The sequence below is a fragment of the Coregonus clupeaformis genome, chromosome 27 (genome assembly GCF_020615455.1).
Source record: "Coregonus clupeaformis isolate EN_2021a chromosome 27, ASM2061545v1, whole genome shotgun sequence".
Taxonomy (NCBI): domain Eukaryota; kingdom Metazoa; phylum Chordata; class Actinopteri; order Salmoniformes; family Salmonidae; genus Coregonus; species Coregonus clupeaformis.
The window spans coordinates 12,487,791-12,559,879 of record NC_059218.1 but is presented as its reverse complement, the minus strand read 5'-3'; the positions used below and the strand labels follow the sequence as shown (position 1 = coordinate 12,559,879).

General features: G+C 43.8%; 1 protein-coding gene across 1 annotated transcript; it reads left to right on the top strand.

Moving 5' to 3' along the window:
* The first annotated feature begins 33,996 nt into the window (after positions 1–33,996).
* Positions 33,997–61,671, top strand: LOC121541115 (probable global transcription activator SNF2L2). Its single transcript, XM_041850095.2, has 6 exons — positions 33,997–34,448; positions 52,809–53,044; positions 57,286–57,391; positions 60,367–60,468; positions 60,591–60,732; positions 61,035–61,671. The coding sequence occupies exons 1-5, from the start codon at positions 34,281–34,283 to the stop codon at positions 60,726–60,728; spliced, it is 750 nt and encodes a 249-aa protein (XP_041706029.1). The 5' UTR covers positions 33,997–34,280; the 3' UTR covers positions 60,729–60,732; positions 61,035–61,671.
* The last annotated feature ends 10,418 nt before the right edge of the window (positions 61,672–72,089 follow it).

Genomic DNA, 72,089 nt, shown 5'->3' with positions numbered 1-72,089 from the left:
ACACAAAACAACATACCTCACATGGAACAAGATCCCACAACCCACTAGTGCCAATAGGCTGCCTAAGTATGGTCCCCAATCAGAGACAACGAGCTACAGCTGCCTCTGATTGGGAACCACACCGGCCAACATAGATCTACACATAATAGAACACCAACATAGAAATACACAACATAGAACATACACACCCTGACTCAACATATTCGAGTCCCCAGAGTCAGGGCGTGACAAGCATAGCGTGTGGCTCAGTTTGTAGAGCATGGTGCTTGCAACGCCAGGGTTGTGTGTTCGATTCCCACGGGGGACCAGTACGGGGAAAAAGTAGAAAAATGTATCCACTCACTACTGTAAGTCGCTCTGGATAAGAGCGCCTGCTAAATGACTAAAATGTAAATGTAAGGAACCTTCGTTAGGGTTTTTGTTTCCTGTTAGGCCTCCTCTCCCATAAATGTTTTTTTTTCCCAGTGATGTTTCAACGTCACCTGAGACGACCGCTGTCCAGGGTTCTGAAAGCTCAAATCTCCACTATTTGCTTGTTGTTTACATCAGACTTGCTGTGGACTGAGTCACCACAGCACTCTTTACGGTGCCTACCAAAATGATATCACTCGTATTACATTTTTCTAAAATGTCTGACTTTAAATCATAGTCTCGGTACTGGTACCCATGTATATAGCCAAGTTCTCGTTACTCATTGTGTATTTATTTATTGTGTTATAATTTTTCTATTGTAACATTTTTGTCTCTGCGTTGTTGTAAGTAAGCTTTTCACTTAGTCTACACCTGTTTACGAAGGATGTGACAAAGATAATTTTATCATGGCTAATGAGAAACTGAAAACGTGAATATTAATGTAAAAATTAATGTTAATCTTTCTTCCTCTGATCAGTGTTTAGACCTATGACCGATTATGGTGTGTGTGTAAAACACGCCACTTCGATACAAGTGACTTTTCATAGCAGGTTAGTTGAGCATTTTCACTAACCCCAACCCTTTTCCTAACCTTAACCTAATTCTCCTAACTTGCTACGTTAGTTCTCCTAACCTGCTGTGTATATTCTCCTAACCTGCTACGAAAAGTCGTTGCTGTATCAAAGTGGCAGATTTTTAGGAAGTCCTGTGTGTGTGTGTGTGTGTGTGGCAAGTGCTATCCTTCACAGGTTCAGCTCAGTCCACCACCTTCCCCCATGCTCATGTGGGAGTAGTATGTAGTGCTGGATCCTTGAGGCGGTGAGTCACATTGCTGACAGTACATTCAAAAAGGAAGTGACACTAAGTGACACTTCATCCCACTGTCACAGACTGTCTGTCAGTCTATTCAGTCACTGAAAGATTACAGAGTCCAGTGTAAATTGGTGTAGATCAGTAGTGTGTAGAATGGAGTAGAGCAGGGTTTGACAACTCTAATCCTGAAGTATCTGCTGGGTTTTCTCTTTTGCCTGTTGATCAGTTGATGTCACTGAGTTTTTCCTAGCCACTGTGCTTCTGCCCCTGTATTGCTTGCTCTTTGGGGTTTTAGGCTGGGCATCTGTAAAGCACTTTGTGACAAATGCTGACGTAAAAAGGGCTTAATAAAATACATTTCATAGATTGAGTGCAGAGAGTTTGTCTAGTTTTCCCAGTCTAAATCAGTTGCTGATGTTTCTCACGTGTGAGAATGAAAAGCAGCAAACACTGTGGTCCCTGAGGAATCAGATCAGAACTACCCATCCCTAGAGACTGTGTGTTTAAAATAGTCCCCAGGGCTGTGTTTTTAATGAGCGTGAAGTTCAGGAAATGGGGAGAGTGTCGAGGATGTGCGGAAGAGGACTAGCAAGAAATTCTGTACATTTTTTGGATCTCCTCGGCCAACACCTCGTCTCCCCCCATCCCCCTCCCATCTCTCACCCTTTTCCCCGGTCTCCTTCAGCTCTCACACGTCTGGGAGTGTGACTCTGTCACAGCAGCTGGACTGTGTGAACGTGTATCACGGTTTAACACACACAGACCCACAGACACACACACACAGACTTTGCATAGTTCATGCAGTCACATCACGTCTGATATTGGGAGGAGGACTGGTGCAACAAAGAGAAGATCGTGGACACGTTTCAGAGAATCTCTTAGAAATGTGTCTTCACATCACTAGGCAGGTTTACATTGACCCAGGTTTATTCAACAAAAGCAATGTCGCAAGAAAACTACATTGCAACGTGTATTGGAAACGGCAGATAAAGGTGAAATGTTCTAAAGATAGATTTTTATTTTGCCTATCTTTCTTTATTGCGATAAATGATGATGGAAACTGTTTTTTGAATAAATGATGATTGCTGAATAGTTAATACATAATAAAGGTACGTGGGGCACATGATGTCATCACGTCACTATAAAGATTCACTCCACATTCAATTCTAAATGCCTACTGCTTGCGAAATCTTTTTTCTTTTACTATAACAATTGGGTAACATTTGACACCCAGCATCATAACACATTATGACATGGTCATAACCAATGTTCCGTCATATTTTTTCGGCACTGAGCAGATTTCAGGTCTGCTGAGCGCAAACTTGAACTTTGTGAAAATTCTGTGCAACTTCCAGCGCGCATTTACTGTGAACACTGAGGCTGTACCCACTTTAAGTCAGTTTTAACAGTGGCCAAGTAGGCTACTGTGGTTATTTGATCATAATGTAGGCCTACCAAAGTGGCCTACCATCAAAAACAATGGAGAAAATGCATCTCCATAGCATTTTAACATGGAAATAGCTGTTCTATCACCAGGCCTACAGTAGCAGCCAATGTGTGGTGTTCAATGTAGGCCTACATTCCATGAGACTTTTGAAAAAAAACATGCAGGGCTTGACATTAACCTGTTTATCCACTTGTTCTTCAGACAAGGAGGTGACTGAAAATGTTGTTGTGTTGTTTGATGCAAGAAACCACTTTACAAAATAAAATGCATTATTATTCCCATACCATTATTATAGAGAATCAGACAAATTATGCTACCCTCTGACTATTGGCTACTTAGCTTATTCAAGCATGTCTCAAAATACAACACTGCCCCTTTTTAAGACAAACTCTTTACCTGACTTGCTTTTCAAAGATGTCTAGAAATGTACACGTTTTGTGCTCTTGTAGGAAGCAATCACGCCCCTATTCCTGACTAGAAATTATTAAAACTGGGCCAATAACTCACTAACTAGCAAAGGATATATATATTTTTTGTATGTGGCTACATGCAGCTTGTCACGATCGTCATAAGAGGCAGACCAAGGCGCAGCGTGATATGCGTACATCTTTTAATGAGTACTTAATACATTTTCTCTCTCGCTCTCCTCCCACACTACTCACTCTGCCCCTACACAGATGGTAATGCGCCGCCGCAACCTTCGCTCTCTCTCTCCCACTACTCTCTCCTCTTCCATCCTATCATCTCTTCCCTCTGCTCAATCCTTCTCCCTCCAATCTCCTGATTCTGCCTCCTCAACCCTCCTCTCCTCCCTTTCTGCATCCTTTGACTCTCTGTGTCCCCTATCCTCCCGGCCGGCTCGGTCCTCCCCTCCAGCTCCGTGGCTTGATGACTCACTGCGAGCTCACAGAACAGAGCTCCGGGCAGCGGAGCGGAAATGGAAGAAAACTAAACTCCCTACCGACCTGGCATCTTTTCACTCCCTCCTCTCTACATTTTCTTCATCTGTTTCTGCTGCTAAGGCCACCTTCTACCACTCTAAATTCCAAGCATCTGCCTCTAACCCTAGGAAGCTCTTTGCCACATTTTCCTCCCTCCTGAATCCCCCCCCCCTCTCTCTCTGTGGATGACTTCGTCAACCACTTTGAAAAGAAGGTTGACGACATCCGATCCTCGTTTGTTAAGTCTAATGACACTGCTGGTCCTGCTCACACTGCCCTACCCTATGCTTTGACTTCTTTCTCCCCTCTCTCTCCAGATAAAATCCTGCGACTTGTGACTGCAGGCCGCCCAACAACCTGCCCGCTTGACCCCATCCCCTCCTCCCTTCTCCAGACCATCTCCGGTGACCTTCTCCCCTACCTCACCTCGCTGATCAACTCATCCTTGACCGCCGGCCATGTCCCTTCCGTCTTCAAGAGAGCGAGAGTTGCTCCCCTTCTCAAAAAACCAACACTCGACCCCACTGATGTCAACAACTACAGACCAGTATCCCTTCTCTCTTTTCTTTCCAAAACTATTGAGCGTGCCGTCTTTAGCCAACTCTCTTGCTATCTCTCTCAGAATGACCTTCTTGATCCAAACCAATCAGGTTTCAGGACTGGTCATTCAACTGAGACTGCTCTCCTCTGTGTCACGGAGACTCTCCGCACTGCTAAAGCTAACTCTCTCTCCTCTGCTCTTGTCCTTCTAGACCTGTCTGCTGCCTTTGATACTGTGAACCATCAGATCCTCCTCTCCACCCTCTCCGAGCTGGGCATCTCCGGCGCGGCTCACTCCTGGATTGCGTCCTACCTGACCGGTCGCTCCTACCAAGTGGCGTGGCGAGAAGCTGTCTCCGCACCACGTGCTCTCACCACTGGTGTCCCCCAAGGCTCAGTTCTAGGCCCTCTCCTTTTCTCCCTATACACCAAGTCACTTGGCTCTGTCATATCCTCACATGGTCTCTCCTATCATTGCTACGCTGACGATACACAACTAATCTTCTCCTTTCCCCCTTCTGATAACCAGGTGGCGAATCGCATCTCTGCATGTCTGGCAGACATATCAGTATGGATGACGGATCACCACCTCAAGCTGAACCCTGGCAAGACGGAGCTGCTCTTCCTCCCGGGGAAGGACTGCCCGTTCCATGATCTCGCCATCACGGTTGACAACTCCGCTGTGTCCTCCTCCCAGAGTGCGAAGAGCCTAGGCGTGACCCTGGACAACACCCTGTCGTTCTCCGCCAACATCAAGGCGGTGACCCGCTCCTGCAGGTTCATGCTCTACAACATTCGGAGAGTACGACCCTGCCTTACACAGGAAGCGGCACAGGTCCTAATCCAGGCACTTGTCATCTCCCGTCTGGACTACTGCAACTCGCTGTTGGCTGGCCTCCCCTGCCTGTGCCATTAAACCCCTACAACTCATCCAGAATGCCGCAGCCCGTCTGGTGTTCAACCTTCCCAAGTTCTCTCACGTCACCCCCTCCTCCGCACACTCCACTGGCTTCCAGTTGAAGCTCGCATCCGCTACAAGACCATGGTGCTTGCCTATGGAGCAGTGAGGGGAACGGCACCTCTGTACCTTCAGGCTCTGATCAGTCCCTACACCCAAACGAGGGCATTGCGCTCATCCACCTCTGGCCTGCTGGCTCCCTTCCTCTGCGGAAGCATAGTTCCCGCTCAGCCCAGTCAAAACTGTTCGCTGCTCTGGCACCCCAATGGTGGAACAAGCTCCCTCACGACGCCAGGACAGCGGAGTCACTCACCACCTTCCGGAGACATTTGAAACCCCACCTCTTTAAGGAATACCTGGGATAGGATAAAGGAATCCTTCTACCCCCCAATTGTAAAGTGGTTATCCCACTGGCTATAGGGTGAACGCACCAATTTGTGAGTCGCTCTGGCTAAGAGCGTCTGCTAAATGACGTTAATGTGCCCTTGAGCAAGGCACTTAACCCTAATTGCTCCTGTAAGTCGCTCTGGATAAGAGCGTCTGCTAAATGACTAAAATGTAAATGTAAATGTAAAATGTATGAAAAACAAAACGATACGTGAAGTCTACAGGTTCACCAACACAAACTTATACAGAACAAGATCCCACAATTAACTGTGCCAAACAGGCTGCCTAAGTATGGTTCCCAATCAGAGACAACGAGAATCAGCTGCCTCTGATTGGGAACCACCCTGGCCAACATAGAAAACACGAACTAGAACGAAACATAGAAAATACAACATAGACACTACACACCCTGGCTCAACATTAAAGAGTCCCCAGAGCCAGGGCGTGACAGTACCCCCCCCAAAGGCGCGAACTGCGACCGCGCCAACCAAACTCAAGAGGGTAGGGGCCAGGTGGGCATTCCGCCTCGGAGGCGGATCCGGCTCTGGGCGTGACCACCACTCTTTCGCTACCCCCCCGTAGCGCCCCTGGTCTGGTCCCGCTGGCCGGAGCTGGACTGGACACCGGTGGAGCGGATTGCTCAGGCTCCGGTGTGGAGCAGCTGACCGGTGCCTGACCAGGCACCGGTGGAACAGGCACGGGCTGTGCCGGACTGACGACGCGCACCACTGGCTTGGTGCGGGGAGCAGGAACGGGCCGGACCGGGCTGACGACGCGCACCCCTGGCTTGGTGCGGGGAGCAGGAACGGGCCGGACCGGGCTGACGACGCGCACCACTGGCTTGGTGCGGGGAGCAGGAACGGGCCGGACCGGGCTGACGACGCGCACCACTGGCTTGGTGCGGGGAGCAGGAACGGGCCGGACCGGGCTGACGACGCGCACCACTGGCTTGGTGCGGGGAGCAGGAACGGGCCGGACCGGGCTGACGACGCGCACCACTGGCTTGGTGCGGGGAGCAGGAACGGGCCGGACCGGGCTGACGACGCGCACCACTGGCTTGGTGCGGGGAGCAGGAACGGGCCGGACCGGGCTGACGACGCGCACCACTGACTTGGTGCGGGGAGCAGGAACGGGCCGGACCGGGCTGACGACGCGCACCACAGGCTTGGTGCGGGGAGCAGGAACGGGCCGGACCGGGCTGACGACGCGCACCACTGGCTTGGTGCGGGGAGCAGGAACGGGCCGGACCGGGCTGTGGAGACGGACTGGAGGTCTGGAGCGAAGAGCTGACACAACCCGTCCTGGCTGAATGCCTATTTCTACACACTCTGTGTGAGGCATCAGCACAGGACGTACAGGGCTGTGCACTCGTACTGGCACTACAGCACGTGGCACTGGCGCAGGATATCCGGGACCGAGGAGGGGTACTGGAGGCCACGAGCATTGAGCCAGCACACTCCGTCCTGGCTGCATGCCCACCTTCGCACGACACGTGCGTGGTGCTAGCACAGGACGTACAGGACTGTGCCGGACCACTCGCGGCACAGTACGCAGCTCCGCATAACTCGGAACCTGCCCAGTCTCACGCTGCCTAGCCTGAGTACGGGGAGTTGGCTCTGCTCTACCTCTAGGCTCCGCCAACCTCCCTTCCAGCCCCCCAAACCTGGTGGCCTCCTCTCCTAATCCGCCGATACGTCCTGTAGCTCCCTCCAGCATCCCCGTCGTCCATGCCGTGTGCCCCCCCAAAAACATTTCTTGGGGTTGCCTCTCGCCTGTCCGACGACGGCACTGTTGGCGCCGAACCTCCTCTCTCGCCAGGGCCTTAACTTTTGCCCATGGCCCTCTGCCCGCGAACATGTCCTCCCAAGACCTCCATTCGCCCACCTGGGACATCGCCAACTTCTCCAGTTCCTTACCCGGCGTTTGCTCCTGAACACGCTGCTTGGTCCTTCTTTGGTGGGATCTTCTGTCACGATCGTCATAAGAGGCAGACCAAGGCGCAGCGTGATATGCGTACATCTTTTAATGAGTACTTAATACATGAACAACAAAACAACAAAACGATACGTGAAGTCTACAGGTTCACCAACACAAACCTATACAGAACAAGATCCCACAATTAACTGTGCCAAACAGGCTGCCTAAGTATGGTTCCCAATCAGAGACAACGAGAATCAGCTGCCTCTGATTGGGAACCACCCTGGCCAACATAGAAAACACGAACTAGAACGAAACATAGAAAATACAACATAGACACTACACACCCTGGCTCAACATTAAAGAGTCCCCAGAGCCAGGGCGTGACACAGCTCTTGCTTTGATCTCAAAACAAGCTCATCTAAATAAATAAAAATAAATCTACTCACGACCACAGCTGTAAACACAGTCCTGTTCAAAGTAAATGGCACAGATCCATATATGGCAATGGTCTATTTGCATATAGGCCTACTGCAGCTCTGATTGTTTAAACTGGTCTGTGTAGAGTATGGTCTGAGTCATGCACAATAGAATCCTACTCCGATGAGTTCTGCCTACAACTAAATCTCTTGCATATTTCATTTTGTTTCGGTATGTTGCATTGAAAGTGACTAATTGATTAACTGATTATTTTACTATTGCCACAGTAAAGGGAAACGTTGATAGTGTTAACTAACAGGGAAAGCTCTAGAAAGTTGAGTGAAGTTCAATCTTGTGCTTCTCTCCATGGGCTGATATTTCTGATGTGCTCTGCACGGCAGTCCCGGGAGCTGCACGGCAGTCTAGGGCTACTGCGCGCAGCTTGGAGGGAACGTTGGTCATAACCGTGTCATAATGTCATAACAGCTGACATAACTTGTTATAACCTGTCATAATTTGGGCATAACACTGTCATGACCCATATTTACACTTGTTGTGACATTGTGTTATTTTATGGCTGGCTAAGACACCTACATACAGTGCATTCGGAAAGTATTCAGACCCTTGACTTTTTCCACATTTTGTTACGTTACAGCTTTATTCTCAAATGGATTAAATTAAAACAAATCTTCATAAATCTACACACAATACCCCATAATGACAAAGTGAAAACAGGTTTTAGATATTTTGCAAATGTATAATAATAAAAAAAACAGATACCTTTTTTTACATAGGTATTCAGACCCTTTGCTATGAGACTCAAAATTGAGCTCAGGTGCATCCTGTTTCCATTGATCATCATTGAGATGTTTCTACAACTTGTCCACCTGTGGTAAATTCAATTGAATGGACATGATTTGGAAAGGCACACACCTGTCTATATAAGGTCCCACAGTTTACAGTGCATGTCCGAGCAAAAACCAAGCAATGAGGTTGAAGGAATTGTCCGTAGAGCTCCGAGACAGGGTTATGTCGAGGCACAGATCTGGGGAAGGATACCAAAACATTTCTGCAGCATTGAAAGTCCAAGAACACAGTGGCATCCATCATTCTTAAATGGAAGAAGTTTGGATCCACCAAGACTCTTCCTAGAGCTGGCCTCCCGGCCAAACTGAGCAATCGGGGGAGAAGGGCCATGTTCAGGGAGGTGGCCAAGAACCCGATGGTCACTCTGAAAGATGAACGGAGCAAAGTCCAGAGAGATCCTTGATGAAAACCTGCTCCAGAGAGCTCAGGACCTCAGACTGGGGCGAAGGTACACCTTCCAACAGGACAAAGACCCTAAGCACACAGCCAAGACAATGCAGGAGTGGCTTCGGGACAAGTCTCTGAATGTCCTTGAGTGGTCCAGCCAGATCCCGGACTTGAACCTGATCGAACATCTCTGGAGAGACCTGAAAATAGCTGTGCAGTGACGCTCCCCATCCAACCTGACAGAGCTTGAGAGGATCTGCAGAGAAGAATGGGAGAAACTCCCCAAATACCGGTGTGCCAAGATTGTAACGTCATACCCAAGAAGACTTGAGGCTGTTATCGCTGCCAAAGGTGCTTCAACAAAGTACTGAGTAAACGGTCTGATTACTTATGTAAATGTAATATTTCTAAAAACATGTTTTTGACTGTCAGTATTGGATATTGTGTTTAGATTGATGAGGGGAAAAAACTATTTAATCCATTTTAGAATAAGGCTGTAATGTAACAAAAAGTCAAGGGGTCTGAATACTTTCCGAATGCACTGTATAGTGTATCTGTGATCAAAGGACGCATATCTGTATTCCCAGTCATGTGAAATCCAGAGATTAGGGCCTAATGAATTCATTTCAATTGACTGATTTCCTTATATGAACTGTAACTCAGTAAAATATTTGAAATTGTTGCATGCTACATATTTATTTTTTCAATGCACTTTTCGTTAATGCAGTCTTTAGTGTACTTATCAATGCACAATCACCTTTTTTCCCACTACTATCAATATATTTTTATTATTAATATTAATTGTCTTCCTCAAATGAAGGGGATGATGATGCAATCTTTGCAAGATGGAGGAAATCTGATTTCATTGGTTTTCAACTCGGAGCAGGTTAGTTCTGAAGGATTTGTTGCCATATAAATGTACCTGGCTAAAAGGTGAACCACTTTCGTATGACCGGTTATCCTGAGTTGAACTCAGTTGACCAAAGTTACCTCTAACTCCTCAAACCTGCTTCGTAGGATACCCCTCTGGCGAGAAAACGTCTGTGTGCTATTCAGAACAGTAGAGGAAGCTGAAATGAATGAAGTCTGAGGTCTCGTTGACTGTAACACTAGCCAAATAGCTATTGATATCCAAGCCAATATGTTTTCGAAATCCCAAACTCCAGAGTTGACTTTACTATCATTCGCTAACATTTTCGTATCCGTTTTTCCATGGGCTACTAGCTTTCACGGAGAGAGGCTATTCACTCGGTATTCTCAGTATTCACACTTTAACCGTACTCGACTGACCAGCTGATATGCGGCCGTATCTCTTCACTCCTCCAGCAGTTTCCCCTCTTTACTGTTGTGCTGCTGCTTCTCCAGGTGATCTTCAACTTTCGTACAGCCTCTCCTCTCTCTGTAGAAGCGCCTGCTCTCCTCTGAATAGGTCACTGCCAACCAAGGCAGTCTGTGGATGGCTGGAAGGCCAGGTGAATGCTGGTAGCCCAAACTGAAAACGTGATATGGTGGAAAAGGGGAGTTAAGAGCAGATTCCAGATCAGGAGCCATATGCATCATGCATCTCAGTATAGGAGTTTATGATATAGGAACAGTTTTGTCTTTTAGATCACAATAAACACGATTACATAGACCGGAGGGACCTGTCACCTACCTGGCATACATATCAAGCGCCTACTCTGAGATGCTTGATAAGTACGGCCCTAGGTATTGTTGATTTTCTACTCTGTGATGTAACCTACTCACTTCAGAAAAGGGCCTGGTTAGATAATAGTGTTTTCATACATTAATTCAGAAGTACCACTGCAGCTAATTATGGTATGGAGTCGGCTGCTTGTATTGCATTATGTAACCAAAAGCTCTCAACATAAAATAAATACCAGAAGACTGACTAACCAATCAATAATATTCAACTGTCTTGTCTTTTTTTATTCCCTGATGTTTAGGCTGAAATGCTCTTTTTTGTAACTTATTAGACACTGCATTCAGAATGTGACAGCAGTACATCACATGTTGACCAAGAATCCCCCCAAAAACATTGTCAGTACTTACTATGGATCAGATTTGAGATTGTACAACTCATGTATGGAAAAAAAAAAATGCTTCATAGACTGGACGGTCAAAGTAGACTGTTTATGACCATAGTGAGTAAAACAAGTGTTGTTTCTGACCTACCACAGGTAATAGCCAGTCTGAATTTTCCCTGACCATGTGACCGGACCAGGAAAAACTCTGGGCCCTAGTAATGTGTTAAACTCCAGGCCCTAGTGAGAAGCTATAACTACAGTAGTGGTATTCAACCAGGGGTCTGCGGACCCCTAGAGGTACTGCAGGGGGTCCGCAAAAGAAATAAAGTGGAAAGTGTTTCGTTTTATTTCATTGTTATGAATATCTCTAGCAACAACCAAATAAATACATTTTGAATTACATACCTAGAGTAGAAAATATGATAATATTTTCTTAATAATGTCAACTTTATTTCTCAACTCCTAATATTGAGGAAATTGCACTCATTGGAGCCATCTGACATAGGCTTTGAAAAAGCACCCGTGAATAGGCTACCAGTGCCGGAAAGTGCCGCTGGCTGCTGGTAAGCTTTTTGACTTGGACATACAGTACATGTTTGTTTAACCAGCAAAACATTTGGAGTTACCTTTCTAATAGGCTTTGAAAGAGTTTACACTTCGTCTTCCAATTATAATGTAGGGAGGTCAAATAATGAAAAACTATCTACCAAATCTGTGGACAAGATGTGGATTTTTCTTTTTTGCTAACGTACGATGGGGGTCACTGGGATTGGGTTTGCCTGGGAGGGGGTCTCTGGGCAAGAAAAGGTTGAAGACCCCTGGACTGGGGATGGGCTAGACTTTTTCCTGGTCCAGTCACATGGTCAGGAAAAACATCTGGCCCCAATTATAGCCTGTGATGAAGTAATTGCCAATATTTCGCTAATGTCTGCATTATTTTGCGTCATGATGATACACAACAAATCAGTTTGGGAACTGTTTAATTAAACTTCAAAAGAGTGACTAATGAACGCTTTACAACAATTGCGTATTTCCAATGTTTCTAATTCAGTGTACATGAAAAAAATGTATGTTCAACTGTTATGATCCCCAGTGATTTTTGTTGTTGTTGAGACGCACACAACTGCATTTCCACAGGCAGCCCAATTCTGATATTCTTTCCACTAATTGGTATTTTGACCAATCACATCAGATCTTTTCACATCAACTCTTTTTCAGAGCTGATCTGATCGGTCAAAAGACCAAGTAGTGAAAAAAATATCAGAATTGGGCTGCCAGTGTAAACGCAGCCCACGAAACAACGTTTCGATCCCACAGTGGAAACATTATTTTAGAAGCACAGCTCCTGGTGTTTTCTGGACATAACTGTTATTATACCATTCATTATATCGTTAAAGAGGATGTCCATTGGGATTGTTAATTAGTTTAGCCAATTAAACCAAGCTTTGTGTGTTGTATCTCAATCACCACCTCCACAGTCTGGGCTGGAGTTAAAGGTCAGGTGTACACATTTCTATGAGAGGAAGTCTCTTACCGGAGACCACGCCAACAGTAGAGCACAGTACAATGTGCAGGCAGATGGTTGGGGATGAAAGCAGCAGGGCTACAATGAAGATACCTCCGGTCCAGGTGCAGTCACAGCCATACACCTGACCCACGCCAACTGGCACTGCCACCAAGAGCTGCACCAGGACGTGGTCACCAACAAGCAGGCTTTCACTGACCATAGGTAAGATCTATTTTCCTTCATCCCTATGGGTAAAAGTTAGGATTGGGAGTAGGATAATCTGATCCTAGATCTGTGGTTAATGTTTTTTTTTTTTTTTTGTTGAATTTAATCTTTATTTAACCAGGTAAGCCAGTTGAGAACAAGTTCTCATTTACAACTGCGACCTGGCCAAGATAAAGCAAAGCAGTGTGATAAAAACAACAACACAGAGTTACATATGGGGTAAAACAAAACATGAAGTCAAAAATACAACAGAAAATATATACAGTGGGGAAAAAAAGTATTTAGTCAGCCACCAATTGTGCAAGTTCTCCCACTTAAAAAGATGAGAGAGGCCTGTAATTTTCATCATAGGTACACGTCAACTATGACAGACAAAATGAGAAAAATAAATCCAGAAAATCACATTGTAGGATTTTTAATGAATTTATTTGCAAATTATGGTTGAAAATAAGTATTTGGTCAATAACAAAAGTTTCTCAATACTTTGTTATATACCATTTGTTGGCAATGACACAGGTCAAACGTTTTCTGTAAGTCTTCACAAGGTTTTCACACACTGTTGCTGGTATTTTGGCCCATTCCTCCATGCAGATCTCCTCTAGAGCAGTGATGTTTTGGGGCTGTCGCTGGGCAACGCAGACTTTCAACTCCCTCCAAAGATTTTCTATGGGGTTGAGATCTGGAGACTGGCTAGGCTACTCCAGGACCTTGAAATGCTTCTTACGAAGCCACTCCTTCGTTGCCCGGGCCGTGTGTTTGGGATCATTGTCATGCTGAAAGACCCAGCCACGTTTCACCTTCAATGCCCTTGCTGATGGAAGGAGGTTTTCACTCAAAATCTCACGATACATGGCCCCATTCATTCTTTCCTTTACACGGATCAGTCGTCCTGGTCCCTTTGCAGAAAAACAGCCCCAAAGCATGATGTTTCCACCCCCCATGCTTCACAGTAGGTATGGTGTTCTTTGGATGCAACTCAGCATTCTTTGTCCTCCAAACACGACGAGTTGAGTTTTTACCAAAATGTTCTATTTTGGTTTCATCTGACCATATGACATTCTCCCAATCCTCTTCTGGATCATCCAAATGCACTCTAGCAAACTTCAGACGGGCCTGGACATGTACTGGCTTAAGCAGGGGGACACGTCTGGCACTGCAGGATTTTAGTCCCTGGCGGCGTAGTGTGTTACTGATGGTAGGCTTTGTTACTTTGGTCCCAGCTCTCTGCAGGTCATTCACTAGGTCCCCCCATGTGGTTCTGGGATTTTTGCTCACCGTTCTTGTGATCACTTTGACCCCACGGGGTGAGATCTTGCGTGGAGCCCCAGATCGAGGGAGATTATCAGTGGTCTTGTATGTCTTCCATTTCCTAATAATTGCTCCCACAGTTGATTTCTTCAAACCAAGCTGCTTACCTATTGCAGATTCAGTCTTCCCAGCCTGGTGCAGGTCTACAATTTTGTTTCTGGTGTCCTTTGACAGCTCTTTGGTCTTGGCCATAGTGGAGTTTGGAGTGTGACTGTTTGAGGTTGTGGACAGGTGTCTTTTATACTGATAACAAGTTCAAACAGGTGCCATTAATACAGGTAACGAGTGGAGGACAGAGGAGCCTCTTAAAGAAGAAGTTACAGGTCTGTGAGAGCCAGAAATCTTGCTTGTTTGTAGGTGACCAAATACTTATTTTCCACCATAATTTACAAATAAATTCATAAAAAATCCTAAAATGTGATTTTCTGGAAAGAAAATTCTCAATTCGTCTGTCATAGTTGACGTGTACGTATGATGAAAATTACAGGCCTCTCTCATCTTTTTAAGTGGGAGAACTTGCACAATTGGTGGCTGACTAAATACTTTTTTTCCCCACTGTATACAGTGTGAGCGAATGTAGTAAGTTATGGAGGTAGGGCAATAAATAGGCCATAGTGCAAAATAATTACAATTTCGTATTAACACTGGAATGATAGATGTGCAAAAGATGATGTGCAAATAGAGATACTGGGGTGCAAATTAGCAAAATAAATAACAATATGGGGATGAGGTAGTTGGGTGGGCTAATTTCAGGATGGCTGTGTACAGGTGCAGTGATCGGTAAGCTGCTCTGACAACTGACGCTTAAAGTTAGTGAGGGAGATAAGAGTCTCCAGCTTCAGAGATTTTTGCAGTTCGTTCCAGTCATTGGCAGCAGAGAACTGGAAGGAATGGCGGCCAAAGGAGGTGTTGGCTTTGGGGATGACCAGTGAGATATACCTGCTGGAGCGCAGACTACGGGTGGGTGTTGCTATGGTGACCAGTGAGCTAAGATAAGACAGGGATTTGCATAGCAGTGATTTATAGATGACCTGGAGCCAGTGGGTTTGGCGACGAATATGTAGTGAGGGCCAGCTAACAAGAGCGTACAGGTCACAATGGTGGGTAGTATATGGGGCTTTGGTGACAAAACGGATGGCATTGTGATAGACTACATCCAATTTGCTGAGTAGAGTGTTGGAGGCTATTTTGTAAATGACATCGCCGAAAGTCAAGGATTGGTAGGATAGTCAGTTTTACGAGGGCATGTTTGGCAGCATGAGTGAAGGAGGCTTTGTTGCGAAATAGGAAGCCAATTCTAGATCTAACTTTTGATTGGAGATGCTTAATGTGAGTCTGGAAGGAGAGTTTACAGTCTAACCAGACACCTAGGTATTTGTAGTTGTCCACATACTCTAGGTCAGACCCGCCAAGAGTAGTGATTCTAGTCGGGTTGGCGGGTGCAAGCAGCATTCGGTTGAAGAGCATGCATTTAGTTTTACTAGTGTTTAAGAGCAGTTGGAGGCTACGGAAGGAGTGTTGTATGGCATTGAAGCTCGTTTGGAGGTTTGTTAACACAGTGTCCAATGAAGGGCCAGATGTATACAAAATGTTATGATGTTAACTTCTACCTCATGGTCATCCCTAGCCTGGATGGCAGATCTACTTTCAATTCCAGCCAATTCATCTGTGGTGAGTTTGTTGTCATGCCAAACATGGCCACATTGTTTGTTAAAACAGAACCAGGTCTAGCTACCAGGCTAGGTTATCATCACTAGCTTTCATAATTCTACATCCATTCAATAAACTCTTATTATAAATCTAATTTCCTGCTCTTGGACAGTTCAGTGAAACCGTTTCACAGAAAATCCCTTTTTTGTACTATATCCGTAAGGATTATGTTTGAACTCTTTGTTTGTTTCTTAGTTGTTGAAGTGTGAAAATCATCTAGAATATGTTGGAGAGGTTAAGAAACGTAGATGGTGCCATCTTACCTGAGGTATGCTTGGTTCTGCCAAGGTGGTGTTTAGATGAAGGGAGGATTTTGGCTGGATTAGCACCTGGGGATAGCAGAAACGGGGGATATTAGGAGATTGGGAGGTGTGTACGTTTTATGTAAGTGTGTGAGTCAAATTCCCCCCAAAATTGGACAATTTTATATATATTTTTTCAAACAATACAAAACATACACACAAACAACAGCATACAGATGCACACAAACGTCAACGACATCACTCCTGCCCAGACCCACCTGCTCATACCCCCATCTCCAGCGGCTGCATCACTCTCCGCCACATGGCCTCAAACTGCACCATTTTGTTTCTCTCCGTCGCCCACGCACTTTCAACATTTAGATAATAAAGCATTTGACCTTTCCATTTTGTTGACTCCAATGCTTCACACAGTTGTGTCATTTTGGCTGGATGTCCTTTGTGTGGTGGGCCATTCTTGATACACAAGCGAAACTGTTGACGTGAAAAACCCAGCAGTGTTACAGTTCTTGACACAAACCGGTGCACCTGGCACATACTACCATACCCTGTTCAAAGGCACTTACATTTTGTCTTGCCCATTCACCCTCTGATTGGCACACATACACATGTCTTGATTGTTTCAAGGCTTAAAAATCCTTCTTTAACCTGTTTCCTCCCCTTCATCTACACTGATCGAAATGGATTTAACAAGTGACATCAATAAGGGATCATAGCTTTCACCTGTATTCACCTGGTTGGTCTATGTCATGGAAAGAGCAGGTGTTCCTAATGTTTTGTGCACAGTGTAGATTCAGGTAATGGAGATGATACATGGCAGGGAATGATTTGACAGATGTTGACACGAGAATTGGTTGGCTTTGTATGGAGTATGGTTTATCTAAAAGGATTAGATAAACGGGCAATAACAGCAATAATTAATTGGCTGTTAATGGCAATAATCAATGACAATATGCAAATGCCATAAACATATAAATGGACAAAGCTATGCATAGTTATAGCAGTTAATGAATGTCCAGAAAGGGGGTGCCATAGCATGCGGCATGGTAGCCCGAAGCTATTCGCCTTATGTAGCCCCGCCCACTTGACCCAGTTCCATTCTAACGCGATTGTGTTTGTTTGTGTTTCCGTTTCACAACATCCGTCAACGCTAGCGAATTACCTCAGAGCGGTGGCTAGCTAATAATTAAAAATGTGCATCATTAACACATCTTAACAAATAAACAAAAACAAACATGGCTCACATTTGGGAACACACACAAATGGCTCTTCGGAGGTCGGATGGTATCACCATCCGTCCATGATTAATAATTGGGTGGATGACATGATAAAATGGCCTGAAATTACGTATAGGGACATTTTTAATTACTTCGTGCTCTCCTTGGGAGTGGATAGTTCCACTATGAAAAATTACAAGAGTACAGAGGCCTATCAGTACCTCCACAGTGGTAAGGTGGGCCGAGTTCTTCTTCACCAGGAGGAGGGAAAAGGATTGGTATTTTTGAAGGCCGATGTTCAGCCCAGCCAATCAAGCAGCTCTTACCACTCTGCTTGGGTACTTGTATCCAACAACGGATCAGTAGAGACGGCTGGATGCGCTTGCATCGCTGGCCTTGGAAAGTCATGCAGCCTCAATTTTGGTAGGCTAATAAGCAAAGTCACTTGCATTTCTATGTCTAACATTACTTAACATAAGCGATTACAGCATACAAGCAACCTACATGCGTTGTGGTGACAGTTACTATAATCCATAGGCTAACGTTATGATAGAGTTCTCAGATTATATCTATGATCAATCTCCGCATTACTTGGTCTTGTAATTGATGTTTATAGCCTATTTTCTTCATTCCTTTTATAGATGAAAGTGCACAATACTGCCTTATCTAGACACAGAATGATACAATAGTCCGGCTTAACATAGCAGTTAGACCAAACATTTTGTTGGATGAAAGCTGAATTGAGAATGTCATGATTTATTGGTTATGTTAACATGTATTTATGAATCAACAGAACTGCTGTGTTAATGTGGGGAATCTGTAAGTATCCTGTCAAATCTCATGTTGGTGAAGCAAGGTACAGTAGGTTTATGGAGTACAGGTGAGTAGGGTATAAAATGTATTTAAACATGTCAGCATCACATGTATTTCTTTAGTGTTATTGTTTTTCTGGGTGAATAAGGTTTGTAAAATATCCTTGTGGTTGGGGGTAATGCCTAAAGTATGGTATGTATAAGTGGTCTCATCTCATTGGGAACAATAGCAAGGTAAATTTATGATGAAACTTGCATGTGTTTTGATAAAGTTGATCACATAGTCCTCAGACACACAATTGTTAATAATGGGATTTTCTCTGAATGTCTTTTTTTGTAACAAACATTCTATCACAGGTGCAGAATGCAGTCCAGTGGGCTAACTGGCATAGCTTGCACAGATGAGCAGCGACAATGGAATGCAGGGACTCGGAGGAACCTTGAGCCAAAGCGGTTAAACAGCATTGACTTCACACACTGTCACGACTTCGGCCGAGGCTGCCTCCCCTCCTTGTTCGGGCAGGCTTCGGCGTTCGTCGTCACCGGAGTACTAACCACTGCCGCCCTAATCATCATCACAATTGTCTTGTCTCGTTATCACACACACCTGGTTCTAATCCCCTAATTAGTCCGTGTATAAGTGTTCCCTCTGCCCCCTTGTCCTTCCCCTTGTGGAGGTTAGTGAAGCTCGGTGGAGCTCGTGTATTTTGTATCGACTGGAGAATTTCCCGTGTGCCTTGTATTTTCCAGTGCGCTTGTTTTGTGCCCTGGAGTGTGTTTGACGCATTTCTGCGTAAACCTGTATTTTGCGGATTAAAGCCTGTTATTCTGTGATTTACCCTCCTGCGCCTGACTCCTTCAACACCACCTCATCTCACACACCATAAGGCCAGTTACCAATATGTAGAAAAGCATCCAGAATGTCCACCCCTGCCTCCCACTCCTGCATTCCACTCACAGGAGGAATTAAATAGGAGCCTGAGACACCTGAATCTGCCTGTGGGGAGTCTGCTCTATAAGTGTGTTAATGCTGAACCGACAATAATATCACAGCCAGTAGCATCCCAGGTAAAATTGGACTGAAAGGAATATCTATTTGTGGCTGTACCATTTTAATGTATTGAACTGATGTGTGTCTCTTCTGTTCAATGCTTTCTAACTCCATACAAATAATTGTTGTTATAGAATGAATTGAAATGTATTTAACGTAACTTTCGTTCATATTGGGAAATCGACCCTGTGAATGGCATTTGACTGGTCAGTTCATTCAGCATCTTCATGAATGATATCACCACGCAGGTTACACAGGGCAGCACAGATTCAAAGTATTTTGTCCATTTTAGATGAGAGGTTGATTGGCACTGTCTGTGAGATGATTCTAAACCGTTTGAGCCTTTGAATTACGCGTTCCACATGAACCCTCACGTTAGCTATCCGTCTTGTACATGTGGTGTCCTCCTCTGACAGCTGTGCGCCTTTTGAAGGCTGGAATTGTTAATTTGACCTTCCTCTCGTGTAGCAGATCACGGATTGTGAAGCCCTGGTCAGCCATGACCTCATCACCTGGACAGAGGTACTCCAGGAACCCAGAATCTGATGTTATATATTTGTCGCTACATCTACCTCCATATCCTGAGGAGATGAACATCACTAGACCACAAGGTGCAATGGCCACCAGGTACTTGATAGTGTTCTGGGTATAGTAATGGCTGAATGACTCCCCACTTGAATCCAGATTCTTGCACTTCTGTAAAGCAGTTTCTGAGCAGTCAATAATGTTCCTGGGTAGTGGTCCTTAAAACATTGTGGCATTGTAGCACGGATGGTCTCCCTTGGCAGCCATGGAATGTACTCCCTCAGATTCTCTTCCATCATGTCAATCCAATAACTGACAATAACTCTGGGAAACACCAAACCTTTCTGCTAGGTACGGCTGCAGCAAGTTGAGCTTCATCAGTGTCATCAGGAGTTGCTCTGTCAGGTCTAACTGAAAGCTGCCTTTGTAGAGGGTTAGAAGATGTTCCACCAGGGTAGAAAAGGCAGCAAGAGACAAGCCTGTATGCAGTGTATTAAGTGCTTCGATCCACAGCAGGGTTTTGTAGAGAGGTGCTCCTGGGCACTGTGTCCCTGCCTCACAGGTAGTGGGCTTTACATGATCACCTGAGCTGTAGTTGTGATCACTTAGAGATGGGTCTTCCTATTGGGTTTGGACATCCTTCTCTGAAGGCATATCCATTCCTTCTATCTGTGTTGGCCAATCCCCATTTTCAATTTGGTGAACACTTGAGCCTGTTGTGTCATCTGTTAAGAAATCAGCATGGCTTGTTAAACAAGATAATTAACAACAAAACCGTACAATAAAACACCATACTGCATCACGCTCCTAATAATATTTAATAATCATAATAATTAAGTATATATAAAATGGGAATGATTTATTGAGTTGTAGAGGAAATAAATGGTGCTATTATGAGACTGTGTTTAGATAGAAGAGCAAGAGGGAGAACCAAAATGAGAGCAGGCAAACTGCTCAAGCGTTTGGCTTACCTGTCACTGATGACTGCCTGACCAACACCCAATGCTTCTTCACGAGTGGAGCATCGTAGCCAAGCCATTTTTCTGGGTAAGGATGCTCCACTGTAGGCTTCTTGTCAAAGAAGTGGTATGAGCACACAAAGGGACATTTTGGTGGTTTCTTTAGGTTCAACGCTATGAGCCAGAGCAGCAAAGACTGCGTCTTTAGGAGTTGGATGCAGGTCGTATGGGGCTCCACAGGCACATTCAGATCGACGTAGGGGTTGGTGTTCAAAACATTGCTGTTGTAAAAATTGCCTCCTCTTCATCCAATTATTATGACAGCCTCGTACTGAACATATAATGCTTGTCATGTTGATCGATTTTAGGATTTTGTGCGGTTCTGTCAGTATAAATCTATCAAGTACCACTTTTGCATGCGCTAGCGTTGCGCGAATGTTGCCGGAAATAGAAACACAATTGCAACTAACTCGCCGCGATCACTGTGACGTTTTATCAATGGCTACATAGCATGGCAAGCAAACAAACAATATAAAGCTAACAAAAGTAGCAAGAATAGCCATAAAGCAGGCCTAGTTAGCATAACAAAGGCAATGCACATAAATGGCAACAATTATTAACATGTATCAATTAACAATAGTGATGGGACGATTGATACCGGTGCTCCGATGCAGTTTTCAAATATACGGATGCTCTTTTCAAAGTAACATTATCACTTGATCAATGACGTCCGAAGCTTCGTTGGATCACGTCGTTTTTCAAACCATGTGTTGCAAAATGCGAGATCCCCACTGATTTCACCGTGGTTCTGGTGCTTTCTTCGATTCCAAGCTACTTTTAAACACCGACTTCCACTGGACCCCGTACTTATAACATAGGTAGGATTTTTTTCATGTAGCTTCACCTGAACAGTAGCTCAGAAGGCAGAGTCGGACTTTCGGGGACCAGAACACTCAGACGACAGGGAATGGGGTTGAATCCTGGTGAAGGCATATATTATTTAGAAAATGGTTTTATGTGAGGCCACACTTTCTGCACATTGTTGTTTAAACAATTAGCTTTATTGAGTAAAGGATAAGCTTCTGTCTTAAGCATCCTAAATAATGGCATAGAAAAAAAATTGATTCACAGCAAAAAAAGAAGCATGATGCAGACCTTCAATGGTAACTGAAGACTAATCGCTGCGCCATGGAGATTCGATGAAGTGTGTAAAAAATGTATATATAAACATCAACCGCTTCTTTTCATTGCTGACCAGCAGATGTCACTAATGTGCATTGTGTTAAAAGCTCAGACTAAAGAACCGTTTTTCTGCACAATTTGGTGAAAGCGCCAAACTTAGGCTTCAGAAAGCCTCAGTTTCCATCACTAATTAACACTACAAGTACCAAGGAGAAAATATATACTCAAAATGGCTGTTCGACTGAGCCGTTAGCCTTTCGCAGCCTTTAGCTGCCGATATCAACTATACAAAACAAACAATATCCTCTTCTATAAGATAAAAGGCTAGTACTCACTTTACAATGATGCATTCTGGTTGTTGTTTGTCGTGCTCAACTACTCAGCTCTGTCTGGGTGAAGGACCTGGATTAAAAGGACCTGCCCGTATAAATACCTTGTCATAGAGGGCACACCTGCTTCAAGTCACATACCATATGAAGAGGACCATTTGGAATACCTAGCATGTTTATGATTGTCTGAGTAGAGCAAGCCACTATGTAGTATTGGTTGTCTGATTGTTGATGATTTATACTGGTAAAGCCAAAAGGAACTGCCAGTTGGTTTTTCATCTTTGTACAAAATTCCCTGCTATTGCACCCCCTTTCTGGCCATTCATTGCTAACTGCTTCTATATTTATGCATATATTTACCCATTTATATGCTTAAGCATTTGCATATTGTCATTGATTGCCATTGAAAGACGATTCATTATGTATGTTTATTTATTTATGTTATTGGCCATTATTATTTGTACCTTTCTGTGTCTCCTTCATTTGGAATAGAATGGCGCCAGAGAAGATGGCTGCCGTTTTACAGCCCTCTAATCAATTGTACTAATATGTGTCTTTTTTCGCGTTATTTGTAATTTATTCTGTACATAATGCTTCTGCCACCGTCTCTTATGACCAAAAAGAGCTTCTGGATATCAGGACAGCGATTACTCACCTCAGCTTACTACGGTAAGACAAGGGGTGGCGGTCTGTGTATATTTCTAAACAACAGCTGGTGCATAACATCTAATACTAAGGAAGTCTCGAGGTTTTGCTCGCCTGAGGTGGAGTATCTCATGATAAGCTGTAGACCACACTATTTACCAAGAGAGTTTTTCATCTTTATTTTTCGTAGCTGTCTATTTACCACCACAAACCGATGCTGGCACTAAGATTGCACCCAATGAGCTGTATAAGGCCATAAGTAAACAGGAAAACAGTCATCCATAGGCAGCGCTCCTAGTGGCCGGGGACTTTAATGCAGGGAAACTTAAATCCGTTCTCCCTCATATCTACCAGCATGTTAAATGTGCAACCAGAGGGAAAAGAAAACTCTAGACCACCTTTACTCCACACACAGAGACGCACGCGTACAAAGCTCTCCCTCACCCTCCATTTGGCAAATCTGACCATAACTTTATCCTCCTGATTCCTGCTTATAAGCAAAAACTAAAGCAGGAAGCACCAGTGACTCGGTTAATAAAAAAGTGGTCAGATGACGCAGATGCTAAGCTACAGGACTGTTTTGCTAGCACAGACTGGAATACATTCCGGGATTCTTTGATTGCATTGAGGAGTACACCACATCAGTCACTGGCTTCATCAATAAGTGCATCGATGACGTCTTCCCCACAGTGACCGTACGTACATACCCCAACCAGAAGCCATGGATTACAGGCAACATCCGCACTGAGCTAAAGGGTAGAGCTGCCGCTTTCAAAGAGCGGGACTCTAACCCGCACGCTTATAAGAAATCCCGCTATGCCCTCCGACGAACCATCAAACAGGCAAAGAGTCAATACAGGACTAAGATTGACTCGTACTACACCGGCTCTGACGCTCGTCGGATGTGGCAGGGCTTGAAAACTATTACAGACTACAAAGAGAAGCACAGCTGCAAGCTGCCCAGTGACACAAGCCTACCATACGAGCTAAATCACTTCTATACTCGCTTCCAGGCAAGCAACACTGAAGCATGCATGAGAGCATCAGCTGTTCCGAATGACAATGTGATCACGCTCTCCGTAGCCGATGTGAGTAAGACTTTTAGGCAGGTCAACATTCACAAGGCCGCAGGGCCAGACGGATTACAAGGACGTGTACCCTGAGCATGCGCTGACCAACTGGCAAGTGTCTTCACTGATATTTTCAACATGTCCCTGACTGAGTCTGTAATTCCAACATGTTTCAAGCAGACCACTATAGTCCCTGTGCCCAAGAACACTAAGATAACCTGCCTAAATGACTACCTACCTGTAGCACTCACATCTGTAGCCATGAAGTGCTTTGAAAGGCTGGTCATGGCTCACATCAACACCATTATCCCAGAAACCCTAGACCCACTCCAATTTGCATACCGCTCCAACAGATCCACAGATGATGCAATCTCTATTGCACTCCACACTGCCCTTTCCCACCTGGACAAGAGGAACACCTACGTGAGAATGCTATTAATTGACTACAGCTCAGCATTCAACACCATTGTGCCCTCAAAGCTCATCACTAAGCTAAGGATCCTGGGACTAAACACCTCCCTCTGCAACTGGATCCTGGACTTCCTGACAGGCCGCCCCCAGGTAAGGGTAGGTAACAACACATCTGCCACACTGATCCTCAACACGGGGGCCCCTCAGGGGTGCGTGCTCAGTCCCCTCCTGTAATCCCTGTTCACCCATAACTGCATGGCCAGGCATGACTCCAACACCATCATTAAGTTTGCCGACGACACAACAGTGGTAGGCCTGATCACCGACAACGATGAGACCGCCTATAGGGAGGAGGTCAGAGACCTGGCCGTGTAGTGCCAGGATAACAACCCCTCCCTCAACGTGATCAAGACAAAGGAGATGATTGTGTACTACAGGAAAAAAAAGAGGACTGAGCACGCCCCCATTCTCATCGACGGGGCTGTACTGGAACAGGTTGAGAGCTTCAAGTTCCTTGGTGTCCACATCACCAACACACTATCATGGTCCAAACACACCAAGACAGTCGTGAAGAGGGCATGACATAGCCTATTCCCCATCAGGAGACTGAAAAGATTTGGCATGGGTCCTCGATCCTCAAAGATTTCTACAGCTGCACCATCAAGATTATCCGGACTGGTTGCATCACCGCCTGGTATGGCAACTGCTCGGCCTCCGACCGCAAGGTACTACAGAGGGTAGTGCGTACAGCCCAGTACATCACTGGGGCCAAGCTTTCTGCCATTCAGGACCTCTATACCAGGCGGTGTCAGAGGAAGGTGCTAAAAATTGTCAAAAACTCCAGCCACCCTAGTCATAGACTGTTCTCTCTGCTACCGCACGGCAAGCGGTACCAGAGCGCCAAGTCTACGTCCAAAAGGCTTCTAAACAGCTTCCATAAGACTCCTGAACAGCTATTCATGGCTACCCGGACTATTTGCATTGCCCACCCACCCCACCCCACCCACCCCATCCCCCTCTTTTACGCTGCTGCTACTCTGTTTATTATTTATGCATAGTCACTTTAACTCTACCCACATGTACATATTACCTCAATTACCTCGACTAACTGGTGCCCCCGCACATTGACTCTGTACCGGTACCCCTGTATATAGCCTCCCTACTGTTATTTTATTTACTGCTGCTCTTTAATTATTTTATTTTATTTTTTACTTATCTATTTTTTACTTTTATTTTCTTAAAAAACTGCATTGTTGGTTAAGGGCTTGTAAGTAAGCATTTCACTGTTATGTCTACACCTGTTGTATTCGCCGCATGTGGCAAATAAAATGTTATTTGATTTTAGATAAAACATACTCCATAAAAAGCCAACCAAGTCTCAATTCAAGACAAGAGTCTAATGTCAAAAAATGTAACTTCCCTGACATGTATCATCTCCATTACCTAAATATATAAAGACTCTTAAACTGAACTGCATCAGGCTTTGCTGGTTTGAGGTCCAGGCAGTTTATTGGCAATGCCCACCTGTAAGGTGACTGTTTTTAAGTAAAGTCATTTCAAATCAAATCAAATTGTATTGGTCACATACACATATTTAGCAGATGTTATTGCACTACATTAATGTCTGCAAAAACATTACAGTGAATACTATAGTATACTACAGTCATGTCCACAAAAACACCAGTGAAAACGACAGTAAAGTCTGCAGAAACACTACAGTGAATACCAAAGTTATACTACAGTCATTTCCACAAAAACTGTAAAGTGAATACTATAGTATTCTAGTCATGTCCGCAAAAACACTACAGTGAATACTACAGTAGTCTGCAAAAACACTACAGAGACTACATTCATGTCCACAAAAACTCTACAGTGAATACTACTGTATACTACAGTCATGTCCGCAAGAACACTACAGTGAGTACTATAGTATTCTAGAGTAAAGTTTGCAAAACACTACAGTGAATACTATAGTATACTACAGTCATGGCCGAAAAAACTGCTTAAAACTACATTAATGTCCGAGTTAAGAGTCTGAATACTTATGTAAAAATGATATTTCCTCTTTTTTATATATATATAAATCTGCAAAGATTTCTAAAAACCTGTTTTTTTCTTTTGTTATTATGGGGTGTTGTGTGTAGATTGATGAGGGAAAAAACGATGTAATCCATTTTAGAATAAGGCTGTAACATAACAAAATGTGGAAAAAGTCAACGGGTCTTAATACTTTCCGAATGCGCTGTATACTGTAGTACAACAGACCGACAGGTCTGGATAAAGTTGATATATTTGTACCTGGCGCCACCAGCTGGAGCTTTCTGGTTGAACATCTTCAGAGGAACACGTGTGAGAAAAAAAACTAATGTTTTCTCCTGCTGGTGAATGGTGAGTTGTCCTGATGTGAGCAGCCACTCTTCGGAGGACAACGGCAGTGGAATTCAAAACGTGTTCTCTATTGTTAAAACCAACATATTTCGTCATGAATCAGCTGAAAGGTACAAGTCGTATTGGTTTTAAATAAAGAAACATTTCTGAATTCCATTCATTCATCCTCCTAGAAAGGCTGAATATTTTCTTCTTTTCCGTTTGCTCTTCTGTTCATGCACCTAGGTTCGAAGGCGAGGAAGTAGTTGTAGCGAACAATGTTATTTTGTGAATGTTCCTCATAGCATTTCTCTCAGTTGTAGGGCCTCACAGAAGTTTTCCGATACAAACAATTCATCTGGGGCCCTCACCTAATAGTTGTTGTCTAAATCATTTTCTCTCCTTCAGAATCTAATAGAGATTGAGGGCAACTCTGTAGCAATGTAACTTCAAGTAAGAGAATGCAACACTAACTTTTAAGCAAACCTCCCATTGACATTTTTTTATTTTACTAGGCAAGTCAGTTAAGAACAAATTCTTATTTACAGTGACGGCCTACACCGGCCAAACCCGGACGACGCTGGGCCAATTGTGCGCCGCCCTATGGGACTCCCAATCACGGCCGGTTGTGATACAGCCTGGAATTGAACCAGGGGGTCTGTAGTGACGCCTCAAGCACTGAGATGCAGTGCCTTAGACCGCTGCGCCACTCGGGAGCCCTCAAGTCATGGTTAACAGAGTGGTGCCGATTAGACTACTTTCAAATAAAATTTAATCTGGAATCCTTAGTTGCTACATACATTTTTGGAGTCATAAATTAATTATATACTGTATACCCATTGATTCTTGAAGAATATAACTTATAAATGCCTCATGAGCTTAGTTCAACTTTCATACTCCATCAGAACCCAAAATACAAGCTTGTTTTACTCCAATGTTTGTAAACAATGTAAATGTAAACAAACGCTGTATAGCCTCAAAACATAGTTAAACAATTCAAATAAAATCAAATTTTATTTGTCACATACACGTGTTTAGCAGATGTTATAGCGGGTGTAGCGAAATGCTTGTGCTTTTAGTTCGGACAGTGCAGTAATATCTAACAAGTAATATCTAAGATATTAAGAATATATACATATATGGACAAGCAATGACAGAGCGGCATGGACTAAGATACAGTAGAATATTATAGAATAGAATACAGTATATACATATGAGATGAGTAGTGCAAGATATGTAAACATTATTAAAGTGACTAGTGTTCCATTTCTTAAAGTGGCCAGTGATTTCAATAGGCAGCAGCAGCCTCTAATGTGCTAGTGATGGCTATTTAACAGTCTGATGGCCTTGAGATAGAAGCTTTTTTTCATTCTCTCGGTCCCAGCTTTGATGCACCTGTACTGACGTCGCCTTCTGGATGATAACGGGGTGAACAGGCAGTGGCTCGGGTGGTTGATGTCCTTGATGATCGTTTTGGCCTTCCTGTGACATCGGGTGCTGTATGTGTCTTGGAGGGCGGGTAGTTTGCCCCCGGAAATGCGTTCGGCAGACCGCACCACCCTCTGGAGAGCCCTGCGGTTGCGGGCGGTGCAGTTGCCGTACCAGGCGGTGATACAGCCCGACAGGATGCTCTCAATTGTGCATCTGTAAAGGTTTGTGAGGGTTTAGATGCCAAGATGAATTTCTTCAGCCTCCTGAGATTGAAGAGGCTCTGTTGCGCCTTCTTCACCACACTGTCTGCGTGGGTGGACATTTTCAGTTTGTCGGTGATGTGTACGCCAAGGAAATTGAAGCTTTCCACCTTCTCCACTGCGGTCCCGTCGATGTGGATAGGGGGGTGCACCCTCTGCTGTTTCCTGAAGTCCACGATCATCTCCTTTGTTTTGTTGACGTTGAGTGAGAGGTTATTTTCCTGGCACCACACTCCCAGAGCCCTCACCTCCTCCCTGTAGGCGGTCTCGTCATTATTGGTAATCAAGCCTACTACTGTTGTGTCGTCTGCAAATTTGATGATTGAGTTGGAGGCGTGCTTGGCCACACAGTCATGGGTGAACAGGGAGTACAGGAGGGGGCTGAGCACGCACCCTTGTGGGGCCCCAGTGTTGATTTCACCCCGAGAGTAATGGGCAGGTGGAAAGGGTGAATCAAGATGTGGGTAGGTTCCTGCGGACCTACTGTCAGGACCGGCCGGGGGAGTGGTCGGTGTTCCTGCCATGGGCAGAATACGCTCAGGACTCTCTCTGCCACTCCTCCACTAACCTAACACCCTTCCAATGTGTTTTGGGTTACCAACCGGTCCTGGCACCGTGGCACCAGAGCCAGACCGAGGCTCCTGCGGTGCATGACTGGTTTCGGCGCGCGGAGGAGACTTGGGACGCTGCCCACGTTCGCCTCCAGCGCGCCGTGCGTCGTCAAAAGGCGAACGCTGACCGCCACGGCAGGGAGGCCCCGGTGAGCTAGCTGAGCTACAGAGGACCCCTGGGGAGAACAAACAAAGGATCTGCTTCAGGAAAGTCGTATTCCTGGTCGTAATGCTGGTGAGTTACCGCCGCTCTGATATCCAATAGTTTTCCCCGGCTGTATGTAATGATACAAAACTATTTCTGAGCTAATAATGTAAAAAATAATACATAAAAACAAAATACTGCAAAGTTTCCTAAGAGCTAGTCGCGAGGCCGCCATCTTCGTCGGCGCCAGTCGTTGCATTTATTGCTCTGTCTATGAATTTGAGAGTGGTTAAATTTCTCCAGGCCCATCCCTCAACTTTTTACCAAAACAGACGGGATGACTGCTTTGTTATTGTTTCAATTAAGGATTCTAGCTTTAAAGAGTGACTGGCCCTAAAAAGCAACTTCTAATTTTGAAAATGGCCTATATGGCATCAATATGCGTCAAACGTTTATTCCAGTGTAAAAATGTACTACAAAGTGTAAATAGGATAATTTTGGTCATAAAGTCAGTCTCGTCCAAAATTGAGATTTACGAGAGGATAGGAAATAATGGTATGCCACGGAATGAATGAATCAAGGGTACCGTAACAGGTTTCCATGGGTTGGGTTTATTTTGATTCCTGCCCACAGCTGGCAGCACCCAAGTAATCATACATTTGGGGGCACCGCTGCACTTGACCCGATCATAATGCCCATGGTCAATTTGGTTTAACACAAGATATCCCTAAAGGGTTACTTAGGGACCATCAGTAAATTACACAATGTAAATGGGATAACCTTCTAAAAGGATAATAGTTCCATATTTCAATGACTTAAAAACCTTAAAACCAACTATAAATTGTAGAAATTCATATACAAATATTGAAAGCATTTAATGAGACAACTAAAAGATTCACAACATGAAAATATTGTCCCATTTACATTTATTGACAGCCCCTAACTATCCCCAGAGATAGGCTGTCCAAAGTCAAACCTTCTTTGCCACAGTAGCACATCAGCCGGATGAAGCTAATTGGCTAAATTATTTGGCTAACTCTTACCACCTGGGAACACCCACACAAGAAGTACCCACATCAAACCACACCCCGAAACCAACTCAGGTCTGAATTCAGTCATGTCCTCTAGCATTTCTTAAAGACATGCTCCGAAACTTTGGTGACTACTAAGTATTTTCTAAACCTCCCGCTTTGGGCTGGATGTGTTACTATGTAGTTCATACATGCATAATCTATAAGCAGAATTACTGTATTACCTCACTCAATTTGCCACAAAATCCCTAGTTTAAAAGCAACTGTTTTTTTTGGAAGCTGCGCTGCTCCATTTTCTCTCTATTTTCCCCCACTTGGGCCAGCCCCCTAGCGAGTCAAATTCAACCAATGAGCTTCGGTCCCTCTTCAATTGAGTGACAGCTAGCAAGAGGCACATCATGCACACACAGCAGAGCGAGAGAGAGCGGTGATGTGGTGCACATATCTGCACATATGTGACGTTCGGGGACTACTTTCCGCTCCAAAACGTTCTCTTCTCATACCTGTGAGCTCATGCCCCACCATCCCTCCTCCAGAACTGACAGCCTGACCCCCCACTAGGACTTATTCATAGCCCATCCCTTCCACTGTTTTCGAAAATGCTGAGAAATGTGTCTCCCTAACAGTGAAATGTGTCTGAACATTTGGAAGTAAATGAGGGTGATATACAGTTTCCCATTGTTAAAACTGAGGGATTAAATTAGATGAAGCAGATACTTACACTCCTCATTCATCTCCATCCTAGGTGGTGGTGTCCCAAATGGCACCCTATTCCATACATAGTAGAAGTAGGAATATACAGTGGCTTGCGAATGTATTCACACCCCTTGGCATTTTTCCTATTTGGTTGCCTTACAACCTGGAATTAAAATTGATTTTGGGGGGGGGGTTGTCTCATTTGATTTACACAACACGCCTACCACTTTGAAGATGCAAAATATTTTTTATTGTGAAACAAATAAGAAATAAGACAAAAAGACAGAACTTGAGCGTGCATAACTATTCACCCCCCCAAAGTCAATACTTTGTAGAGCCACCTTTTGCAGCAATTACAGCTGCATGTCTCTTGGGGTATGTCTCTATAAGCTTGGCACATCTAGCCACTGGGATTTTTGCCCATTCTTCAAGGCTAAACTGCTCCAGCTCCTTCAAGTTGGATGGGTTCCGCTGGTGTACAACAATCTTTAAGTCATACCACAGATTCTCAATTGGATTGAGGTCTGGGCTTTGACTAGGCCATTCCAAGACATTTAAATGTTTCCCCTTAAACCACTCAAGTGTTGCTTTAGCAGTATGCTTAGGGTCATTGTCCTGCTGGAAGGTGAACCTCCGTCCCAGTCTCATACCTCTGGAAGACTGAAACAGGTTTCCCTCAAGAATTTCCCTGTATTTAGCGCCATCCATCATTCCTTCAATTCTGACCAGTTTCCCAGTCCCTGCAGATGAAAAACATCCCCACAGCATGATGCTGCCACCATGGGATGGTGTTCTCGGGGTGATGAGAGGTGTTGGGTTTGCGCCAGACATAGCGTTTTCCTTGATGGCCAAAAAGCTTAATTTTAGTCTAATCTGACCAGAGTACCTTCTTCCATATGTTTGGGGAGTCTCCCACATGCCTTTTGGCAAACACCAAACATGTTTGCTTATTATTTTCTGTAAGCAATGGCTTTTTTCTGGCCACTCTTCTGTTAAACCCAGCTCTGTGGAGTGTACGGCTTAAAGTGGTCCTATGGACAGATACTCCAATCTCCGCTGTGGAGCTTTGCAGCTCCTTCAGGGTTATCTTTGGTCTCTTTGTTGCCTCTCTGATTAATGCCCTCCTTGCCTGGTCCGTGAGTTTTGGTGGGTGGCCCTTTCTTGGCAGGTTTGTTGTGGTGCCATATTCTTTCAATTTTTTAATAATGGATTTAATGGTGCTCCGTGGGATGTTCAAAGTTTCAGATAATTTTTTATAACCCAACCCTGATCTGTACTTCTCCACAACTTTGTCCCTGACCTGTTTGACGAGCTCCTTGGTCTTCATGGTGCCGCTTGCTTGGTGGTGCCCCTGCCTTTCAGAACAGGTGTATATATACTGAGATCATGTGACAGGTCATGTGACACTTAGATTGCACACAGATGGACTTTATTTAACTAATTATGTGACTTCTGAAGATCCTATTTAGGGGCTTCATAGCAAAGGGGGTAAATACATATTTTCCGTTATTTATTTTTTAGAATTCTTTGAAACAAAATAGTCCAAATTGGTGTAGTGAAATGAAAAAAATAACTTATTTTTTTAATTTCACTTCACCAATTTGGACTATTTTGTGTATGTCCATTACATGAAATCCAAATAAATATCCGTTTAAATTACAGGATGTAATGCAACAAAATAGGAAAAATGCCAAGGGGGATGAATACGTTTGCAAGGCATTGTAGTACAAAACGATATACCCCATACGGATCTGATCAAAAGAAGTGCACTACATAGGGAGGCACACCACTTAGGATTTAACCCTACATCTCCGCCTAATACTCTACATGCTCCCCAATCCTCCCCCTGTCCCCCCCGAGATCCAGACCCCCACTCCATCCACTTCTGTCTGTCTAGTTGTCCTTCAGATAAAAACTCTCTCTCTAAAACTTTCACGTGAACTTCCTCTGAGCTTTCTTGTGTTCATTTTGAACTCTTTAGGGTGAGTTGTTTGAGGGGTTCTAGGGAGTGTGGTGAGAGAAGATCTGTAATTGGCTGTGATTGACTTGTATGTGTGTGTGTGCATGTGTGTGTGGTGTGTGTGTGAGAGCGCTTTTGTGTGTGTGTGTGTGTGTGTTTGTGTGTGAGTGCTTGTGTGTGTCCCTCAATTCTATCTTCGCAGATCCCGAATGTGAGTGAACCATGTAATATTATCGTTGCCTGTGTGTCTGATATGTACATTCGGCTCTTTGTGTTTGTCTTCAGGCCTCCTTGAGCATGTGTGTGATTCAATGTGTGTGATTCACCAGGTCAGTGATGGAATACAGAAGCATTAGTGCCTATGAGGTCCATCATCAAAATGTGATGTTACTATGGTAACAAGCAGCACTGCAAAATGTTATTTTGAGCAAGTCTTGATCTCAGGGATTGAACACGTCTAGACACCATTACTCATACACCAAAATCAATATTTGATCATAAAACCAACTCTCGTCTCGCTCACATCAAATTCATTTCTTCCTATTTAATCGCCCCTGTCGCCATGGTGAGGACAGGACCATGTAAGGGGACTATTAGCACACAACTCATTTCAAGATGGAGCAATAATAAGACCAGCAGCCTGAAGTGGCGTATTGGCCAAATTATGTAATGTTCCATGCAGCACAGACACAGACAGTATGTCTGAACATGTCTGGAATAGCAGTCTATACTTATACAGGACACATGCCGTTGAATGTGAGGACAATGATTATGATGAAGTCCAATCAAAATCAAAATCTTTCCATGTCTGACCTTCTTTGCTGAATTCACATCAACAGGTCCCTCTGTTCGGACAGCCCTTGGACTACTACCTTTTTCATTGCCACAAGGTAATAATGTCAGTTTTATGTAAATGGTCACCAGCCGTTGTTTTTATTTTTCCGTAGCTACACTGGCATCAGGTTTCTCAGTGGAGTCCCACAGAGGAATTAAAGCTACAGAATGAATTGTGTCTACACACGCGTGGGCACACACACGACCAAAAACCTAAATGACCACTAGCATGACATCATCGTGGCAGCACTGAGCTTGAATAATTTGTGTGCAGACTGAGCCATATAGATCCCCTCCCCCCTTCACAGAGTCTTATCCCCACGCTGAAACGCAATGCAAAAATAATTCATAAAAAACTGGACCCGATAACTTCATCAGGATCAGGGAAAAAAAGGCGTATGGCGACAGTCGATATTAAAACATGCAGAGAGGCAGATGAGCTTGGGGCCTTACTGAGAGGAATGAGACTGCAGCAGAGGCGAGAGGACAGGGAGAGATATGCCTACTGCAGCCCGCCACACAGAGCCAGAGAGAGATGACCACTATTATTATTCCATTGTTATTTTCCCCTGCTCATTGATTTGTGCATGAAAACCTAGTGCTTTTCTTTTTCTTCTGTATGCTTGCCCCCCTTCTTGTTTCCTGCTCTTTGAGTGATCAGCTGATGAAGAGGCTAGCAGCTCGCCGCTATGCTGGCTTGCTAATTCTCTCCCCTCCAGCTGCAGCTGCAGCCGATCCAGCTACAACCCATCCTGATCCACAGAGCCAGACTGCAGACTGCAGCCAGGTAAATATTTATTCCTTCTTTCACTTTCTATCTTCACTCTCCCTCTCTTTATTCTCAGGATAGTATTCAGCCAGGCTGCATCGCACAGATCGGCACAGAGGGAGACGAGAGAGAGTGCGTGTGTGTGTCTGTCCGTCTGTGTAGTTGTGCACGGTGTGTGAGTGTGTGAGAGGTAGAGGGTGTGGGTGTGTAGGTGTGGGTATCGTTTGCCAGTTGAGGATGGGAAGGAAGAAGCAGGCTTGTTTGGTGATGATGGTACAGGCATGGAGCAACAACTACTGTGCACACACTCACACACTAACACTTACATACAAAGGCAGCGTTTAGCTGTTTTACCCTTCTTTCAGGATTATTCAGTATTCCACTGTAGCCCAGTAGAAATGTTTGCAGGGCTTTATAAAGATTACCTTTAAAGCTGACCGATTACCATCATGATGTCTTTTTTTGTCTTTTGTACTGTTCTTGACACTCTCGATCATTTCGGTTTTATGCATGCTTTTCTCGCTTTTACTGTGTGTGTGTATCAGTGTATGTACATGCATATTCCACTGTCGGAATGTCATGCAGATTCTTCGCCATTGATAATGGTTATTAAGCCACTTTCGATGTGTGTGTGTGTGTCTGTGCCTGTTGACTAATTACGAATGTGTATTCATAAGCACAGAGGGCATATCTGCATGAATATACAGTTACATGCGCTTTCATCTTTGTGTCTTTGTAGATATTCATATGTGCTAATACAGTATAATATAATGTGGGTGGGTGCTATGTCTATGTGTCTACATGCCTGAGTGTCTGTATGACTCATTTCATACATCAATATATATCCGTCAGATTGGCCAGCCTGCATCAACGACTGAGTGTACAAAACCATTCTTGTTACACACAGTGAAAAATCCAGCAGCGTTGCAGTTCTTGACACAAACCGGTGCGCCTGGCACCTACTACCATATACCGTTCAAAGGCACTTAAATATTTTGTCTTGCCCATTCACCCTCTAAATGACACATACACAATCCATGTCCCATGGCTTAAAAATACTTATTTAACCTGTCTCCACCCCTTCATCTACACTGATTGAAGTGGATTCAACAAGTGACATCAATAAGGGATCATAGGATTCACCTGGTCAGTCTATGTCATGGAAAGAGCATAATGTTTTGTACACTCAGTGTATATGTATGGACAAAGCCATCGATCACGTGACACCATTCATTTCTATGTGAAGACTCAGTAGCACATTTGAAGCCAAGGAAGTCTCATGGATACTCTCATTGATACATAACGTGCAGTTTGAGCTAGTCCAGGAAGTTACGTTGCAGGCTAGCTCAGTGCTGCCCTCTCTCAAGTTGAAGGCCAACCTTGGGTACTGCTGGTTGCCATTAGCAACTCAATTATCCTTATAACTTATTATGTGTGAGATTTTTTAATTAATTAATTCAAGGAAATACATTTGGTGTAATAGAAGCAATTATTGGTACCATCATTGTCTTCGATTATGTATTTATTTTACATGAAGATTGACGACAAAGATTGCCATTTTCCCATTCATTATAATGGGGGATCCTGTTATCTGCAAACAATGCCTGCAGTACCGCATTCGGCCTTGGACTTTGTGGCTTCAATGAGAGGGGGCAGTATTTCTCCTCTGGCCTGCATGTATTCCTCATTCTCAGCTGAATGGGCCTGATTCAGACTTAGAAAATGTATGCCTTTCATATGCATTTTGATTTAAGCACTTCTCAGTATTTGGTATTCAGACTTAACTTATGCAGATGCACAACGAGCTCTTTGGGAGTGGCTCCCTTATGTGCACTGAATACATTTAATTCAACAGCTGAAAACCCTCCCACTTGCTGGCCAACAGATTTCCTCATGGAGTTTTCATTCAATGGGGTTTTTAGTACATTTATCTCATTTACATGTATCTAATTTATCTTTATTTCAGTACATTTAGCCATCATTTTAAATACAGACTCAATATAATATATTAAGAGAATGGGTTCAGAATATTAGGGATCAATGAAAGAAAGCCATGTAAATATATACATATTCGTCTCTGTTTCAGCACCAATTGATAGATTTAAAAATACTATGATCTTGTAGATAATTTAGGGTTAGGAAAGTCTTTGTGAATCATTAAAAAAAAAACTGGTTTACAGTGGTTTGATTCATCCTGAAAGTTGCCACATTCAATTGTTCATTCCATTAAATATTGGAAGGTAAGAAAAGTGTGCAATAAGGGTTGAACAATAGTCTTATAAATCTACCCTACTAATCGGAACTGTAATGACAACGGTCCAGTTGTCGTGTACTGTGCAACAAGGCTCCAAGTTTAAACTGCTAAGTGTGGTCTGAGTTCCATAATGATTCAAATAGGCTACATGTGCCAAATTATTGCACAATGTTAGCCTAATATGATCCACTATTGCTAGCAACCCTCAGGACCAACTACATGGAGAAAGGAAAGAAAGGTAAACGGAACGTATTGGAATAATGCAAAATGTAGGCTACAAAGTGAAGGAAACTTACACTAAAGTGACAGTTGGCGTATATGGGAATTACTGATGGTGGCTACCGATAGTGGCTAATATTTAACATGATACAAATTGTTTTTAAAAAACAGAGAAAAGCCTGGGCATAGAATTAAAACATTATAGAGCGCATACATCAACTTGGTAGGTTCGGCACTACAGAAGCCTATAGCTTAGATCTCCAAATTTCATCCCCGCAAATGTTGAGGTCATATAATATACATTCTGAATAATGGCACAGCTGTTTATAACCTACTGCTTCATTGTGGAAAGGGGCCGAAATACTTGTCATGTTGATATGATTTTCAGTTCATGACTAGTTTCACATTTGTCTCCAATGATCATAAGGAAAAATCAGCTAAAACAATTGCTATTTGTAATTACAATCCCCTTCTCCAAACGGATTACTAATTTAAGTAACTCTTATCAACTTATACATTACAGTGCATGGAGAATGGTGTTTTTCTATTGGAAATGGTTGATGTTTTTCCCTTGGAACCAACAGGTGCTCGACCTTATTCATGGTTTCCTTGCGTGTAAAAGTGGTGGATTTAATACGTAATTAAGTCAAGGTCAGAATACGGCATATCTGTAGACACACCTCTGCCACACCTCCATTTCTATGATCTCCAACCCAAACCAATAGCTGACTGTCACATGCATTTCCTCATGCTTAAGGTCAAGTTCAGAATACGCATAGAGGGAGAAGTGCAAAAAAAGGGAATAATGTTCCATTATAAAGCGCTTGTAACTCGGGTCTGAATTCCCCCCAATGTGAAAACATATTCACTCCCCCTTTCTCTTGTCCCCGCTCCCTCTTCCTCTCTCACTCTCCCCTCCAGCCCAGACAATTGCTGCTGCATGCATACCTCTAGGCTTTAATTGCCTTTGTGTAAAATACAGCAGTTGCTTGCTGCAGACATTTGCTGCTATGAGAGATAAAAATAAGATACAGACATTAAGGCATTCAGGACCCTGCAGCACAGAAACCACATGCATATGAGCGCTCACACACTCATACACTTAAGACTCTCACACTCTTTTATTTTCCCATTCTAACCTTTTTGAACCTTTTCTAACCTTTTCTGTTCTACAGATATTGATATTTGGGTCGTTCCAGGTAATGAGTCCCTTTTGCGTGTCTTTGATATTTTAAGTAGAAATTGTACAATTGTATAATTTAGCTGGAAGCAGCAATGAACGGGGTTCACAGGATGAGAGAAAGGACACAAGATCAGTTGGATAACAAAGCAAGCACTCTATCATGTAGGAACTATCTTCCTTTATGTGCAGTCAGTTAAATCATTACCATGTTTATCTCTCAATACCACAATAATGACTTTAATCTAGCACTGTAGGTCGGTTACCTTTGAATGCAGCAGGTAATCACTCTTCAAGTCATTACTTAATGTATTGAGTTGATATACCAATTATGGGGTCAATTTGACTAATGGTTTATGTTAAGATTTTTGAAATATTTTCAGCGATATGTCACATTGTTCATCTGCATAATTTAAATCCATCATTCATTTGCATGAGACAAAGTCCACTTGATCAATCTTTATTTTCAATAGGTATTAGTTGCGATAGTTATTGCTCTAGTATCATATGCCACATTATATTCACACAGCTTCAAAGGACATACACTTAGTGTACAAAACATTAAGAACGCCTGCTCTTTCCATGACATAGACTGACCAGGTAAAAGCTATGATCCCTTATTGATGTAACTTGTTACATCCACTTCAGTCAGTGTAGATGAAGGGGAGGAGGCAGGTTAAATAAGTATTTTTAAGCCTTGAGACAATTGAGACATGGATTGTGTATGTGTGTCATTCAGAGGGTGAATGGGCAAGACAAAATATTTAAGTGCCTTTGAACGGGGTATGGTAGTAGGTGCCAGGCGCACCGGTTTGTGTCAAGAACTGTAACGCTGCTGGGTTTTTCACACTCAACAGTTTCCCATGTGTATCAAGAATGGTCCACAACCCAAAGGACATCCAGCCAACTTGACACAACAGTGGGAAGCATTGAGGGCAAAATAGGCCAGCATCCCTGTGGAACACTTTCGACACCTTGTAGAGTCCATGCCCTGATAATTCATCAAGGCTGTTTGGATAACAAATTTCAAGGCCCCATATCAATCGATTCAGTTCTTACAGCCCTGGTGTGCTATGGTGCCATTGAGTGGTGTAGCGTGGCCGAATTTGAATGCAGCAACTAATCATTCTCAATTTCATTAGAGGCTAATTCATTGAGTCTATATACCACATCTGGAGTCAATCAGACTTATGGTTCATGAGAAGAAGATTTTTAAAGCACTTTTATCATTAGCGTATGTGCTAACCTGCATCTATAGGTACAGTGTGTTAATGAGTCCACTTATGTAAGGATTCTAAATACAAAATCTGGAGTGCATCTGACATATGGATGATGAGAAGATGATTGCAGATGATTTTGAGCATTATCATTACATATGTCAAGAATTAGTTGTTAATACTTTCCTTGTTTCTTTTTAGATATCAATACCAAATTCAGTGTGATTCATCTTATGGACGTCCATTAAACGATGACAAATTTCAAGTTAGGCCACTGGGCCTTTAAAGTAATAGTACTCACCCCTGGTGAGTGACTGAGGGAGGGAGTTTGTGAGTGATGGAGTGGGTGCGTGCGTGAGTGAGTGAGGGAAAGAGTGTGAATGGGTGAGTGAATGTCAGCCGGTCCCATGGTCGAGTAACAGAGGGGTGAATGAGGGATTGAATGGGTGAAATAATTAGACATGTTAATTTCTGGAGTCTGAAGAATATTGAAGTCTGGCAACTTCATTGTTTATGCACTTTATTAGGGGTTCACAGAGAAGCTGTGAAACCTATTGTTATTGTCTGAATTGTTATTATTTTCATTTTCAGCATTAGCGTTACATATGCAAAGAATTAGTTCTTAATAGTTTCCTTGTTTTTTTTAGCTATCACTAGCAAATTCAGTGAGGTTCATCTTAGAGACGTCCATTATAGCGATGACGTTTCAAGTAGAGGCCTTCACAGGTCCAAAAAGTTGGACCTGGGGGTTTCCCATCTGGACCCGATATGCATAAATAAAAAATTGTAATATAGAGACCTGTTCCAAATGGACCCGAGGACAACTAGACCCGTTCTGTCCAGACCTGGTCCGATTCGAGTGAGAGAAGCAGCAGAAAGGGAATGGCGTCCTTTTCACCAGCCGTGATTTGGGTAAGCTCAATGGAAAAAATGTCACTGTTCCTGGTGCAAAAACAATGTCCAATCCCAGAGCTTGAGTAAATTACATTACTAAGCTACTCCCGAATGTTCTAGGCCAGGACATGGAAATTGATTCTATCGTAGTCAATGTGGGTTTTTATGAAGGGCAGTTCTGAAGAGTTGAAACTGGGTTTTAAAGAGGTGATTGATTCTCTGCTAGACACTAATAAAAGACCCATCATATCTGGCCCTGTGCCCTCTCTGAATCGTGGCATTGAACGCTTGTTATGTGAATTATTTAACAAACTATTTCAGTGTCTCTGTGCGTCTCCCAAAAGGTTGTAAGTCTTTTGGATTTAAGAAACGGACAGAGTCCCGGTCTGCATAGTCAGAGATGTATTCATTGAGAATTCTGCCATCACAAGTCCATCTTTTATACTCATACGTCATACAAAAATCCCTCCCCTCTTTAGGTGGGCTGTAGTTTTCCACTTTAAAACTGCTCTCCTGACCATCAGTTCACACACACACACATATTATTATTATTATTATTATTATTATTATTATTATTATTATTATTATTATACACACACACACACATACATACACACACACACACATACATACACACACATGCATTCCTTAGTTATCGCCGTCCTCATACTCCTTAAAAAGCCTAACAGTTTCTCTCCTCCCTAAATTGGGAGGCCTCTTTATCTTGGTTTCTCAGTTGTCTGTAGACAGTTCTCCTTGTCCTTTGTTGTCTGGTCTAACTCTTACTCACATTGCTAAATAGTAGCTCAATGTCATAATCTTTACTTGTCCTACACTCACACATTCTAACACATTTCACACAGTTTCAGGGTATAATAATTAGTCATTAATAATTATTCTATCAACGCTTTAGCAGGATTCTTTCTCTTCACAACTGGCTATGTGATTATTGCAGCTTAATGTAATGGGTGTAACTTTAGTTGACAATTTTGATACCTTTTGGAAACAAAACACATTTATAGAGAGGATGGGATCCACCTGAATAATTTGGGTTCCTGGATCCTTTCACAGCATTATAAGGCTGCGTTGAGACAAGCCCAGCTCAGTTAATCTTTACCATTGTGTTGGAGAATTGTCATAATGCTTCAGCAAATGTACATTATACCAGAGGTGTTGGTAGTCACAATGTAATTAACCTAATTTATGTCCCTCTAACTGCCCTGAATGCATCTGCTGACCCTACAGCTATTGCATGCAGTAATCATGTGCCTATGAACCAGAGTTATACTGTTAGCACTGAGGCGGTGTGCCCTAGTAGGAAGTCCACTGTGTGCAGCTCACCCTGCACTAACATAAATAACATGAGCATGTCTACTTCTGCTAAGCTTCCTAGTAAAGCAATGAAAAGTGCTAAAAATAGCCCATGTTAACATGTGTAGCTTAAGAAACAAGGTTCATGAAATCAATAACTTGCTAGTAACAGATGACATTCATATTCTGACTATCTCTGAAACTTACTTAGATAATACTTTTGATGATACAGTGGTAGCAATACATGGTTATAACATCTACAGAAAATACAGAAATGCCAATGGTGGAGGTGTCGCTGTTCATATTCAGAACTACATTCCTGTAAAGCTTAGAGAGGATATCATGTTAAATACTGTTGAAGTAATATGGTTACAGGTTCATCTGCCTCATCTAAAGCCCCTTCTTGTGGGAAGCTGCTATAGACCACCAAGTGCTAACAGTCAGTATCTGGATAACATGTGTGAAATGCTTGATAATGTATGTGATATCAACAGAGAGGTATATATGATTTAAATATTGACTGGCTTTCATCAAGCTGCCCACTCAAGAAAAGGCTTCAAACTGTAACCAGTGCCTGCAACCTGGTTCAGGTTATCAGTCAACCTACCAGGGTAGTTACATACAGCATAGGAATAAAATCATCAACATGTATTGATCACATCTTTACTAATGCTGCAGAAATCTGCTTTAAAGCAGTATCCAAATCCATCGGCTGTAGTGATCACAATATTGTAGCCATATCTAGGAAAACCAAAGTTCCAAACGTTGGGCCTAATATAGTGTACAAGAGGTCATACAAGAAGTTCTGTAGTGATTCCGATGTTGTTGATGTAAATAATATTTGTTGGCCTGTGGTGTGTAATGAGGAGCAGCCAGACGCTTCACTTGACACATTTATGAAATTGCTTATTCCAGTTACAAATAAGCATGCACCCATTAAGAAAATGACTGTAAAATTGATTGAAAAATGGTATGGTTGAGAGGGATGAGGCAAAAGGAATGGCAAATAAGTCTGTCTGCACAACCGATTGGCAAAGGTACTGCAAATTGAGAAATCATGTGACTAAACTGAATAAAAAGAAGAAGAAACTATACTATGAAACAAAGATAAATGTCACGTTCGTTCATAGACGGGTCAGACCAAGGCGCAGCGTGATATGCATACATGTTGATTTAAACTTAATAAACAACGACAAAACAATAAATCAATGAAATGTGACGTCCAAAGGCAATACACAACAAACCTCACACGGAACAAGATCCCACAACACCTAATTGCCAATAGGCTGCCTAAGTATGCTCCCCAATCAGAAATAACGAGCGACAGCTGCGTCTGATTGGGAAACACACCCGGCCAAACATAGAACTACAAAACCTAGATCACAAACATAGAAAATACAACATAGAAAATGACACTCTGACTCAACAAATCCCCAGAGTCCCCAGAGTCAGGGCGTGACAGTACCCCCCCAAAGGTGCGGACTCCGACCGCACAACCTTTACTTAACAGGGTAGGGGCCGGGTGGGCATTCCGCCTCGGAGGCGGATCCGGCTCCGGGCGTGACAACCACCTATTCTCCGCCTCCCTGTTGCGCCCCTGGTCTGGTCTGGACCTCGGTGCGCTGCTTCCCCTGGTGCTGCTTCCCCTGGTGTGGGAGACACCGAACCTGGAGAGGGGCTGACGTCTGGGTCTGGACTGGAGCCGCTGACCGGAGCTGGACCGGGCACCGGTGGAGCGGACTGCTCTGGCTCCGGAGTGGAGCCGCTGACCGGATCTGGACTGGACCCCGGTGGAGCAGACTGCTCTGGCTCCGGAGTGGAGCCGCTGACCGGAGCTGGATCAGGCACCGGTGGAGCGGACTGCTCTGGCTCCGGACTGGAGCTGCTGATTGGTGCCGGACCAGGCACCGGTGGAACGGGCACGGGACATGCCGGACACACTCACCACTGGTCTGGTGCGAGGAGCAGGCACAGGCCGAACCGGACTAGGAACATGCTCCACTGGCTTGGTGCGAGGATCAGGAACAGGCCGGGCCGGACTGGCGACACGCACCACTGCCTTGGTGCGAGGAGCGGGAACAGGCCGGGCCGGACTGGCGACGCGCACCACTGGCTTGGTGCGAGGAGCAGGAACAGGCCGGGCCAGGGTGGCGACGCGCACCACTGCCTTGGTGCGAGGAGCAGGAACAGGCCGGGCCGGGCTGGCGACGCGCACCACTGGCTTGGTGCGAGGAGCAGGAACAAGCCGAGCTGGCGACGCGCACCACTGGCTTGGTGCGAGGAGCAGGAACGGGCCGTACCGGACTGTGGAGGCGGACTGGAGGTCTGAAGCGGAGAGCTGGCACAACCCGTCCTGGCTGGATGCCTACTTCCGCACAGTATGTGTGAGGCATTAGCACAGGACGCACAGGGCTGTGCACGCGCACTGGCGATACAGTACGTAGAACCGGCGCAGGATATGCGGGACCGAGGAGGCGTACTGGAGACCAGGAGCGTTGAGCCGGCACACCCCGTCCTGGCTGGATGCCCATCTTCGCATGGCACGTGCGTGGTGCTAGCACGGGACGTACAGGGCTGTGCACGTGCACTGGCGATACAGTACGTAGCTCCGCATAACACGGAGCTTGCCCAGTCACACGCCTCCTCGCGTGAGTACGGGGAGTTGGCTCTACTCTAACACTAGGCTCCGCCAACCACCCTTTTAGCCCCCCCAAAAAATGTTATTGGGGCTGTCTCTCGGGCTTCTTCCTCGGCTGGCGCCTTCTGCGTTGCTGAATCTCCTCCCATGTCCAGGATCCCTTTCCTTCCAAGATCTCCTCCCATGTCCAGGCTGTCTGCTCCTGGACACGCTGCTTGGTCCTCGTTTGGTGGGATCTTCTGTCACGTCGTTCATAGACGGGTCAGACCAAGGCGCAGCGTGATATGCATACATGTTTATTTAAACTTAATAAACAACGACAAAACAATAAACCAATGAAATGTGACGTCCAAAGGCAACACACAACAAACCTCACACGGAACAAGATCCCACAACACCTAATTGCCAATAGGCTGCCTAAGTATGCTCCCCAATCAGAGACAACGAGCGACAGCTGCCTCTGATTGGGAAACACACCCGGCCAAACATAGAACTACAAAATCTAGATCACAAACATAGAAAATACAACATAGAAAATCACACCCTGACTCAACAAATAAGAGTCCCCAGAGTCAGGGCGTGACAATAAATGATATAAAGAATGATAGTAAAACGTTTTGGAGCACCTTAAATGAAATTTTGGCCAAAAAGGCAAACTCAGCTCCATCATTCATTGAATCAGATGGCTCATTCATCACAAAACCCACTGATATTTCCAATTACTTTAATGATTTTTTCATTGGCAAGATTAGCAAATTTAGGCATGACATGCCAGCAACAAACGCTGACACTACATATACAACTAAAACTAATCACATTTCAATTACGTAAAGTGAGTGTGGAAGAGGTGAAACAATGATTGTTTTCTATCAACAATGACAAGCCACCAGGGTCAATATTGCAACTCCTATTTGCCATATCTTCAATCTAAGCCTACTAAAAAGTGTGTGCCCTCAAGCATGGAGGGAAGCAAAAGTAATTCGGCTACCCAAGAATAGTAAAGCCGCCTTTACTGGCTCAAATAGCCGACCAATCAGCCTGTTAATAACCCTTAGTAAACGTTTGGAAAAAATTATGTTTGACCAGATACAATGCTATTTTACTGTAAACAAATTGACAACAGACTTTCAGCATGCTTATAGGGAAGGACATTTAACAAGCACAGCACTTACACGAATGACTGATGATTGGCTGAGAGAAATGTATGATCAAAAGTTTGTGGGAGCTGTTTTGTTAGACTTCAGTGTGGCTTTTGACACTATTGATCATAAGCTGCTGCTGGAAAAACGTGTGTTATGGCTATACCCCTTGTATATTGTGGATAAAGAGTTACCTGTCTAACAGAACACAGAGGGTCTTTTTAATGGAAGACTTTCCAACATAATCCAGGTAGAATCAGGAATTCCTCAGGGCAGTTGTCTAGGACCTTTATTTTTTCTGTTTTTACTAATGACATAGTCATTGAGTAAAGCCAGTGTGTCTATATACAGTGGGGGAAAAAAGTATTTAGTCAGCCACCAATTGTGCAAGTTCTCCCACTTAAAAAGATGAGAGAGGCCTGTAATTTTCATCATAGGTACACGTCAACTACGACAGACAAAATGAGAAAAAAAAATCCAGAAAATCACATTGTAGGATTTTTTATGAATGTATTTGCAAATTATGGTGGAAAATAAGTATTTGGTCAATAACAAAAGTTTCTCAATACTTTGTTATATACCCTTTTTTGGCAATGACACAGGTCAAACGTTTTCTGTAAGTCTTCACAAGGTCTTCACACACTGTTGCTGGTATTTTGGCCCATTACTCCATGCAGATCTCCTCTAGAGCAGTGATGTTTTGGGGCTGTCGCTGGGCAACACAGACTTTCAACTCCCTCCAAAGATTTTCTATGGGGTTGAGATCTGGAGACTGGCTTGGCCACTCCAGGACCTTGAAATGCTTCTTACGAAGCCACTCCTTCGTTGCCCGGGCGGTGTGTTTGGGATCATTGTCATGCTGAAAGACCCAGCCACGTTTCATCTTCAATGCCCTTGCTGATGGAAGGAGGTTTTCACTCAAAATCTCACGATACATGGCCCCATTCATTCTTTCCTTTACACGGATCAGTCGTCCTGGTCCCTTTGCAGAAAAACAGCCCCAAAGCATGATGTTTCCACCCCCATGCTTCACAATAGGTATGGTGTTCTTTGGATGCAACTCAGCATTCGTTGTCCTCCAAACACAACGAGTTGAGTTTTTACCAAAAAGTTCTATTTTGGTTTCATCTGACCATATGACATTCTCCCAATCCTCTTCTGGATCATCCAAATGCACTCTAGCAAACTTCAGACGGGCCTGGACATGTACTGGCTTAAGCAGGGGGACACGTCTAGCACTGCAGGATTTGAGTCCCTGGCAGCGTAGTGTGTTACTGATGGTAGGCTTTGTTACTTTGGTCCCAGCTCTCTGCAGGTCATTCACTAGGTCCCCCCGTGTGGTTCTGGGATTTTTGCTCACCGTTCTTGTGATCATTTTGACCCCACGGGGTGAGATCTTGCGTGGAGCCCCAGATCGAGGGAGATTATCAGTGGTCTTGTATGTCTTCCATTTCCGAATAATTGCTCCCACAGTTGATTTCTTCAAACCAAGCTGCTTACCTATTGCAGATTCAGTCTTCCTAGCCTGGTGCAGGTCTACAATTTTGTTTCTGGTGTCCTTTGACAGCTCTTTGGTCTTGGCCATAGTGGAGTTTGGAGTGTGACTGTTTGAGGTTGTGGACAGGTGTCTTTTATACTGATAACAAGTTCAAACAGGTGCCATTAATACAGGTAATGAGTGGAGGACAGAGGAGCCTCTTAAAGAAGAAGTTACAGGTCTGTGAGAGCCAGAAATCTTGCTTGTTTGTAGGTGACCAAATACTTATTTTCCACCATAATTTGCAAATAAATTCATAAAAAATCCTACAATGTGATTTTCAGGAAAAGAAATTCTCAATTTGTCTGTCATTTTTGACGTGTACCTATGATGAAAATTACAGGCCTCTCTCATCTTTTTAAGTGGGAGAACTTGCACAATTGGTGGCTGACTAAATACCTTTTTTCCCCACTGTATACGGATGACTCAACACTATACACATCAGCTACTACAGTGAGTGAAATCACTGCAACACTTAACAAAGAGCTGCAGTTCATTTCAGAATGTGTGGCAAGGAATACGTTAGTTCTAAATATTTAAAAAACTAAAAGCATTGTATTTTAGACAAATCATTCACTAAACCCTAAACCTCAACTAAATCTTGTAATAAATAATGTGGAAATTGAGCAAGTTGAGGTGTCATGGTCAATACATGTTGATACAACAGTAGCTAATGTGGAGCATACCAACTGAGATGTTAATCGTTTACACAAACAGATTTCGACAAAATAAAGTCCCAGAATTCAAAGATTACCGCAATATACCTATACACTAACGATTTATGTTAAGATTTGTGAACTATTTTCCACTTTAGTGTTTAGGTATATTGCGGTCATCTTTGAATTCTGGGAATTTATTTTGTCGAAATCTGTTTGTGTAAACGATTAACATCTCAGTTGGTACACTCCACATTAGTCAAATTGACCCCAGAATTGGTATATAAACTTGATACATTAAGTAATGACTTTAAGCATGACTACCTGCTGCCTTTCAAAGATAACCAACCTACAGCGCTAAACTAAAGTTCACTTGTGTCATCCTTGTGGTATTTAGAAATAAACATGGTGATGCTTTCACTGATTGCAAATAAAGGAAGATAGTTCCTACATGATAGAGTGCGTGCTTTGTTATCCAACTGATCTTGTGTACTTTCTGTCATCCTGTGAACCCCGTTCATTGCAACTCATCAAATAAATGAACTTAGTTCCTACTGTACATGTATTTCCTCTCTTCCTTTTACAATTTAATGCATGCAAAAGACAATGTGTAACAACGTTCAGGTAACCTTAGCGAAATGAACTAATTATCAAGGTCAGTGTTTTTATTTTTAAAGTAACTTAATTACTTTTACTCTGAGTACTTTTTAAATTAACTACTTTACATTTTTACAACAGTAATTTTACTTCTACATGAGTAAATTGTCATTAAAAGTAACAGCACTTCTACTTGAGAAGGATATTTTAGAATGCTTTCCACCCCTGATTTTAAGGTTAAAAAAAACCTGGTCACCCTGTTACGTGAACTGCATTCTCGTTGTATGATGAAATGATTCCCTTTTCAATTTTCTTTCAAAAGAAACATTTAACATCTAATAGTCAAATCATAGTGTAAAAGCAGGTGAGCTGGTTCTAATCTTTTTGGCCATTTGCTGTTTTTTTTTGTGGTGGAAAACTGAGCGGGTTTAGCATAACACATAAATTCTGTTACCCATAGATAGACAGGCTAAAAATGTTTTAACAATTATACTTTTTTTTGTTACGCTTGCAGTCAATTGCCACTCCCTGTTGCACACAACAAGCTTCCATTCCCCCTGTCACAATAGGATTTATGCCTGATTTAAGATGAAATTGTCAACCCTGTTACTGTATTTGGCACTTAATAGGCACTTAATATAGTTTTTTTTTTTATTTAACCTCTTGAGATGGGAACATGTGTTTTTATTAAGTTGAACATGTGCTCTTTATAACAGCATATGATCAAAATGTGTTAGTATAATAATAGAGACATCTATAGTAAGAATGTAACATTTTATTTAGCTTTTAGCATAATATTACCATAAAGTTATTTGTTTATGGTTAATATTGAGCTATATAAATAATTCAACTCTGAATACAATTCACCTTAATGATTGTATATTGAAATCAATAATCTATGTACATTTTGTTCATTCTTTGAAGTAGTTTTTGGAGTGGACTTTGTCTGTCTGACTGTCTAAAACGTCAAGTCTTCTAACTGCTTGTCTTTTCTCAGAGATGACAGCCATTTAAGAACCACAGAGGAGTGTAGCCTTGGTTTCTCAAATGACTGCCTCGCCTGGTTCACCAACTACTTCTCAGATAGAGTTCAATGTGTCAAATCGGAAGGCCTGTTGTCTGGACCTATGGCAGTCTCTATGGGGGTGCCACAGGGTTCAATTCTTGGGCAAACTCTTTTCTCCGTGTATATCAATGATGTCGCTCTTGCTGCTGGTGACTCTCAGATCCACCTCTACGCAGAAGACACCATTTTGTATACAGTGAGGGGAAAAAGTATTTGATCCCCTGCTGATTTTGTACATTTGCCCACTGACAAAGACATGATCAGTCTATAATTTTAATGGTAGGTTTATTTGAACAGTGAGAGACAGAATAACAACAGGTCTGTGAGAGCCAGAAATCTTGCTTGTTTGTAGGTGACCAAATACTTATTTTCCACCATAATTTGCAAATAAATTCATTAAAAATCCTACAATGTGATTTTCTGGAATTTTTTTCCTCAATTTGTCTGTCATAGTTGACGTGTACCTATGATGAAAATTACAGGCCTCTCTCATCTTTTTAAGTGGGAGAACTTGCACAATTGGTGGCTGACTAAATACTTGTTTCCCCCACTGTAAGTCTATAATTTTAATGGTAGGTTTATTTGAACAGTGAGAGACAGAACAACAACAAAAAAATCCAGAAAAACTCATGTCACAAATGTTATAAATTGATTTGCATTTTAATGATGGAAATAAGTATTTGACCCCTCTGCAAAACATGACTTAGTACTTGGTGGCAAACTCCTTGTTGGCAATCACAGAGGTCAGACGTTTCTTGTAGTTGGCCACCAGGTTTGCACACATCTCAGGAGGGATTTTGTTCCACTCCTCTTTGAAGATCTTCTCCAAGTCATTAAGGTTTCGAGGCTGACGTTTGGCAACTCGAACCTTCAGCTCCCTCCGCAGATTTTCCATGGGATTAAGGTCTGGAGACTGGCTAGGCCACTCCAGGACCTTAATGTGCTTCTTCTTGAGCCACTCCTTTGTTGCCTTGGCCGTGGGTTTTGGGTCATTGTCATGCTGGAATACCCATCCACAACCCATTTTCAATGCCCTGGCTGAGGGAAGGAGGTTCTCACCCAAGATTTGACGGTACATGGCCCCGTCCATCGTCCCTATGATGCGGTGAAGTTGTCCTGTCCCCTTAGCAGAAAAACACCCCCAAAGCATAATGTTTCCACCTCCATGTTTGACGGTGGGGATGGTGTTCTTGGGGTCATAGGCAGTATTCCTCCTCCTCCAAACAAAGCGAGTTGAGTTGATGCCAAATACCTCGATTTTGGTCTCATCTGACCACAACACATTCACCCAGTTCTCCTCTGACTCATTCAGATGTTCATTGGCAAACTTCAGACGGCCCTGTATATGTGCTTTCTTGAGCAGGGGGACCTTGCGGGCGCTGCAGGATTTCAGTCCTTCACGGCTTAGTGTGTTACCAATTGTTTTCTTGGTGACTATGGTCCCAGCTGCATTGAGATCATTGACAAGATCCTCCCGTGTAGTTCTGGGCTGATTCCTCACCGTTCTCATGATCATTGCAACTCCACGAGGTGAGATCTTGTATGGAGCCCCAGGCCGAGGGAGATTGACAGTTATTTTGTGTTTCTTCCATTTGCGAATAATCGCACCAACTGTTGTCACCTTCTCACCAAGCTGCTTGGCGATGGTCTTGTAGCCCATTCCAATCTTGTGTAGGTCTACAATCTTGTCCCTGACATCCTTGGAGAGCTCTTTCGTCTTGGCCATGGTGGAGAGTTTGGAATCTGATTGATTGATTGCTTCTGTGGACAGGTGTCTTTTATACAGGTAACAAGCTGAGATTAGGAGCACTCCCTTTAAGGGTGTGCTCCTAATCTCAGTTCGTTACCTGTATAAAAGACACCTAGGAGCCAGAAATCTTTCTGATTGAGAGGGGGTCAAATACTTATTTCCCTCATTAAAATGCAAATCAATTTATAACATTTCTGACATGCGTTTTTCTGGATTTTTTAGTTGTTTTCTGTCTCTCACTGTTCACGGGGGGCAGTATGAAAAATGTATGCACTCACTAATTGGAAGTCGCTCTGGATAAGAGCGTCTGCTAAATTACTAAACTGTAAACTGTAAATAAACCTACCATTAAAATTATAGACTGATCATTTCTTTGTCAGTGGGCAAACGTACAAAATCAGCAGGGGATCAAATTATTTTTTCCCTCACTGTACATCTGGCCCTTCATTGGACACTGTGTTAACAAACCTCCAAACAAGCTTGCCATACAATGCCATACAACACTCCTTCAGTAGCCTCCAACTGCTCTTAAACACTAGTAAAACTAAATGCATGCTCTTCAATCGAATGCTGCTGGCACCCGCCCACCCGACTAGAATCACTACTCTCGACGGTTCTGACCTAGAGTATGTGGACAACTACAAATACCTAGGTGTCTGGTTAGACTGTAAACTCTCCTTCCAGACTCACATTAAGCATCTCCAATCCAAAGTTAAATCTAGAATCGGCTTTCTTATTTCGCAACAAAGCCTCCTTCACTCATGCTGCCAAACATGCCCTCATAAAACGGACTATCCTACCGATCCTTGACTTCAGCGATGTCATTTACAAAATAGCCTCCAACGCTCTACTCAGCAAACTGGATGTAGTCTATCACAGTGCATATTCGTCGCCAAACCCACTGGCTCCAGGCCATCTATAAATCACTGCTAGGCAAATCCCCGCCTTATCTTAGCTCATTGGTCACCATAGCAACACCCACCCGTAGTATGCGCTCCAGCAGGTATATCTCACTGGTCATCCCCAAAGCCAACACCTCCTTTGGCCACCATTCCTTCCAGTTCTCTGCTGCCAATGACTGGAACGAATTGCAAAAATCTCTGAAGCTGGAGACTCTTATCTCCCTCACTAACTTTAAGCATCAGTTGTCAGAGCACCTTACCGATCACTGCACCTGTACACAGCCCATCTGAAATTAGCCCACCCAACTAACTCATCCCCATATTTTTATTTATTTTGCTCATTTGCACCCCAGTATCTCTATTTGCACATCATCTCTTGCACATCTATCATTCCAGTGTAAATACTAATTGTAATTATTTTGCACTATGGCCTATGTATTGCCTTACCTCCATAACTTGCTACATTTGCACACACTGTATATATATTTTCTGTTGTATTTTTGACTTTATGTTTTGTTTTACCCCATATGTAACTCTGTTTTGTTGTTTTTATCGCACTGCTTTGCTTTATCTTGGCCAGGTCGCAGTTGTAAATGAGAACTTGTTCTCAACTGGTTTACCTGGTTAAATAAAGGTGAAAAAAAGTAGCTGAGAGGAGTAACAGAGGTCAAATCACTGTCAAGAGCACAGAAGTGGTTATTATCCCATCCCAAAATCATTCCCAAATCCCTTTTAGGTTCCATCTTCTTCTTCTTGGAAGAATATGTGCAATGAACTGACACTAAAATTTTCAAGGTTATCTTCCTGCACCTGCTAATTGGGATCCAGATGAACCAATCTTCTTCTTCTTCTTCTTCTTCTTCTTCTTCTTCTTCTTCTTCTTCTTCTTCTTCTTCTTCTTCTTCTTCTTCTTCTTCTTCTTCTTCTTCTTCTTCTTCTTCTTCTTCTTCTTCTTCTTCTTCTTCTTCTTCTTCTTCTTCTTCTTCTTCTTCTTCTTCTTCTTCTTCTTCTTCTTAAGGTGGAGGAGAACGGGGTCTTGGAGGACATGGAAGAGGACATCAGCCTAAAGAAACGGAAAGGTGATCCCCACGGCGACAAAGACTCAGAGCCCCGAGACTCTGGCCAGGAAGCTGAAGGTGAAAAGGTCAAGAAGCGCCGGGGACGACCTCCAGTGGAGAAACTGCCCCCCAACCCCCCCGAGCTCACCAAGCAGCTGAACACACTGGTGGATATGGTCATCAACTACAAAGATGGGTGAGATTAGCAGGGAGAATTGGGGATGAGCACTGTGTTAATTATGTCATTATGATGCAATTATGTCCACACGTATTAATTAACTAATAATTAGCAATGTGTGGATAAGAAGGGCAGTGATGTTTGATGTTAGACCATGCAGGGACTGGTTCGACATTAATTACTTATTTTGTTTCCCACCATTTCACAGTGTGAGCAGTGTGTTGCAGAAATGATCAGATAGAGAGGATTTAGATTGTATCAGTCCCATTATGGCATCTGTGAGAGCAGGGGCAGCAGGTAGCCTAGCAGTTAAGCGCTTTGGGCCAGTAACCGAAAGGTCGCTGGTTTGAATCTCTGACATGACTAGGTGAAAGATCTGTCAATGTGCTCTTCAACAAGGCACTTAACCCTAATTGCTCCTCTAAGACCCTCTGCTAAATGACTGAAATATATAATATATATATATATATATATATATACAGTGGGGAGAACAAGTATTTGATACACTGCCGATTTTGCAGGTTTTCCTACTTACAAAGCATGTAGAGGTCTGTAATTTTTATCATAGGTACACTTCAACTGTGAGAGACGGAATCTAAAACAAAAATCCAGAAAATCACATTGTATGATTTTTAAGTAATTAATTTGCATTTTATTGCATGACATAAGTATTTGATACATCAGAAAAGCAGAACTTAATATTTGGAACAGAAACCTTTGTTTGCAATTACAGAGATCATACGTTTCCTGTAGGTCTTGACCAGGTTTGCACACACTGCAGCAGGGATTTTGGCCCACTCCTCCATACAGACCTTCTCCAGATCCTTCAGGTTTCGGGGCTGTCGCTGGGCAATACGGACTTTCAGCTCCCTCCAAAGATGTTCTATTGGGTTCAGGTCTGGAGACTGGCTAGGCCACTCCAGGACCTTGAGATGCTTCTTACGGAGCCACTCCTTAGTTGCCCTGGCTATGCGTTTCGGGTCGTTGTCATGCTGGAAGACCCAGCCACGACCCATCTTCAATGCTCTTACTGAGGGAAGGAGGTTGTTGGCCAAGATCTCGCGATACATGGCCCCATCCATCTTCCCCTCAATACGGTGCAGTCGTCCTGTCCCCTTTGCAGAAAAGCATCCCCAAAGAATGATGTTTCCACCTCCATGCTTCACGCTTGGGATGGTGTTCTTGGGGTTGTACTCATCCTTCTTCTTCCTCCAAACACGGCGAGTGGAGTTTAGACCAAAAAGCTCTATTTTTGTCTCATCAGACCACATGACCTTCTCCCATTCCTCCTCTGGATCATCCAGATGGTTATTGGCAAACTTCAGACGGGCCTGGACATGCGCTGGCTTGAGCAGGGGGACCTTGCGTGTGCTGCAGGATTTTTATCCATGACGGCGTAGTGTGTTACTAATGGTTTTCTTTGAGACTGTGGTCCCAGCTCTCTTCAGGTCATTGACCAGGTCCTGCCGTGTAGTTCTGGGCTGATCCCTCACCTTCCTCATGATCATTGATGCCCCACGAGGTGAGATCTTGCATGGAGCCCAAGACCGAGGGTGATTGACCGTCATCTTGAACTTCTTCCATTTTCTAATAATTGCACCAACAGTTGTTGCCTTCTCACCAAGCTGCTTGCCTATTGTCCTGTAGCCCATCCCAGCCTTGTGCAGGTCTACAAATGTATCCCTGATGTCCTTACACAGCTCTCTGGTCTTGGCCATTGTGGAGAGGTTGGAGTCTGTTTGATTGAGTGTGTGGACAGGTGTCTTTTATACAGGTAACGAGTTCAAACAGGTGCAGTTATTACAGGTAATGAGTGGAGAACAGGAGGGCTTCTTAAAGAAAAACTAACAGGTCTGTGAGAGCCGGAATTCTTACTGGTTGGTAGGTGATCAAATACTTATGTCATGCAATAAAATGCAAATTAATTACTTAAAAATCATACAATGTCATGTTCTGGATTTTTGTTTTAGATTCCGTCTCTCACAGTTGAAGTGTACCTATGATAAAAATTACAGACCTCTACATGCTTTGTAAGTAGGAAAACCTGCAAAATCGGCAGTGTATCAAATACTTGTTCTCCCCACTGAATATATATATATATATATATATATATATATATATATATATATATATATATATATATATATACAGTACCAGTCAAAAGTTTGGACACACCTACTCATTCAAGGGTTTGTCTTAATTTTTCTAGTTTTTACATTGTAGAATAATAGTGAAGACATCAAAACTATGAAATAACACTTATAGAATCATGTAGTAACCAAAAAAGTGTTAAACAAATCAAAATATATTTTAGATTTTAGATTTTTCAAATAGCCACCCTTTGCCTTGATGACAGCTTTGCACACTCTTGGCATTCTCTCAACCAGCTTCACCTGGAATACTTTTCCAAAAGTCTTGAAGGAGTTCCCACATATGCTCAGCACTTGTTGGCTGCTTTTCCTTCACTCTGCCATCCGACTCATCCCAAACCATCTCAATTAGGTTGAGGTCGGGGGATTGTGGAGGCCAGGTCATCTGATGCACCACTCCATCACTCTTCATCTTGGTAAAATAGCCCTTACACAGCCTGGAGGTGTGTTGGGTCATTGTCCTGTTGAAAAACAAATTATAGTCCCACTAAGCCCAAACCAGATGGGATGGCGTATCGCAGCAGAATGCTGTGGTAGCCATGCTGGTTAAGTGTGCCTTGAATTCCAAATGAATTACAGACAGTGTCACCAGCAAAGCACCCCCACACCATAACACCTCCTCCTCCATGCTTTACGGTGGGAAATACACATGCAGAGATCGTCCGTTCACCCGCACCGCGTCTCACAAAAACACAGCGGTTGGAACCAATAATCTCCAATTTGGACTCCAGACCAAAGGACAAACTTCCACCGGTCTAATGTCCATTTCTCGTGTTTCTTGGCCCAAGCAGGTCTCTTCTTATTATTGGTGTCCTTTAGTAGTGGTTTCTTTGCAGCAATTCGACCATGAAGGCTTGATTCACACAGTCTCCTCTGAACAGTTGATGTTGAGATGTGTCTGTTACTTGAACTCTGTTAAGCATTTACTTAGGCTGCAATTTCTGAGGCTGGTAACTCTAATGAACTTATGCTCTGCAGCAGAGGTAACTCTGGGTCTTCCTTTCCTGTGGCGTTCCTCATGAGAGCCAGTTTCATCATAGCACTCTATGGTTTTTGGGACTGCACTTGAAGAAACTTTCAAAGTTCTTGAAATGTTCCGTATTGACTGACCTTCATGTCTTAAAGTAATGATGGACTGTCATTTCTCTTTGCTTATTTGAGCTGTTCTTGCCATAATATGGACTTGGTCTTTTACCAAATAGGGCTATCTTCTGTATACCTTGTCACAACACAACTGATTGGCTCAAACGCATTAAGAAGGAAAGAAATTCCACAAATTCACTTTTAAGAAGGCACACCTGTTAATTGAAATGCATTCCAGGTGACTATCTCATGAAGCTGGTTGAGAGAATGCCAAGAGTGTGCAAAGCTGTCATCAAGTCAAAGGGTGGCTATTTGAAGAATCTCAAATATAACATATATTTTGATTTGTTTAACACTTTTTTGGTTACTACATGATTCCATATGTGTTATTTCATAGTTTTGTTGTCTTCACTATTATTCTACAATGTAAAAAAAAAAAAAATTTTTTTTTTTTTTTTGAATGAATAGGTGTGTCCAAACTTTTGACTGGTAGTGTATATATACCTTCTTCTACTACTTCTATGAGTTGGCAAACAAACTGAAAGGGTGTACACTGCCACCTAGAGTGTGTTGTTTGAACAGGTATGACGCCAAGGTTGGCGATTTACTGCCACCTTCATTTATGGAATGTTTCCTCACAAGTATAATTCATTGGCTGAGCCCTCCTGGTGACCTGGATGGAATTATGTGATCCTTCCTTAACCCATAGGAAGTCCCACCCAGTTGACTAATTCAAAATGGTGAAAGTCCTCAATGGTGCTGCCCATGCTAAAACAAGCTTTTGGGCATTAGAGTCCTCTATCTATTTCTATGATTGGACCTGACATCAAATAGCAGGTTTTCTTTCAAATACTTCAGCTGCACTTGATTGGCCTTGCCTGGCACAATGGAACTAAATCTGGCCAATCTTCAACTCCAAGCAGGCTCAAACAAATGCTTAAAGTATTTGAAACAAAACACATACTATTGTCTGGAGAGGTCTGTGTCTTCTTGGTCCGTAACAGAGCCTGTGCTAAATGCTTCCAGGTTGGGCCGTCAGATCAGCAAAGGCTTCATCCAGCTGCCTTCTAGGAAGGAGGTGCCAGAGTACTACGAGTTGATCCGAAAGCCTGTGGACTTCAGGAGGATCAGGGTAGGCTCAGTGGACCCTCTACACCAGGGATTCCCAACCCTTTTCCCACAGGGTCCCCTATTTTACATTTGATACATTTAGACACAAATACATGGCATTTTACATTTTCATATTGCATTTTATATAACATTTCATAGTTCATAACAGCATCACAATGAATTGCAATACAGTGCACTTGTAGGCCTCCACAAAAACAGTAGGCTATTTTACTGCAAATAGCCTAACTGACTGTTTGTGTAAAACAGGTGGCCATCTTAAAAAGGCTTTTCAATTATATGCAGGGATTTGGGAACACACCATTTTCTGTTCATATTGCATTTTATATAACCTATATCAGCATCACAATAAATTATTATTTATTATTATGCACCTGAATTTATATTTGTACATACATGTATCTATTTAATTATTTATTTATCATACTGTATATTTATTACAAGTGGTCGATTGGTGACAGAGTCACACACAGTAATTGATTACCTGCCGTTTCATCTTTAATTGGGGCCCTGGGCCCGTATTTGCAAAGCCAGGGATAGGATGTCAGGTGTGATGCTGGTGACAGCCAGACGAAAGTCATTGTGCACTTTCAACTTTTTGCGTGCTTTTGTTTTGATTGTAACCAGCGCGCTGAATGCAGTCTCTGACAGGTATGAAATGCACCAGCACTTGGCCGTGTGAGAGCTAGAACACCTCTGTGACTGTGTGCAGCGGGAGAGTTTGGTGCGCCTCATCTTCACATAACTCCGCAAAGAGTCATTTGTTCGTTGGGCGAGTTTTTAACCCTGGAGTTGATTGACGCGCGTCACACGTAGGGCTGTTACGGTGACCATATTACCGCCACACAGGCTGTCACGAGTTATGACGGCAGTCAAATTCCACGTGACCATTTAGTTAATTAGGCTTCTCCAAGCTCTGATGCTCCTGATGGTCATTAGTAGCCTACCAAACTTGCTAACTGCCTGGTACTCAGCACTCTATTGTCCCTCTAATCACTCTGACATCAATGCAAATGTGATCGAAAATTGAATCAAACACTTAATGAGAGCCCATGAGCTCATGTTGCGCAACATTTCTATAGGCTATGCAATTGCGCTTATAATGTGAAGAAATAGTCTAATAGTTGATCAACATTTTAAACTAAACCTTATTATCTGTTGCATCAGGCTCATTGCCTAAAACAGATTTTTTTTATGCTAGTGGTTGTATTAATTTGGGATCTATCGCATTCCACAAATGTCCCAGACTATGTTTGGAATTTTTATTTCTCACACAGAATAGAATAGGTCAACTTTTGTACAATGGGGAATAGTAGATTGACATAGGCTAGTGCTTTTGTTGTTTGGTAGGCCTACTCATCTGGTTGGCTGTGGACAGTTCTTCCAATATCTTCAATATGCTTCCTCGGAATTGGATAAGGAAGCGTCCCTGTTGTGTCTGTCTTCACTTGTAGCCTGTGAGAAAGACCCGTGAGAGGTGCTTCGGCCCTGCAGTCGGGAGAAGGAAATTATAATTATTATATTCAGCCTAAGGGCACAACGGCCACTGGCCGCAAAAGGCATGGATTTCTTTAGGGAGCATTATGGCCACACAAAGGGGATGCAGCCTGGAAATTCAAGCCATTATCCAATTGCTTGTCAAATTGTGAATGAGAGACTGATGAAGTGTGTACAGCCTGCGCAAAAAAACAAACCAGAGCTCATGCCTTTCATGTGACTTTTTTCAAATCCTCATTAGAAGATACAGCCTTAGAATATCTAAAAAATCTAAACATATAGCCCAACATTTGTATCACAATTTGTATCACAACTAAAGTTACATAAATAAAGCGAATGGGGGTAAAAAGTGCAATGAGTAAAGTGACCTAACATGGGTGAAATGTTTTATCTTCTGAGTTTTCTGATATCTTTCAGATATAGGACATACACTTCAAAAGCTTATTCCATATTATACATTTTTGTTTTGCCATGTACTGTACACATGTGTTATTCAATGTGTATCTATGGTCTATAGCAGTACATGCCAAACTCGATATGTTATCAAATCATTTTTAAATACATACATTTTTTATACCTACAGGGGTCCTAAAATTCCAACTCAAATAGCTAAATGATCCATTTTATGACCATCTTAAAACAATTCCATATTTTAGCTTAGTAGATAGTGCCAACTATGGGCTTAGACCTACAGGGGTTAACTATTATAACTACAGTCTTCAGTGTTTCGTTGAGCTCCTTGGACAGGTGTTTGCTCGCCAGGACTTGTCTGTGTATCATGCAGTGAAACAATGCGCAATTGGGAGCCTTTTCCTTCAAGCGGCTTTTGAGGCCCTTGGTCTTTCCCATTAGTGATGCAGCCCCATCAGTACAGCATGCAACTAAATTCTCACAGGAAAGGTTGTGTTTTGTAAAGTACATAGCCTATCAACTGCACAACAAATATCTTCTCCTCGTGTGGTTGTGGTCAGAGTTACAGAAGTCTGTTTCATCAATGTACTGCACATACACAATGAGCGCAGCCTCGCCTTCCACTATGGTGGTTTCATCCAGTTGGAAAGAAAAGGGGCTCTTTTGTGCGCCCCCCATCCCCCTGAAATTAAGTCAGGCCTCACGCCACAACAGGAAACATTGGCGCGGGGGGCGCACCCCCTAGATTGGGAATCCCTGCTCTACACTGCAATCTATAGACTCAGCACAGCACCAACCCACCCAAATCTTCCCCACACCAATTCAGCGCAGAACCAAATCTCAACACTAACTCACCAAATCTCAACACTAACCCACCAGATCTACCCACAAATCTTCCCACATACCAACTGGCCATAGGCATGTTAACAAAGTCACAGATGCAGTGCTATCCTTTCAGCATATTCCATCATCATCCGAGCCAACTTTTCTATGATGTTGGATTCAGGTAGTAATATGCACTGTATTTATGTGAGCGTACATGTTTTCTGACCATGTGTTGTTTTTTTGTAGGAGCGTGTGCGCAATCACAAGTACAGGAGTGTGGGGGATCTGGAGAAAGACATCAAACTGCTGTGTCACAATGCCCAGACCTTCAACCTGGAGGGATCTCAGGTGTGGCTGCTGGAATTCATACCACTGCCTCCGGTTCTACATGAAATCCACATACCATGATGCCCCCAGCTCATGACTGTGAGAGGCTAATTTGGTTTATGTTATGTGTGTGTTTGCCATAGATATTTGAGGACTCGATTGTTCTCAAGTCTGTGTTTGAGAGTGCACGACAGAGGATTGTCAGTGATGATGAGGAGAAACAGGACAGCACTGCCATCCGTAATGATGACGGAGGTCGAGACAATCAGTTGGTTTCATGAGCAGGTGAGACCCGGCCGTTGTGATCTCAAAACAAACTCTGTGAAGATTACCTTCTTTTAAAAACAGAATGGGAAAATCAAGATCACGCAGTTCAGTTGACAATGAGAAGCACATTTTCACTTTCACTCACCCGAACGATTGTGAGTTATCAAGCATTATTATTTAGATTTTGAATTGCTTGAAATGATTTATTTTCTCAAAGATCAATGACAGGACAAACTAATATCTGGTTGTCATTATAAAGAGTAAATGAAAACTAGTGCCTTCAACTCTCTTTTGTTCCTTTCTTAATCCTCTCTTTTCAGTGAAAACGGCGACAACGCAGGCGACACAGAGGATGAAGGAGGAGAGGAGCAGAAAGATGAAGGTCAAGAAGACCGTCAACAGTGATGTAGACAGCGATGAGGATCTGGAGGACAATACAGCTAAAGATGAGGGTTGACCTGGAGGACCAACGCTAGTTCATATACCCTCCTTATCCTCTTTCTTTCTCTCCACTATCACTGTTTTTGCATTGCAGCTTATTAATTTGCTCACCTTGCAAAAAGGTTTGTCTCATCTCAAGTCAAGAAAGCTACTCAAAGGAATGTACGTACTTAATGATGTTGGTCCTCGAGTAATTCATGCAGCCTTAAACGTTCATGTCTTTTTACTATTATTTTGCCTTTACGTTTTTTAAACATTTTTTAATGATGTTGTTCCCTCGGTCTTCATATGAAAGCTGCTGTGTGTATCCTTAATGCTTTACCAGAGGATATCTCTCCACTCTTTTTCCATGAGTTGTTTTTTTATTTGAAAGTGTTATTACTTTATGTGTGAAATTATGTATTTCTGCTGAGACGGAGACCACCCTCAGAGAGTGGCGCCTGTTGATAACATCCCTATATGTTGTGTACAGGTACAGTGAGGGAAAAAAGTATTTGATCCCCTGCTGATTTTGTATGTTTGCCCACTGACAAATAAATGATACAGTGGGGAAAATAAGTACTTAGTCAGCCACCAATTGTGCAAGTTCTCCCACTTAAAAAGATGAGAGAGGCCTGTAATATTCATCATAGGTACACGTCAACGATGACAGACAAAATGAAAAAAAAAAATCCAGAAAATCACATTGTAGGATTTTTTATGAATTTATTTGCAAATTATGGTGGAAAATAAGTATTTGGTCAATAACAAAAGTTTCTCAATACTTTGTTATATACCCTTTGTTGGCAATGACACAGGTCAAACGTTTTCTGTAAGTCTTCACAAGGTTTTCACACACTGTTGCTGGTATTTTGGCCCATTCCTCCATGCAGATCTCCTCTAGAGCAGTGATGTTTTGGGGCTGTCGCTGGGCAACACAGACTTTCAACTCCCTCCAAAGATTTTCTATGGGGTTGAGATCTGGAGACTGGCTAGGCCACTCCAGGACCTTGAAATGCTTCTTACGAAGCCACTCCTTCGTTGCCTGGGCGGTGTATTTGGGATCATTGTCATGCTGAAAGACCCAGCCACGTTTCATCTTCAATGCCCTTGCTGATGGAAGGAGGTTTTCACTCAAAATCTCACAATACATGGCCCCATTCATTCTTTCCTTTACATGGATCAGTCGTCCTGGTCCCTTTGCAGAAAAACAGCCCCAAAGCATGATGTTTCCACCCCCATGCTTCACAGTAGGTATGGTGTTCTTTGGATGCAACTCTGCATTCTTTGTCCTCCAAACACGACGAGTTGAGTTTTTACCAAAAAGTTATATTTTGGTTTCATCTGACCATATGACATTCTCCCAATCCTCTTCTGGATTATCCAAATGCACTCTAGCAAACTTCAGACGGGCCTGGACATGTACTGGCTTAAGCAGGGGGACACGTCTGGCACTGCAGGATTTGAGTCCCTGGCGGCGTAGTGTGTTACTGATGGTAGGCTTTGTTACTTTGGTCCCAGCTCTCTGCAGGTCATTCACTAGGTCCCCCCGTGTGGTTCTGGGATTTTTGCTCACCGTTCTTGTGATCATTTTGACCCCACGGGGTGAGATCTTGCGTGGAGCCCCAGATCGAGGGAGATTATCAGTGGTCTTGTATGTCTTCCATTTCCTAATAATTGCTCCCACAGTTGATTTCTTCAAACCAAGCTGCTTACCTATTGCAAATTCAGTCTTCCCAGCCTGGTGCAGGTCTACAATTTTGTTTCTGGTGTCCTTTGACAGCTCTTTGGTCTTGGCCATAGTGGAGTTTGGAGTGTGACTGTTTGAGGTTGTGGACAGGTGTCTTTTATACTGATAACAAATCAAATCAAATTTTATTGGTCACATGCGCAGAATACAACAGGTGCAGACATTACAGTGAAATGCTTACTTACAGCCCTTAACCAACAGTGCATTTATTTTTAACAAAAAAAAAGTACAAATAAAACAACAACAAAAAAAGTGTTGAGAGAAAAAAGAGCAGAAGTAAAATAAAGTGACAGTAGGGAGGCTATATATACAGGGGGGTACCGTTGCAGAGTCAATGTGCGGGGGCACCGGCTAGTTGAGGTAGTTGAGGTAATATGTACATGTGGGTAGAGTTAAAGTGACTATGCATAAATAATTAACAGAGTAGCAGCAGCGTAAAAGGATGGGGTGGGGGGGGCAGTGCAAATAGTCCGGGTAGCCATGATTAGCTGTTCAGGAGTCTTATGGCTTGGGGGTAGAAGCTGTTGAGAAGTCTTTTGGACCTAGACTTGGCACTCCGGTACCGCTTGCCGTGCGGTAGCAGAGAGAACAGTCTATGACTAGGGTGGCTGGAGTCTTTGACAATTTTGAGGGCCTTCCTCTGACACCGCCTGGTATAGAGGTCCAAGTTCAAACAGGTGCCATTAATACAGGTAACGAGTGGAGGACAGAGGAGCCTCTTAAAGAAGAAGTTACAGGTCTGTGAGAGCCAGAAATCTTGCTTGTTTGTAGGTGACCAAATAATTATTTTCCACCATAATTTGCAAATAAAATCATTAAAAATCCTACAATGTGATTTTCTGGATTTTTTTTCTTAATTTGTCTGTCATAGTTGACGTGTACCTATGATGAATATTACAGGCCTCTCTCATCTTTTAATACTTGTTTCCCCCACTCTAAGTCTATAATTTTAATGGTAGGTTTATTTGAACAGTGAGAGACAGAACAACAACAAAAAAATCCAGAAAAACACATGTCAAATATGTTATAAATTGATTTGCATTTTAATGAGGAAAATAAGTATTTGACCCCTCTGCAAAACATTACTTAGTACTTGGTGGCAAAACCCTTGTTGGCAATCACCGAGGTCAGACGTTTCTTGTAGTTGGCCACCAGGTTTGCACACATCTCAGGAGCGATTTTGTCCCACTCCTCTTTGCAGATCTTCTCCAAGTCGTTAAGATTTCGAGGCTGACGTTTGGCAACTCGAACCTTCAGCTCCCTCCACAGATTTTCTATGGGATTAAGGTCTGGAGACTGGCTAGGCCACTCCAGGACCTTAATGTGCTTCTTCTTGAGCCACTCCTTTGTTGCCTTGGCCGTGTGTTTTGGGTAATTGTCATGCTGGAATACCCATCCACGACACATTTTGAATGCCCTGGCTGAGGGAAGGAGGTTCTCACCCAAGATTTGCCAGTACATGGCCCCATCCATCGTCCCTTTGATGTGGTGAAGTTGTCCTGTCCCCTTAGCAGAAAAACACCCCCAAAGCATAATGTTTCCACCTCCATGTTTGACGGTGGGGATGAGGCTCTTTGGGTCATAGGCAGCATTCCTCCTCCTCCAAACACGACGAGTTGAGTTGATGCCAAAGAGCTCGAGCTTGACAGTTCTTTTGTGTTTCTTCCATTTGCGAATAATCGCACCAACTGTTGTCACCTTCTCACCAAGCTGCTTGGCGATGGTCTTGTAGCCCATTCCAGCCTTGTGTAGGTCTATAATCTTGTCCCTGACATCCTTGGAGAGCTCTTTGGTCTTGGCCATGGTGGAGAGTTTGGAAATTGATTGATTGATTGCTTCTGTGGACAGGTGTCTTTTATACAGGTAACAAGCTGAGATTAGGAGCACTCCCTTTAAGAGTGTGCTCCTAATCTCAGCTCGTTACCTGTATAAAAGACACCCGGGAGCCAGAAATCTTTCTGATTGAGAGGGGGTCAAATACATATATTTCCCTCATTAAAATACAAATCAATTTATAACATTTTTGACACGTGTTTTTCTGGATTTGTGTTGTTGTTATTCTGTCTCTCACTGTTCACGGGGGGCAGTATGAAAAATGTATGCACTCACTAATTGGAAGTCGCTCTGGATAAGAGCGTCTGCTAAATGACTAAACTGTAAACTGTAAATAAACCTACCATTAAAATTATAGACTGATCATTTCTTTGTCAGTGGGCAAACGTACAAAATCAGCAGGGGATCAAATACTTTTTTCACTCACTGTATTGGAGATGGCAGAACATGGTTGATCAGTTCCTCAGTATGACCAGGATGGACTTTACTGGATTGTTTCAAATCTCAAAATGTGTGGATTTAAAATGAAAATGATTCTGTAATAAAACTCCAAATGGGAGAAGTGTATTTGAACAATATTGTGTATTCTGAACGACCTGACCACCAACATTGATTTCATACTTAATTAGCAGTTATAAACAGATAAAGTTGTATCGCTTCAGGTGTACTTTTTATACTGTATACTCATAGGCTTTTTGTGTTATTTTGCTTCTTTTTGAGTTGGATTTAGAGTGGCAACTAACAAGTCCCAGGTGACAAACAAGAAAGAGAAAAAATAGATTTCCCAGCAGGAGACAGTAGGGATTTGTGTTGTCTTTTTTTGTTTCTCTCTCTTTTTTTGTCAAGACAGAACAACCCACTTGGACCCCGATTCTGGCAAGAAGAAGTTTGTGTACCAGTTGCTACAGTTCTTCTGTACTAATCCTGCTTTGTGTAAAAAGAAAGGCAAGACATTACATTTACGTCATTTAGCAGACGCTCTTATCCAGAGCGACTTACAAATGGGGGGGTAGAAGGATTACTTTTATACTATTCCAGGTATTCCTTAAAGAGGTAGGGTTTCAAGTGTCTCCGGAAGGTGTTCAGTGACTCCGCTGTCCTGGCGTCGTGGGGGAGCGTGGGGGAGCTTGTTCCACCATTGGGGTGCCAGAGCAGCGAATAGCTTTGACTGGGCTGAGCGGACATCAGTGGAGCCAGCAGAAACATATTCTATAGCCCAAGGACTGATTATATTAATATGTTTATATTGTTTAAAATGCAGGTAAGGTTTGCTGAGACACAATGTGAAAGACAGCATTGTACCCATCTTATGCTTATCATTCTTTTTGTATGTCGGATTATGCTGTAGCAATGCACTTAGCCATCCGCTAAACTTGTATTGTCTCAGCCAGGAGAGGTGAGAAAGGCAAATAAACTGTATTTGGGCTTATATGTCACTCTCTCTGAGGCAAGTATATGATGTGATTTATATTATATGTAAAATGTGTCTGAATCTCTTGCATCTCTCTTTCTCTCTGTCAACATTGAAACAACGTTGAATGCATTATGCAAGGAGTAGATTTTGACATGGTATGGTCTGCTTACGACCCACCCTTCCTCTTTCATGCAGAACTCAATACACATGAAATCAATCAGAAGCAAACTAGAACATATTCAGTCAAAAATGTATTTATTCGAAATCCATTTCATTTGAGATAGTGTTTTTGTTTCAATATGCTAAAATGATTTGCGACAAAGTCAGTAGCTGGGTAGGCACAGTCTATTATCAAAGCCAGATTTACTCATAAATAAACCTTGATCAAGCCCAAGTTCACCATAGCTTCAACAACACCAGAGTGACAAAGGATATTAACCGAAATTGACAAAAGTTTTCACCAAATGTAAATACCAATGTTGCAAAGATACTCCTATGGCGGCATATTTCATATCATACGACACAATGACACACTGCACAACTCCGCTCAGCCATAGACCAATGTCGCATTCACAGTTACAACCAATAGGTGGCATAGTGCCCTTGAATCTCATCACTAAGCTAAGGTCCCTGGGACTGAACACCCACGACTGCGTGGCCGCGCACGACTCCAACACCATCATTAAGTTTGCAGATGACACGATGGTGCTAGACTTGATCACCAATGACAATGAGACAGCCTATAGGGAGGTCAGAGACCTGGCAATGTGGTGCCAGTACAACAACCTCTCCCTCAACATCAGTATTGCAAAGGAACTGATCGTGGACTACAGGAAACGGCGCGCCGAGCACTCCCCATTCACATCGACAGGGCTGTAGTGGAGTGGGTCGAGAGCTTCAGGTTCCTTGGTGTCCAAACACACCAACACAGTTGTGAAGAGGGCACGACAATGCCTCTTCTTCCTCAGGAAGCTGAAAAGATTTGGCATGGGCCCTCAGAGCCTCAAAAAGTTATACAGCTGCACCATCGAGAGCATCTTGACTCATCACCCAACAGGGGATCATCGACACGGCTGATTAGCCGTCCTCAGAAGACCACTTCCAGAACGAGTGAAAGTAAACAGACAACTAAGAAGAAGGACATTGTGACCTCTTGTGGACAATCAGAGCCTCACATCTAAGGCCCATCCGAAAGAGAAGGCCCAATCGACCCCTTTCCACGAAGGCCTGGGTCCAACAGAGATACACTACGAAGACCTCCAACACGTAAATACATGCATTACTTCTTACCAAATGGGCGCCAGTTCGGGGCAAGGTATTAGGATTACTGTGAGAGTAGTTCCATGTGTGTCCAAGTGTTTTCTCTCTCTCTCTCGCTCTCTCTTTAACTCGACATCTGTTGTAGCAAGTGTCATATTGTGTTAGTCCGTTAGGGACCCGTTTTCATTGTATTAAGTTCTAATCCTTAACCTATACGTCTATATGTTTGTATCTTGTGTTATCATTTTAATTAGCTAGTAAATAAATCATTAAATCAATTTGTGTGGTATGGAATTATCAATAAGACCCGGGTTCGTGCAGACTTAAAGAGCCTACGAATTTCAGAATGAGACTGATATGAGGTAAATTATTAATAAATGACTGTTAAATGATTAGAGATATCTAGATATCTTTAGAGTTAATTCGGGAAATAATAACTTACTAAACAACTATTCCCGTGGTGCCCCAAATTCCAAATGAGTTAATTGTTACATGATTCATTTAATCTAGTAACAATTAAACATAGTACGTAATTATTCGAAAAATTATAGTCATCACAATAATGAAAGTCACGTCACGACAAAGCTTTTCACTGTAAGGTCTACACCTGTTGTATTCGGCGCATGTGAAAAAATAAAATTTGATTTGGTATTTTACCAAACAGGGCTATCTTCTGTATGCCCCTCTACCTTGTCACAACACAACTGATTGGCTCAAACGCATTAAGAAGGAAAGAAAATCCACAAATTAACTTTTAAGAAGGCACACCTGATAATTGAAATGCATTCTAGGTGACAATCTCATGAAGCTGGTTAAGAGGATGCCAACAGTGTGCAAAACTGTCATCAAGGCAAAGGGTGGCTATTTGAAGAATCTCAAATATCAAATATATTCTGATTTGTTTAACAGTTTTTTGGTTACTACATGATTCCATATTGTGAAGAGTACTGAGGATACGAAGAGAAAGGACGCAGACGCAGGAATCAACAATGTAAAGGTTTACCTAACACTGAGCAAGAGAACAACAAAGATTGAGTACACGACAAGACACTAACAATCAAACACAACACAACACTGAACAGTCCAGGGCTATATAGGGGTTGTGATGAGATGATGAGGTCCAGGTGCGCTGGAGGTGATTAGGGTGCATTGGCTTTCCATTCCGGTGTTGCCGAGGTGGTGCGCTCAGACCGGTGGCTCAGTAGACCGGCGAATCAGAGCGCCGGAGGGGAGCAACGGGAGGAGACATGACAGTACCCTCCCGCCGCAGGACGTCGCCGGCCAGGAGGATGACCCCGAGGACGAGGAGCGGGCCGGTCAGGGCGGCGATGGTGGAAGTCCAAAATTAGGTTGGGGTCCAGAACGTCCCCAGTCGGAACCCAGCTGCTCTGCTCAGGACCATACCCCTCCCAGTCCACCAGGTAACGGAGCCGTCCCCCACGGAACCTGGAGTCCAGCAGGTCCCTCACCGCATACGCCGGACTCCTGTCAATGTCCAGGGGCGGAGGGGGCATACCCCAGGGGACGGCATCCGCCAGAGGACCAGGAACCACCAGCCTGAGGAGAGACACATGAAAAGTGAGGGGGAAGGAGCAGCCGGTACGATACCTCATTTATCCGCCGGAGGACCTTAAAAACGGCCCCACAAACCGGGGGCTCAGCTTCTTGCAGGGCAGGCCGAGAGGGAGGTTTTAAGTAGACAGCCAGACACCAGGCTGGAATACGGGGGCCTCACTGTGGTGGCGGTCGGCTTGGTCCTTCTGCCGACGAATGGCCCTCTGGAGATGGACGGCATTCCCAGACCTGTCCGGCCCTGCGGAACCACTCGTCGACAGCGGGCGCATCGGTCTGGTTGGGTGTCCAAGGGGCCAGGGCCGGCTGGTACCCCAGGACGCACTGGAAGCGAGTGAGCCCCGTGGAGGAGTGAACGAGGGAGTTCTGGGCATATTCTGCCCAGGGAAGAATCCTCGCCCACTCACCCTGACAGTGGCAACGAAGAAACCTCCCCAGCTCCTGGTTCATGCGCTCCACCTGCCCATTCGACGGAGGCCTATACCCCGGAAGTGAGACTGGCCGTGACCCGATCTTCTCCAGGAAAGCCTTCCTCATTCGGGAGGTGAATTGGGGGCCACAGTCCGAGACAATGTTCTCCGGAAGTCCATAATGCCAGAAGACCTGTTGGAACAGGACCTCAGCGACCTGGAGAGCAGAAGGAAGACCAGTTAGTGGCAAAAAACAGCATGATTTGGAGAACCGATCTACGACCACCAGGACTGTGGTGAAGCCGTCAGAACGTGGGAGGTCGGTGACAAAGTCTATGGACAGGTGTGACCAAGGTCGCTGAGGCACTGGTAGAGGAACTAGTTTGCCTGCTGGGGCGTTCCGAGATGTCTATGTTTGGGCACATACAGAACAGGAGTTGATATAGCGGGAGACATCAGTAGCCAAGGTGGGCAACCAGTATTTTATTGAGAGAGAATGTAGGGTGCGCATCATACTGGAGTGCCCTGCCGTAAGGGTGGTGTGCGCCCAGATCAGCAGGCAGTCACGGACCCTTGTGGGTACATACACGCGCCCCGGAGGGTTGTTGGCAGGCGCTGGGTCCTCCTGAGCCGCCAGGCGGATGTCTTCGTCCAGATCCCAAACGACAAGTGCCACGATGAGAGACGGAGGCAGGATAGTACCCCCCCAATTCCTTCCTTTCTCCGGTATGGTGCATCCTGGAGAGTGCGTCGGCTTTCACATTCTGGGATCCTGGGTGGTAGGACAGAATAAACTGAAAGCAAGTAAGAAATTGGGCCCACCTGGCTTGACGAGAGTTCATCCGTTTCGCTGCCCGTATGTGATCCAAATCCAGAATGGATGGACTGCACCCTCCAGCCAGTGTCTCCATTCCTCCAGAGCGAGGACCACCGCCAACAGCTCCCTGTCTCCAACTCCATAGTTCCCCTCTGCGCGGGTAAGCTGTTTTGAGAAAAAGGCACATGGATACATTTTCTCTGGCTTACCTTGCTGCTGGGAGAGGACCCCACCCCCGCCCTCCTCAGATTCGTCCACCGCCAGGATGAAAGGATGAGCTGGATCTGGGTGTTTTAGGAGGGGCGCTGTGGTGAACCTCTCCTTCAGCCTATTGAAGGCAGTGTCAGCCTCAGGATTCCAGGCCAGCTTCTGAGGCTCCCCTTAAGGAGAGAGGTGAGCGGGGCGGCTATGGAGCTGAAGGACCTGATGAAACGCCGGTAGAAATTTGCAAAGACCAGCCTAGCCATGACCTGACGGCGTCCGTCTTCGCTCTTTCCATGAACACCCACTGAGGACTGATCCTGTATCCCAGGAAGGAGATGGCATGTTGGTGGAATTCGCATTCCTCCCCCTTCACCAACAGGCTGTGTTCCCGGAGGCGGAGTAGGACCACTCTGACGTCCCTGACATGCTCCTCGAACGTAGCCGAGTAGATCAGGATATCAACGATGTACACCACCACCTGTCTACTCAGCATGTCTCAGAACACATAATTGACGAAGGACTGGAACACGGAAGGTGTGTTGGCGAGGTCATAGGGCATGACGCAGTATTCATAGTGGCCTGAGGTAGTGCTGAATGCCGTCTTCCACTCATCTCCTTCCTGGATTCGGATCAGGTTGTAGGCACTCGTCAGGTCCAACTTGGTAAAGTACCGGGCCCCTCGCAGCTGCTCGATGGCCGACGGAACCAGAGGGAGGGGGTACCGGTACTTGGTGGTGACTGCGTTCAGCCCCCGGTAGTCAATGCACAGCCTCAGCTGGCGGAGGCAGGAGAGGTAGCTTCCGATGAACCCCTGTTTCAGGGTCTCCGCCACATACTTCTGCATGACCTCAGTCTCCGCTATGGAGTAAATGCGACTCTTCGGTGGGTGTTGTCCCTCCAGCAGGTCAATGGCGTAGTCCCAGAGCCTGTAGGAGGGAGACACTTAGCCTTGGAGGCAGAGAGGACATCGGAGCGATCTGCGTACTCACGTGGAATGTTGGGCTGGAAGGAGGACTCCAGACTCCTAACTGACATGGAACAACAAACCACCGGCAGGCAGGTCCTCCGGTTTGAGGGGGACCAGGCTGTGATCCTCTTGGTGATCCAATTGATGGTGGGGTTGTGTAGTCTGAGCCAGGGCAATCCCAAGACGATCCGGTGAAGGGGTGATGTGACGATGTGGAAGGACAGCTCCTCGTGGTGCTCCGGTAGTGTGGGAATGGGCATGGTGATGGGGAGAGTGACGTGCGTAATGGTGCTTGATCCAAGTGGTTTATTGTCCAGTGAGGTGACGTGTAGCAGAGAAGGCAGTGGCACGGTGGGCAACCCTCACTCACAGACCAGCTCCCTATCTATAAGGTTCCCTGCTGATCCGGAATCTATCATTGCCGTGGAAAGCGAAGTGAAGGAAGAACCATTCACCGTTATGGGAACTAAAAACAATGGTTTGGTGACAGGTGATGACGGAACACTCACGGAGCGGCGATGGGAGTCATACTGCCTAGATAGGGAGCCGCCAGGAGATCTGTGACCCGTGGTGGTTTAGGGGGTGCTGCCCTCCTCCATGGGTGAGGACTCGGAGGCAGGGTGGCTTCCATAGCTCAGATGGTGAGCGTCGAGGCTCCGGGAGGTGTTGGGAACATTGTCGGTCTCTCAACATGTCGTCAAGACGAATGGACGTGGCGATGAGGGTAT

Bases quoted from the DNA above. Each gene is read 5' to 3' on its own strand.
- LOC121541115 (XM_041850095.2), top strand. From the start codon at position 34,281: ATGCTTGCCCCCCTTCTTGTTTCCTGCTCTTTGAGTGATCAGCTGATG. The intron at 34,449-52,808 runs GTAAATATTTAT...CTTCTTCTTAAG, and splicing joins AGACTGCAGACTGCAGCCAG to GTGGAGGAGAACGGGGTCTT. The intron at 53,045-57,285 runs GTGAGATTAGCA...AAATGCTTCCAG, and splicing joins GTCATCAACTACAAAGATGG to GTTGGGCCGTCAGATCAGCA.